At 43.0% G+C, this 72,089-nt stretch overlaps 1 protein-coding gene across 2 annotated transcripts; it reads right to left on the reverse strand.

Moving 5' to 3' along the window:
• Nucleotides 1-1,628: 1,628 nt before the first annotated feature.
• Nucleotides 1,629-29,389, reverse strand: MMD (monocyte to macrophage differentiation associated). 2 transcript variants are annotated; one of them, XM_043902722.1, is made up of 7 exons: nucleotides 29,131-29,383; nucleotides 21,883-21,964; nucleotides 16,833-16,993; nucleotides 13,625-13,699; nucleotides 11,921-12,022; nucleotides 9,746-9,815; nucleotides 1,629-3,577 (listed from the first exon to the last, which is right to left on the reverse strand). In XM_043902722.1, the coding sequence occupies exons 1-7, from the start codon at nucleotides 29,154-29,156 to the stop codon at nucleotides 3,377-3,379; spliced, it is 717 nt and encodes a 238-aa protein (XP_043758657.1). In that variant the 5' UTR covers nucleotides 29,157-29,383; the 3' UTR covers nucleotides 1,629-3,376. The 2 variants fall into 2 exon arrangements, with proteins under 2 accessions (XP_043758657.1, XP_043758658.1); XM_043902723.1 differs by lacking the exon at nucleotides 11,921-12,022 and having other exon boundaries at nucleotides 29,131-29,389.
• Nucleotides 29,390-72,089: the final 42,700 nt, after the last annotated feature.

Genomic DNA, 72,089 nt, shown 5'->3' on the forward strand with positions numbered 1-72,089 from the left:
CAATACAGCCGTTTGTGGCAGTCCTGAAGCAGGGGAGAGACATCCTCATTCTTTCCGGGAGATGACACTGTAAGCATGGAGGATGAGCTCGTCTGAGTGTGACCAGTGGCGGGCACAAATGAGGAAGTGGTTACAGTAGTCTTAGAATCGCCATCTAGGGCTTTGTAAGGACCTGCAGTGGGAAATGGGGTGAGGAACCAGATCAGGGAGCTGGGCCTGAGGTGGAGGTGATAGCTCTGGCTGTCTGGTTGAATCCAGGGGACCTGGGGGCAGTGAGAGAAATCAGGATGCAGACAGCTAGAGCCATGCCATTAACCAGGATAGGACACTTCAGAGAAATGGCTTGGTGGGGGAATGAAGATAATGCCCTCAGCTTGGGACTGGGAGAGTAAAATGTGCTGGAGGTGGGGAAGAGGCAGTTGATTTAGAGAGATCTGGCCTTCAGAAAACAGTTTAGGCTGCAGGTACTGATAAGGATTGATGCTTTCAAACTGTGGTGCTAGAGAAGATTCTAGAGTGCCTTGGACTGCGAGGGGATCAAACCAGTCCATTCGAAAGGAGATTAGTCCTGAATGTTCATTGGAAGGACTGATGCTGAAGCTGAAACTCCAGTACTTTGACCACCTGATGCGAAGAACTGACTCATTAGAAAAGACCCTGATGCTGGGAAAGATTGAAGGCAGGAGGAGAAGGGGACGACAGAAGATGAGATGGTTGGATGGCATCACCAACTCGATGGACATGGGTTTGACTGAACTCCAGGAGGTGGTGATGGACAGGGAGGCCTGGCGTGCTGCGATTCATGGGGTCGCAAAGAGTCGGACACGACTGAATGACTGAACAGTTGATAAGGAAGGAGATATACAGAGTGAGCAGATGCTCCAGGAAGAGATGAGGTTACCCTGGTGGACTAAACAACAGAATTCGAAATAAAATCTCAAGACATCCAATCTTCAAAATTAGATTTGACAGAGGTTTGCCTGAGGGTTTATTGAGGTTCTAAACTGCATGAAAATTGTTTTCTTTTCCATGTGCATGCCTGATGAGTTCTCAGTTCAAATTTCTTGATCCATTTGTTCTTACTGACTCTGACAGTGCTATGATACAAAGTGAACAGGAGGCTTCAGACCTGGAGAGAAGCTGAGTTCCGTTCCCAGCTCCCTGAATGAGCAGGAGGCAGGTAAACCTGACTGTTTCTTACCCTGCAGAAGAGGGAGAAATTCAACACTCACAGAGTTGTTACTCACTTACAGCATGTGTCTGCTTGGTAACAAAACAGCTTGTAAGCTCAATCTTACAGGATATTATATAAACTAAACCAAAAGGCTTTTCTGGGTAAAAATATATCATTTATAAAATGTATAATCCTTAGGCCCAGACTAGCATATTTTAAGCTGAAAATGTGGTTTGATTTTAATGTTTGCACTGGTTCTGGCAATTCGATTATCAAAAAGTGGACAAGAAAATTCTATATGACAAGGTATATTTGTTTTTCTTCCCATCCTGAGTTTTCAAAAAAGAAAAGAAAAAAAAAAAAAGGCCAGTATACGAATTACATATGCTAGATGAGCTCAGGCGTTCAAAAATGCATTATCATTTTCACAGTCATCTAATTTAGAGACAGTGGAACAAGTCCAAGTAACAATTTTATTTTAGTTTACAGCACAATTTTTTTACATACATTTTAGTGGTTTTGACAGTGGTACTTTTGAGCAGACTTCAAATGAATCCACAAAAGTTAATACACTTAAAATTAAATATACACAAGAGGCATCCAGATGTTCAGAATCATGCAGAAGGGATGGTCTGGTTGGTGTTTTCACTGGGTACCTTGCCTATTTGGGGTTGCAAAGACTTGCACATGACTGAGCGACTATCACTTTCACTTTTGCCTATTTAAGAATTCACCAGCAAAAGGCAGTTCTTCTGTTCTTCATTCCCATATAATTTATCAAAGTCAGAGTTCTAAACATATACACACACGCAAAATAAACCCTCCTTTAAGGCTACATCAGTACAAAATTTCAATGGACTGAATTCAATATACTGTCAAACTAACAATTCCAGTGATCAAATCCTTCACCAGGAAACAGGCAATATCAGCACCAGATCTAAATGCAAGGTTATTTATTAAAACACCAACAGCAGATTAACCAAAAAGCAACTAATATGTTAATCTTAATATAAGACATTGAAGGAAAACCAAAAACAATATATTAAATATCACTCCACTGAGCCAGGATATAACTGATGGACAAGAGATACATGAGTTTGCCAAACAGTGCTTTAAATACTTTTCTATGAAAAAAGTGTATCAGGAGATGCAGAGGAAAAGTAGAAATGTGAATTTATGCATTTGGCTCCACAACTTAAAATGACTATCAAACTGGTAATATAAAGCTAAGTGACAATAACTTAACCACTGGGCACCAGACAGGCATGACCACTATTCACTGTAATTCATAACGCTCTTCAGGAGTGTTCAGTGGATGGCCAAGCCAGCAATCCTCTCTTAATACAGACTAGATACTCATCTTCTGTGGGAAAAGACCCTGAAGGAGACATGGCAAAGACACAGAGAAAAAGTTCAATCTTTTGAAAAAGTTAGTGATATCAAAATACTTTTCTATTGCTGGGAAACCAAACTAGGTCAAATACGTGGCCCAAAGCAGCACAGAATTCAGAGTCAGAGGTTGGCAGGAAAGTTTTGGAAAACTTGCAGTTTTCAAAAATTGGCAATTTCTCCATGCTTAATAAAACTATCAGAGAAGAGGTATAATGTTTGTTCATTTGTGGAATGTTGACAGATTGCTGCAAAAATTCACATGAATGAAGAACCGCAGAGATGCGCTTCAATGAAGTATTTTTTAAAAATTTACAAAAAACTGAAGTTTCTATTTAAAAATAACCACATATGCCAAGATGAAACATGGTAAAAAGTAGTGTAAGTTCTGTTCATGATTCTTTAACAGCTAATGGGAAAGTGATAGAAATAATTTTCTCTTAAAAAGGAAGTTTCGTTATTGCACTGACTTTTACAATCTGACCTAGTAATTTAGAAAAATCATGTAGTAAAATCTGTAAAATTAAAATACAAAATTCTGGTTTGTAAACATCAGTTAGCCAAGTCTCTCCAGAGTCCTTCATGATAGTGGAATGGAATGAATAGTTAATTCACTACCTTATTTACTTGCTGTGAGGGGGAAAACTCCAGAACACAGCTTTCATACTTTCACAGTAATTATATTCAAAAGATATAAAGAAAGTCAGTGCAGTTGTCTTCTTTTTTTCTTCCTCTGTGCAATTTTCAGCTCTTATCCCACTCCTAAGTGCCATAATTGAAATAATACTGGTTTGGAGACCTAGTACAGATTGGTCATAAATGTCGCATAAAGTCTGTAGGACTTCGGTAAAGGTATTTCCAAATGGCATAGTAATGCACTGCAGCTGCCGTGGCCACGAACAGGTGCCAGATGGCATGGGCAAATGGAATGATGCCATCGCTCTTGAAGAACACAACTCCCAGGCAATAAATTAAGCCCCCGCAGGCAAGTTCATGAAGTCCATCCGTGTTGTTCTGTCAACAGAGGAAAAAAATGAAAAGGTCTTGATGTTACTCTGATATGACCGCTAAAAACATCCCTGCAAATGCCCCCTAAGTCTCCTGATTTTCCAGACAACAAAGCAGCTCTGCAGACAGACTCCTTATCTGGAAACACGAACTACACTGAAATCGACCTGGATTACCCTCTGAATCGGCCGTCTGGATCTCACCAAGCAATCAGGTTATAGGTCCTGTGGCAAAAAGCAGCATCTTCTGCTCATCTGTAGCTTGTTTAAGCAGACTGCAGTCGCATCTAAAATGAATGGTCATTCATTTTAATAAAGTACAGTCCCTGGCTTTCATCTTTCTCTTGAGGAGCCTTCTTCCCTACTAACGTACACTCAAGCCGCTCTGCTTATAACCCACATCTCCAGCGTGGTTTTCACTCCCTTTGTCTTCCTCAAATTCTGTTCTACATGAACCGCTTTTCTCAGACCCTTCCTCTGCTTCTGGGAGCTTGTGGCATAGCCATTCGGAAAACCACTGCTAGGAGTGACCTCTGAGATCATACAGCACAATACAGTTCCTAACCTTCTAGATGCTCCAGGCCTTTTTGTCTTTGTGCCTGGGAGTTTTTTTAGCTTAGCAGGAAATTAACAGTCAGGTGTGCTTTAGCACAAAAAGCAGACTTTATAAAGTACTCTTGGTTTTCAAAGACCTTGACTCATCTCCAAATGAGACGGGGCTGTGTGAATGACAGGCGAAGAGAACAGGGGCAGGGCTCAAGATGCAGGCGGACAAACTCCAGGGTTTCTGGAGACGAGGAACCGGAAGGTCTCAGGTGCTGCAGGGTGAGTGGGAACCTACAGCAGATCGTGCCAAGTCTTGGAAGGGACGACGGTGTGGGTGTTTCAGAGGCCTGGGCCCTGCGGCTGCGACCTTGGGAGCCTTGGAGCAGGTCCCCACAGCAAGTCCAACAGGGGACGTGGGGAGCTCCGGTGCTGCGGCCTGCCTGGGCCGAGGCTAGGGCAATGGCTGCGCTGGACACAAAGCCAGGCATGGGGACCCAGGCCGGGGTGGGGGGTCAGCCCCATTTTCAAAATTCACATGAGCACCGTGGTGTTTGCAGGATCAAACAATGAGGAAGGAGACTTCTCAGACCGCTCCTTAACCTTGGTAAAACGGGACCTCAGTCAGATTTCATTTTATTTAAAAACTAAAGCATAGCAAAACAAAACACCAGACACATTTATTACTTCTTAGAGGTCATAAAGCAATTAATATACATTAATAATATAAAATTCCCTGTGTATGTGTATTAGGGACATTTTCTTTAGAGAGGGTTATGTTTTCCTAAGGGAGGGGTAGGATTCTTACAGGAGCATCTGACCCCCCAGTTAAGAGTCACTCATCTAACACAGCCTCCTTATTTTAGAGATGAAGAGACTAAAGTCGGAGAAATAAGTACTGCTTTATCAGCTTTCAAAGAACCAGAACATGGTTAATCTTAAAACCAGATTATGTCTGCTTCATTATCAACACCATTACTGTGTTTCTATGTCCCTATTAAATGTTTGAAACATTCATTTAATCTTCACCACCCTAAATTAGGTACTATTTTTATCCCAACTCCACAGATGAGAAACCTAGAATATATAGAGGTTAAATAATTTACCCATGGCCACGGAGCTTTTAAGTATACCAGAATCAGGATTTGAACCAAGACCAAGGTGTTTTGTTTCCTGAAGTTATAGTCCTTTTTGTGGGAGGGAGGAAGGTCTTTTAAAGATTGATGATTCACTTATATAGTGTAATGCATAGATATTAAGTGGACTGTAAGGTTTTGTGAAGTGCACACTTCTATGTAACTCATATCACCCTTATCAAGATACACAAATATCCTAACACTCCAGAAAGTTCTTTGGTACCCCTTCCCAATCCTAAACAACCCCTTCCACTAAGGCAACCACTGTTCTTGTTGCTATTATCAGAGACTAAGCCTCTCCATTCTAGAACCTCACATAAATGGAATTATACTGTATGTAGAGTTTTGGGTCTGGCTTCTTTTTTGCTCAATATAATATTTTCAGTGCTAGTGGTGAAGAACTCACCTGCCAAAGCAGGAGATGTAAGAGGTGTGGGTTCAATCCCTGGGTTAGGAAGAGCCCCTGGACGAGAAAATGGCAACCCACTCCAGCATTCTTAACTGGAAAATCTCATGGACAGTGGAGCCTGGCGGGCTACAGTCCATGGGGTTACAAAGAACTGGACACGACTAAAGCAACTTTGCATGCAAGCACACACATATATGCATGCAGGTGCTAATGTATATAAGTCATTCATTCCTTTCTATTACTTAGCATTTCACTGAATTTAAAAAAACAATTTGTTTATCCTTTCCATTTGGGGGCTATCATGAATAAAATTTAATACTTATACTGTTTTACAAGTCCTTTTGTAGATACATGTTTTCATTTTTGCTGAACTATAAATATATGCTTAATTTTATAATAAACTGCTAAGCAAATTACCAAAGTGGTTACATTTTATAATTTCCCCAACAATGGACCAGGGTTCTAATTATTTCACATCCTTGTTGGTATTTGGTGGTGTCAGACTTTTTAATTTAACTATTCAGTATGGTGCGGTGGTAAGCTTTTAATTTTCATTTCCCTGATTTCCTAGATGACTGGTGACATTGGACAGTTTTTCAAGGGTTTACTGGATACTTGTATCTCTTTTTTATTACTGACTTAGAGTGCTACAGTATTTCATACACATCCTTTGTCAGATACATAAACAGAAAGCAAATAATTTCTCCCAGCCTGAGACCTATTAAAGTTCACTGAAATTTTCTTCTGCAGTATCCCATCTATTGTTGTGATCTTGCTAGGATCACATGGAATACTTGTTTTGCTCTGCGTGGTCTCTCCATTCTGGCTGGTTGGAACTCTGGGGTCTCAAGTACTGGGCTCATTCAGTAATACCCACTTACTTCACAGCCTTTCAATAGCTATCTTCAGCTAGGGTATGCAGCGTCTTGCCTTGCACAAATGCCGCTTAGTGTCTGGGCAAGGGCTCAAGGAAATCCCTTTGTAGATTTCTGGAGACTCTTCCCTGTGAAGCTCCCTCGTCTCCAGGACCCTGCCCCAGCCCGGGGAGCTGAATTGCTGGTTTGCTTCCTCCACCCAGACAGCTGCTCCTGGACTCCACACAGGGAGAAAACTGCAGTGCATTTGAGGCTCATCTTTTGGTTTCTCTCTCCTCAAGGATCATGGTCCTCTATGTCTGTGTCCAATACCAAAAAATTGTTGTTCACGCACTTTACCCACTTTCATTGCTCTTTGTGGTAGAAGGGTGATTCTGACACCCGTTATTCTGACTGCAACACCAAAGGTCTGAGTCTTCATCGTCTGTACTGTTCCTCTTCCTTCAGATGGCCCGTGTGGTTCCTTTTGACCTGATCTCTGTCCCGCTCACAGGTTTCATCACAGAACTTGTGTTACCTGCACGGTCACACCCCTCACACATATAAGTACATTCAGACGCTCCGGCTTCCCCGTCTCCGGGACTTCCTTCACGCCGTGTCCACACTCCGGGACTTCCTTCACGCCGTGTCCATCCTCGGGGACTTCCTTCACGCTGTGTCCATCCTCCGCGACTTCCTTCACGCCGTGTCCGTCCTCCGGGACTTCCTTCACACCGTGCCCGTCCTCCGGGACTTCCTTCACACCGTGCCCATCCTCCGGGACTTCCTTCACGCCGTGCCCATCCTCCGGGACTTCCTTCACGCCGTGCCCATCCTCCGGGACTTCCTTCACACCGTGCCCGTCCTCCGGGACTGCCTTCACGCCGTGCCCATCCTCCGGGACGTCCTTCACGCCGTGCCCATCCTCCGGGACGTCCTTCACACCGTGTCCATACTCCGGGACTCTGCCTTCACACCGTGTCCATACTCGAGGACTCTGCCTTCACACCATGTCCATACTCCGGGGCTGCCTTCACGCCATGTCCGTCCTCCGGGACCTCCTTCACGCCATGCCCGTCCTCCGGGACTTCCTTCACGCTGTGTCCATCCTCCAGGCCACTTGCACAACTCTCATCTCTTGGCTCCTATTAGTCCTGAATCAGCTTAAACAGCACTTCCTCTGGCACCTCTGACAGGTGCTCCCAGAGCAGCCTGCACCTTCCCTAGTCAGAGACATAAAACTTGATGGCCACTTCTCATTTTATATGAACTGTATTTTTCTGCTTGATTCCAAGTTCTGTCAGGGCAAGGGTGGGAATTTTCCTGTTTGATTAACATGAACAGTAGTCACCTGTTATTGTACCACTTGAAAATGTCCATGAAAGATTTACACTAGTAAAAATACTGGATAAACTTGTTTTTACGATACCCAGAGGGAATTTACTTGAAGCTTCACTCTAATGATTAGTAACCCATCAAACAGACCTTGCTCTGGGTCCTCAATTGCCTTCCAGGCAGATTTTCTCACTTCCATCTTTCACCTCCCTCCTCTCATCATTCCCTGTTGCCTTTACCAACTAAACTACATATATATTTGGTGCAAAGTAAATTACGAAAGCCATTATAAATCTCCTATCTCAAAGAACATATATCTTGTTACAATCTCATAAAAGATACCCTCTGAAAAAACATAAGCAAACATAAATACTAAATCTTTTACAGGTATTTTTGTGACCAGGGTGAGAACTATACATAGAAAAATTCTTACAGAGTACCTGTGAGCTCAGGAGTGAAATTATGGGTACATTTCTGACCCTTGCAGGCTAAGAAGAGAGTTCAAGTAAACAAACCATGACTTCCTTAATTAATACCCGTAGTCAGTACCCAAAAATGCGGAGTATAGACTGGAAATACATAAGCTAAAGGCACAAGGGACCAGTGGGCAGGATTGTGAGGTCGTTACATTACTGTTCCAAACTGACAAATACACATGGATTTCTCAACACTGATTAGTCTGACTGGGGGTACAAAACATACGTGCAACTGACTCCTACAGGTAATGCCTCGCTTTCCCTCATTAAAGTCCCCAAGAAAATTTCAGGCCAAGTTTAAAAAAAAAAAAAAAAAAGCACTTTCTTGGGAAAGAGAAATAACATGACTTAAAAGCAAGTGAAAGGAAATGTAAGAGTGAAGGGATTCAAGGAATATCCAATAAAATGTTGAGCCAAATGACCTTTTGAAGTCCTTCCAATGCTTAAATTTTAAGGAGTCATTAATTTAACTGTTTACAATAGCCAAGACATGAAAGCAACCTAAATGTTTATCAACAGAGGAATGGATAAAGAAGATGTGGTACATGTATACAGTGGAATATGACTCCACTATAATTGAGTAATGTTTTTAATATTACAAGCCATTAAAAAGAATGAACTAATGCCATTTGTAGCAACATGGATGGTCCTGGAGACTGCCATACTGAGTGCAGTAAGTCAGAGGAGAAAGATTTATGACATCCTTTCTATGTGCAATCTAAAAAGAAATGAAACAAATGAACATATCCACAGACTCAGAAAAGGCAGCTATGGCTGCCGGGTGGGGAGGCAGGCGGGAAGGGACGTGAGGGAGTCTGCACTGAGACGCACACGCTGCTGTGTGTAAAATGGACCCGGAAGGCCGGCTATACAGCAGGGGGAGCTGCTCGGTGCCACGTGGCAGCCGGGATGCCTGAGAGGGGCGCTGGGGGTACGGACACACGTGTGTGCAGGGGTGCTCCGCTGTGCGCCTGAGACATCACAGCACTGTGAACTAGCTATACTCCATATAAAATAAAAAGATTTTAAAAAATTAAAAAATTTACCTTTGTCCATGGATTTAAGTTTAGGACACTAAGTAACTTAAAAAATTCCCACCTCCACATTATCTCACACCTCTTTGGGTAAAAAGGGTGGGAGTGGAGATGGGGTGAATAGAAAGGTTATCCCAAAGAACAAATACAGGCTATTACCATATGGAAGGAGACACTTAGATATATAGCTTTTCCAAACTATAGACAGCAAGTAGTGTAAGTTCTGGCACTTTGTAATTTATATATTTTTTCTTTTGAGTCTCTAATTAATAGGCATATTTTAACTTCAGAAATAAAAGCTACAGATTGCATCTGTAGACATATTAAAAGTCACAGTGATTGGAAAGAAAATAAGGTGAAATAACTAAATTATGAAGAAGCTTCTTACCATTGATGTTACCACCAAGGCAGGAGAAAAGCCCATTGTGAGATAGAAAAAGAGCTCAATCACCTTATACCTGCCGAAGAGAAAGGTGTTAACATAATTTATCTATTCCTACAACACACCATTTCCTTACCAATTTTTTTTTTCTTTTGAAAAACAAATTAAACTCTTAATGAAATGTATTTTCCCTATAGGAGACCATTAAGCCTCTAACTGAAATACTGTAGTTGAGTAACAATGAACTAGTATTTCTTTCAGGATTGTTGTTGTTTAGTCATTAAATCCTATCTGACCCTTCTGTGACCCCATGGACTCTAGCCCTCCCGGCTCCTCTGTCCATGGGATTCTCCAGGCAGGAATACTGGAGTGGGTTGCCATTTCCTTCTCCAGGGGGTCGTCCTGACCCAGGGATTGAAGCTGAATCTCCTGCATTGGCAGGTGGATTCTTTACCACTGAGTCACCTGGGAAGCCCTTTCAGGATTGATAAGGCATTAAATTCTACATGCTACATGGAAAATGTTCTTAGCCAAAAGTTATCCTTGAATCCAATTAACCATGCACTTTCCCTTCCTAATCCCAGTGTTTGCCTTCACCACCATTCCAATTCATCACTATAAGACACTGAAATTATGAAGCTGCACGAGGAATAGCTTGGTGCCTCCTCTATCAGTAGCCAAGGGATGCGGGCCTTAAAGAACTAAGGGAATGTGTTTCTGATTGTCTATTTTGTATCTGCACAAACTCTTAATCTGTAAGCCTCATCATCTTAGATTCAGATTATCTGAAAATGCTATAAAAACATACTATACTGAAATTCAAGTTATATTTATGCCTAGCCAAACTACACTTTTCCTCGAAGGCAAGGACCAAAGTATATTTATGTTTGGACCTGCAGGGCCTAGACCAGTATGTGGCACCATTTAGGTTTTCCCTAATACCTGCCAAACCGAATGGCCAAGGGTGACTTGCATCTTGTTCTTAGTGTTTTGTGCTCAAAGTTCACCAGGAAGTAATCATATCAGGGAACTGGGGAAGAATGTGGGTTTGGTTTACATCAGAAGGCCTGAAATAGGAGAAAAAATAGTTGTCTTACTTTACTTCCTATTTTATCCAAGGGTATAAATTAGGGGTTTGAGTCTGAGAAGCAAACTGTTCCCTTGGCTATATATAATGCATAACACCACTCAGAATTGCTAATTATGGTCAAAAATGCACTTAAGTGAATTGCAAAGTTAGAGAGAAGTTAGCTAAAACTACTCTTTTCTTCTGAAAACAGAAAACAATTTATTACTTTGTGACAAGCACACGTTATATTCAATTCTGAGGGCCATTCTGCCAAAAACAACAGATAAAGAACTTAATAAACTGTATCCAAATAAATGATTTCATAGTTGTGAGTTTCTCAAGTTCAGGCATATGAAATGATGAAAAGAACCATGGAATAGGAACTAGGCCACCTGGGTCCTAATTTCAGATGTGTCACTGATTTCATGCATGTACTAAATGTTCTCAGTTTTCAAGCATGAAGCAGAAATAGATGACTTGAAGGTCTCCTCTAGAACTAATATGCTAAATTTCAATAAGCTCTCTTTTTATACTGCTTCATACACTAGGACCTATGAATAACAGGTTAAAAAAATGTGTTCCATGGTGAAGATACTAAGAGTTTGTATACCCTTCCAAACATCCCCCTTCCCAGGAGTCCTAGGTTGGAACAGCCTCTGGGTTCCTAACTAGGTTAAGTGTTATGCTGGGGGCTTAATATAGATTATCTTCAACCTTCTTAGAAACTTAGAAAAGCAGTTATTTTTCTCATGTGGTAACTGTAAGTCACAGAGGATCAGGCTAGTTTGCAGATACGACTAGTCTGGCTGAGGATGTGAAGTGAAGTGACTCATTTCGGAGTCAGAACTGAACTGCCATTGCAGATGAGGGAGAAATCTACTTTGTCCTTCGGCTACATCATGTGTTACACAGGTACCATTCATCTGGCTGCAGCAAATCTGTCCGCCAATGATAAAGAGAAAATGGTTCTGACGATTTGTTAAAACAATATATATTCTGTTTATGTATTTCTACTATTTTGAAGTGCAAATATAAAGTAAATCATACTGTAATGTAGATAAAATTTAGGAAGTTAATTTTAAAGGTATTAAATGTAAATTATTTTCTCTTACTTTTCATGGTAGAGAAATACATAAATGGTTCCTCCAGCTGCCATGAGCCAGATAAACCAACGCATATGAGATGCCAGGGGTCCAAGTTCACGGAGATTTAACCTAAAAGTGTAAACATGACAACAGAGAACAGTAGTGATAAATGAAAGGAATTCATACAACCTGTGTTTTCCTCTAGTCCTGAAAACTGAGAGAGAAGGTACGAGGATAAGATCAGAAAGAAAAGCACTCAACACGTGGTGGAGGTATTTGGGCAACTGGGGTAAAATTAATAACTTAAGGATAAAATTGCTGTTCAATCTTTAAGACTTAGAATCAGTTCCAGTGTGGTTTACAAACAGAACCAGCTGAAAGGAGACATGTAGAGCTGAGTCCCAGCACACCGTGATACCTGACTTTCCTGACTAGGCGGGCTGCGGCAAAGGCACTTGCCTTCTCATTCCTGACTGCGTACTTGAGAGCAGACTGTTTACAAAGATTACTGGGAACAAAACCCTGACCTGGATCACACACACACACACACCAGATACCTAATACACAGACCAAGTATCTCTGCCAAGAGAAAACATCAGAAGAATTAGCCCAACATATGTCATGTAACATATTTTGTTAGAATTTAACCATGAACTCCTGTGAAGCCTGAATTTAAAATGCTACAAATTCATCTGTACTAAATTCTGATTAAGAATAGATATGGGGAAAAAATATTATTCTGAATGACTATTACTATAAAATTAATATTTCCAAATGGAAAAGGCACCATCTGCATATTGGACACTTACATGTGAACAAACTGTTTACTGTAATATCTGTTTCCTCAGTCTACATTTAAAATTTTTATTTACTTATTTTAAATTGAGGTATACTTCACAAAAGCCTCCAAGTATTCTGGCTCCAACATGATGCAGACCTGTAATTTAGTAACATTTACTGGGGAGAGACAGCACTTACTTTTTACTACAACACATAATTAGGTTTCTTTTGAATGATGGATGCCACATTAGTCAGAATCCAGAGACCAGCTGTTTGTAATGACTATAGTAGTTGACGGCATAATATGAATTTCCTAGTGGTTAAAACTGGACCACACCGTGGTAGAGGAAAACTAATTTTTCTTTAATTATGGATTCAAAACAGCAAAAGACTCTATCTTGTCTATACCAAAAAGACAGGAAGAACCAGGACACTGAACTGAATACCAGGCATTTTAAATAGCTAACTAATTAGGCTAGCTCCCTTATTCATATAGCTGAAGAAACGAGAGACGCACTCCACATATAGTAGCTACTGTGCTGTGAAGACAATCAGTATAAATTTTAAAAGTTAGCTTGTTTTCTTTATATATATACATTTATAGCATTTCCATTTAAACAATTAGATGTCCAAGTATTCTGAATAGCAGAAGCACAGAGGAAGAATATGGAAGGCAAAGGTAATATATTTCCAAAGTGAGCGTGCTGCCTACACACAACTTTGTAGCACTTCGCTCAAACATTCCAGCGCAGATATGTATTCTGAGTGTCAGCAACCTTCTTTCCTTAAAATCTGCAATCTGACTCAAGCAAATCAAAATGGGAAAGGAAAAAAAAACACCATGTATGGATGTTTTTTGGGGTGGAGGGCAGGGACAGGAAGACAGGAGGGAAGGACTGAGAATTCTCTCATAAACATGCTGTCTTCAGAAACAGAAAAACTGTATCTTACCATGGCGCGTAGGACGCAGCAATGAAGAAATAGATGACCATCCTGTCGCACATGTGAAAGCAATGCTCCACCGTCCTGCGGGGGAGACACATCAGACCAAGTTCTCAGGAAATGAGACCGTAAGTAGGGGTTATCACGCTGCTAGGCCATGACTGCCACCGTTCTCAGTTCTCATGGCACACGTAAACTGGCTTTCAAAGTCACACAGCTTTTTTTAATAAGATGAAGCCACAAATAAAAGCTTTATTTTATTATTAAAGATTACACATACCGAAGATCCTCTCCATGTAAGAATCCCACAACAATCAGAAACTCTGAAATTGTTAAAAACTAACAAGCAAAATCTGTGCTTTCTGATGTTTTCCATTTCTTTTAGATCCTATCTAACAGGAAAATGAAGTTCCCTGAGGGCAGACCACCTCTCAACCCCTACCATAGTGCAGGGCACAAATCTGTGAAGGCTCAGTAAAATACTCCCTCAAGCCACAGTCTTTTTCAAAAGTCTCTGAAGCAGCCTTTACTCCAAATACCTTAATGTAGACAGTAAGTTGCAATAAAGCAAATTTAGAAACTAATTTAGGACAGCAACAACACAAACAAGGGGAGAAAAAGGTGTATCTGCTGTCAAGAGGGTAGCCACCTGCGCTTCTAAGCAGGTTTTCTCCTTCTGCAACTGAAGGGTCAGGAAGTGTACACGATCTGGCTCCCTGAGGTCTATTCACAGAGTGGATAAGGCAGGATCTGCCCTTTGCTGAGGGAATGTAAAAAGGACAAACGCACTGCACTGTCTTTAATCCACTTTCGGCCCAAGGGGTGGACACGATGGCTCGGTGGTTCACCAGCATTAGACCTGCCTCACCACACACACTGCAGCGGCCAGCAGGCCGAGGGTGTTCAGCTGGGCAGTGCTGGTCACTACATTAATGTTCTCAAGCCTGACTGCCTTTCAGAATCGCCCGGGGAAGCTACAATACAGTCACAAACTCCAGTCCAGAAGACACTGACTTAACAGGGCTAGAAAATGAGGCAGAGGTGGAGGGAAGAGGGGAATCTTTTTTTAACTGCTTACACGACTGTGATTCTGAGCCAGTTTTGGCCTTTCTAATTCTGCTTTCCAGACAGTGGCAGCACCCAAAGTCAAACTGCAGCTTGTTCAAGACCCACCCCCCAGGGACTGCCCTGCTGGCCCAGGGCTGAGACTCCACGCTGCCAGCGCGCAGGGCCGGGCGTGAGCCCTGGCATGGGAACTAGACCCCACCTGCCATAATTAAGAGTTCACCTGCAGCATCTAACGCCTGGTGCAGCCCAAAAAATAATAAAAAAATATAATATTTAAAAAATAAAATCCCACCACCCGCCTCTCCGACACTCACCCTCCTCACAGGTAAAACAGAAATAACAACATCTCTATCAGACTGTGTATGCACATTAAATGAAATCGATGTAGCCGTGTGATTAGCACAGCACCCAGCACACAGTAGGTACTTAACCAATGCTCGTTCCCTTCCCTCTTTCACTTAAATTAAGGATATACTGGGATATTTTTAAGAATTAATGCAGAGCAAAAGTCCACCCATAGCTTATGATTCTAGCAGTGCTATTGCAAGGTTCAAGAGAGACTGGTTTCTCTTACACCTTCTTCTCAGGCCCTGGCAGGGAGGCCCTGAATACTAAAGCAGGTACCTACAACTCTTTATTGATTCAGAAATCTAGCTAGCAAAGCCAAGTCAGACAAGGCAATCACAGGTACTGCACTATGCCAAAAAGATAATGAGGTGCTCTGGCCTCTGCGACAGCGTGTCCTGAAGAGTCAGGACAGGTACTTTGCAGGCTTGCCTGAGTGTGTCCCACGGCTCCTTCATGATTCAACGCTGTGGTTTTAAGCTCGGAACTGTCAGCTTCTGGGTGAAGGCAGCAGACTACAAACTATAAGCAATAATGTGAAGGGTGCAGTGGAAGTAAACCTCAGAACCAGAGTCAGAGGACCTGGGACAATCAGATTCTGCTGGTATCAATGACTCGGGCCAGTCAGGGCGCTTCTCTGCATCTCAGTTTCCCCAGGTGAAAATGATGGGGTTTGGATTAGATGTTCCTTAAGGATCTTTCTGGTTTTAAAACTCTGATCTTTAAATGTGAGGAAGCTAGTAACCATCTCATCACTAGCAGAATCCCAAATCCTGCTTTTAAATAAAGTGTATCTTTTTAATGTTAGGTTGCCCAAATAGCTTGAGATTTCTTTGAACATTCTATAAAACCAAAAATTACCTTCTAATATTACATCAAATCACTTTAGGTCTACTCTAAATCTTCCTTTTGGAGAAGAAACTTTGCCCTTTGGGGTTGTGCAGAATCTATTTCATAAGCAACTAAATGGTGGACTCTACCTTTGTATTCCCGCATATTAACCCGTCACTCAAAGGATGAGCGTTTTTATGTTCTTCTGGTTGGGAGGCGAGGGACCACAGTATTGTTTGGAAAGCGTTTAATAACTAATAAGTAGCAACATATGTGTGTTTTGTTTGAGTAGATACACCAGACCTAATTCTGAAAGCTGAACTTTGCAAAACAGTAACCCGAGCTGTAATATACCTGCAGTATAGCTGCAGTGATTGTAATTTTTAGTTACTCTCACATGCCTCATCTCATTCACCTATCACAACAGCCCACCAGTCAGGCATTACCATTCTCATTTTAGTGATGAGGAAACTGAGGCTAGGTTGCAGGGCTGGGACTCAAAACCCAACTGATGAGTCCAAGTCCAGGGTACTGCCCACCACCCCGCAGCTGCAGCGGAAAACAGGCGTCAGGATTCCACACGGTCAGCCCCAGGGAAACAACGTGGATTTGTTTGCTTGCTGGCTGGTTGGGTTTTATTTCAGCTGTGCAGCGGGGCTTGCAGGATCCGAGTAGGGACTGAACCCGGGGCTCCAGGAGTGAGGGTGCAGAGTCCTAACTGAGCTGCCAGGGAATTCCCAGCAATGTGGTTTTGTTTGTTTTCTGAACAAAGACGTGCTTTTTAAAGACACACATGGGGGTCCTCAAACTCCTTCCAGTCCACGGAAAATTTCCTGAGCAATGGGACAGCTGAGTCTGCCAGGAAGGGAAACGTCCACTCCTTGCCTCCCCTGCCCAGAGCATGCCAGCAAGAGAGGCCAACCTGAACCAGTTATTCTGTGTGACCTGTGGAAACAACTGCCATTCACGGTACCTTAAGTGGCTCTTTTTCCATGCTACGATGTGGAATACTGTGGAAACGATGAAGAGGGCACAGAGGCCCATTCCATAAATCCAAGCTGTTATCTTTTCCCAGCAGTCATCAGAGAGCCGGTGAAGGAGGGCACTGCCCACAATGGCCGGAACAATGAGGAACTGAGAGAAAGGGAAAGAAAAATAAATATTCAGTAAAACACTGAACTGAGAACTGTTAAAAATACCCAGGTTTACCAGGGACAACTTTAGGAAGATCACTTTAAAACAAACATTTCCTTTCCTGGATAATTAGAACAAGAACCAGATGAAGCTGACGTTTTGCCGCAGTGAGAACAGGTACTGTCTTTAGGGCCCGGAACCTGTGCCTGCCAATGGGGACAGTCAGGCAGCAAAATTACTCAACTGTTGCAAAACAAACGTCCTCTATCCTAATTTCGCTACCAAGCATGTACCCAGATTTCCCAGGGATGACTTGATCTTTAGATAGTCTTTCCTGTTTTCCCAAAGTGCTACTGAAACCCCAAATTTCAGCAAAGGGTAACTAAATGAATCAAATCAGTAAGTATACCACACTCAAATCATTTGTCTAATCATAGGTCCTCATTTCTAGTCGGGATTGTCTACATTCCACCAGTTTGGGGGCTACTACAGAATGAAAGGGGTGAAAGGGTCTTTGGGTTATCTCATTTTTTGAGATTTATTTACCTATTTGGCTGTGCCAGATCCTGGTGGCAGCATGCGAGATCTAGCTTCCCAACCAGGGACTGCACGCAGGCACCCTGCCCTGGGAGGATGGAACCTCAGACACTGAACCACCAGGAAAGTTCCCGGATTATTTCATTTTTAATAGTACCTTTCAAGCAGACAAGGGTAATCCACTCCTACCGAGTCAAATACTTATAAGAGACGAGAATCTTAAGAGGGAATTTTGCTTTTGCACCATTTTTTACACTACATATGGACACAAAGTGCAAAGTCTAGTCATAACAGTATGACTAATAAACATTTTATAATAATAGAACTCATCCGAAGAAATAAACTACTTTATTAGATACCAGAATAAACATACCTGGCAAAGAATGCAAACTTTAGAAATCTCATCTATTTTTGTCTCCAACACCTATGTTTTCTCTCTTACAACAGAATATTAAATCCTCCAGACAGGATTATAATGGCCCAGAACAAAATGTGAAAATCAGGGACAACAAAGTAAGTTTTTCATAAAACAAACTTTAATTTATTTTGAGATTATGTCCTTTCTATTTTTCTTTTATGTTAAAGTATCTTCCTGTTAATGAAAATTTAGATGGAAGTTTTTTGTTATGTCGATTTTAGAAATTTTAATGCTCTCTGAAATCCAAAAATCAGGGATACAGTTTAGTAAGTTTAATAAGATGACATTTTCTGTTCTAAAAAATTAATGTGTATGTTCTGTCAGTTTTTCCTTAACTTTGGTTTATGGAAGTGTTCCTGATGACCATCCAGGACAGATAAACTAAAGGATTATTCAGGCCTATTTCAAGAAAATATTATTCTTAAAGGTGACCTGTGCATCTCAACAACCAAACAATTATATTTAAATGCTCAGCATTATGCTAAATAATAAGCACTTCACTGGTTGCTTTTATAAGGTCAGTATTTTGAAGACTATCAGGACACTGTTTTTCTAACTTTTATCAGTACTTTGCAGTTGGTAAATGGATAAAACGATGGCTGTATACTGGAACAGTAAGTGAAAGAAAAGGCCATATAAACCATTATTCAAACTTTCATACCCCTTATATCCTAATCCTGATGTAGACTTAAATATATACACACACATACACACACACACACATGCTTATTTTCTTAAGGGACAATTATCTTAAGAAATAACTTTACTTTTAGCTCTGTTAAATTCATCAGACATTTAGTTAAGAATAAAAAATGGAAACAACCCATATGTCTATCCAAAGGTGAGCGGATAAAGAAGGTGGGATATGTATAAACATATACACATACATACATATATACATACACACGCACATAATAGAATATTACTCAGTCCTAAAAAAATGAAATATTGCCGATTTGTAGGAATATGGAGGGACCTAGAGATTATCATACTAAGTGAAGTAAGTCAAAGAAATATATGATATCACTTATGTGTGAAATCTAAAAAATAAAATTAATGAATCTATATACAAAGCAGAAACAGAGTCACAGACATAGAAAATAAACATGAGAACCAGAGGGGAAGGGGAGTGGGGGGCAAGCTAGCACTATGGGATTAACAAATACACACCACTAGACAAATAGAAAAGCTCAAAGGTTTACTGTATAGCAGATGGAACTATAGTCAACATCTTATAATAACCTATAATGAAAAGGCTGGCTTAAAACTCAACATTCAAAAAATGATATCATGGCATCTGGTCCCATCACTTCATGGCAAATAGGAGAAAAAGTGGAAACAGGGACAGATTTTATTTTCTCGGGCTCAAAATCACTGTGGACAGTGACTGCAGTCATGAAATTTTAAGACGCTTGTGACTTGGAAAGAAAGCTATGACAAACCCAGACAGTGTATTAAAAAGCAGAGACATCACTTTGCTGACAAAGGTCCATATAGTCAAGGCTATGGTTTTTCCAGAGTCATGTACAAGTGTGAGAGCTGGACAATAAAGAAGGCTGAGCACTGAAGAATAGATGCTTTCAAATTGTGGTACTGGGTAAGACTCTTGAGAGTCCCTTCTACTATAAGGAGATCAAACCTGTCAATCCTAAAATAAATCAATCCTGAATATTCATTGGAAGGACTGGTGATGAAGCTGAAGCTCCAATACCTTGGCAACCTGATGCGAAGAGCCAGCTCATTGAAAAAGGCCCTGATGTTGGGAAGACTGAAGGGAAAAGAAGAATGGCAGAGGATGAGATGGTTGGATGGCATCACTGACTCAACGGACATGAATTTGAGCAAACTCTGGGAGATAGTGAAGGACAGGGAAACCTGGCGTGCTACAGTCCATGGGGTCACAAGAGTCAGATACGACTTAATGACTGAACAACAACAAATGAAAAATAATCAGAAAAATGTGTATATATATATATGTATATATAAATAAAACTGTATCACTTTACAGTACCATTGAAACTGACATAATATTGCAAATCAACTACACTTCAATTAAAAAAAAGAATAAAAGATGGATATCTAGAAAGTACAGCTAACAGTCAAATTAGGCTGTGCATTCTTTAAGTTTGGACTCTACACATTTTGACCCTCTGGTGTTGTGAAGCTCACTTCACAAAGTGTGTGTCATTAATGCAAAGACAGGGGTCAGCTCAAGTCTAGAGAACTTCATCAAATCCTTCCTGGCCTGAGAATCTAAGCCACAGGTCCAGGGAGACTGTCCACTAGTGAGGTTACTCCAAATTTCATTACTGAAATCCAGGGCAAGCATGTACAAAAAAGGTAGGTAGAAACTCTTTTCTAAAGAAAAAATATTCAGCAAGATTTCAGCATTTCAATTATTTAAATAAAAATCTTTTGCGCACCTAAAGAAAAAGGACAGTGATAAAAGAGAATAACATTTCGATACCACAAATAACATTTGAATTCTACTATTATAATACTAGGGCATGGCAACCCACTCCAGTATTCTTGCTTGGAGAATTCCATGGACAGAGGAGCCTGGTGGGCTACAGTCCATGGAGTCTCAAAGAGTTGGACACAGCTGAGTGACTAACACTTTCACGTCACTTTATTATAATACATAGAACTGATACTTTGGAAAGTCTGATTTCTGCTAAGTAATGACCACACAGCATTGTTCTATTAGATTACGAGGGAATCTACCAAAACTAGTTTATTTCAAGCTTATTTGGTATCACGTTCCTTTATAGGAAACACTGACTATTCTTTGGAGAAGGGGCTTAAAGAAATGAAAAGGCACAACTTGAATTCAAACAAATTTTATTCTAATAACATTTATATGTAACCTACATATTACACTAACACTGTCTAAAATAACTGAATTAGCCTGTTCTAAACACTCTTCACTAAAGGGATAAATTGATTGCCATCTTTTATCTTCAGACTATATATCAGCCACCATTTTCCCCTCAAAAAATTTCACTAGATGCAACTTTCAAAGGGAATAATGAAATCATAGATAAAAAAGAAATTTATAATGACACAAGAAAATGCTAATAAAATGAAATTAATAGAGAAACTATGAAAATATACACATAAACACAAACACTGGGTTTCCCATGCCGCTCAATTGGTAAAGAGTCTGCCTGCAATGCAGGAGACCTAAGTTCAGTCCCTGGGTCAGAAAGATCCCCTGGAGAAGGAAAAGGCAACCCACTCCAGTGTTCTTGCCTGGAAAATTCCATGGACGGAGGAGCCTGGCGGGCTACAGTCCATGGGGTCTCAAAGAGTCAGACATGACTGAGCAACTTCACTTTCTAGGTAGTTTTGCTTTTCTTATGTATTTCTCAGTATTTTCCATTTTTCTTAAAATGAACATGCTTTGTTTTTAGAAGGAAGAAAAATTGAATTTAGGAATTAAACTTTTCTTTTACAGTGAGGACTAACATCTGCTCTGAGAAGCAATGGCGACCATGGGGATGGGAAGGATGTGGCTACCTGTTTTCGGGGATCACTGGGGGAAAAAATCTTTCTCAGCAAATGGTGAACTCTCCTTGCTAAATGAACTCAGCTGACTGTCTTGAAAAGATAATTCATTTCCTTCCAGGGGTGACAGTCTTTGAAAATAATTTCATTTGATTTTTCTTATAACTAAACACTTACTTTCTTTCAAAGAAGATCTTATCTGAGAAAGCAAATTCAGGATCAACAGAGCTGACTGTAGGTCAGAGCATTCAAAGTATCTGACAGGCTCGCAGTTTCTGGTGACATGACCGAGTACTGATACTAGGTCAGGAAAGATCACAGGGATGGGTGAACCAGATTAACGGGGTTGAGACTAACAGAAATGATCGCCCCTTCTTCCCACCAAAGTGCTTGGGAAGCATGGAAACGGCAGAAAGCTCGTACTCACCGCATGTGTGTAACAATTAGCAGCATGTTCGTAACAAGTTGGCTTGTAGCGGCCATTGGCGGGGGCCCGGTGGTTCATGAACCTGTAGAAAGAAAGACATCCCATGAGAAAAGCTCAGAGTGTGTAAAGAACGATGGGAAAGCTTGTCAGAGGTTGTCTGGTCTATTCTAACTGAAGAGGTGACTGCTGGAAATACCTAGTTACTGGAATAAAACCAAAGCCACAAAGCTTTGGTGTAAACTGAACCAAAGCCATGGTCTAAAGTGAATGCCCTAGTTAACTGGATGAAGTATTCTTTCAATTCATTCAAAAAAACCTACCAACCAAAAGCAAACAAAACTCACATCTATCCCCTTCAACTGGTACTCTTCAACTGGGATAGTTAAAAAAAAAAAAATTAAAATGGCACAACCAAATATGAAATCGAAAAAATCAAGGTCATTTTCCTAAACTTTACAAATACCAGTAACCACGATTTAATGTGAATTCAACGCATTTGCAAGTTCCTACTTTGTCTCTCAAAATGTATAAAGCTTTATACATGTAGATCTTTAAAGGCTCCATCCCATTATCAGCAGGGCTGCCAAACTAGTTTCCCTGTATTGCATTACCTGTTCCGGCACCAGAGAGCTTAAATAAGTGATACTTGGCTGCCTCCAGGCCACTTGAAACAAGGGGTTCATTTTCACCTGCATTCTTCCTGAATTAAAAGTTTGCTCCAAAATCTAAATGTGACTAGCGCCTGACGCACTGGCCATAACACTCATGTGTGCACGTGCATCGTCGTGTCTCTTTGTGACCCCCCTAGGCTCCTCTGTCCATGGAATTTTCCAGGCACGAATACTGGGGCAGGTCGCCAGGATCTTCCCAACCCAGGGACAGAACCTGCGTCTCTTGCGTCTCTTGTATTGGCAGGCGAGCTGTTTATCACTGAGCCACCTGGGAAGCCCCAAAGTGTGCCTGTATGTGAACACCAACATTTGGTGTGTGTAAGGTCTGTACCATACAGACAGACATGTGTCCACGTTCCAGTCCCTCTCTGGGCTAATTTTGTGGCAACCAGCAAAGCAGTGAAGAGCACCAATACCACTGTGCATTACAGAGAGAAACAGCTGCCTTCTGTTTCAGCGTGTGGGTGAGGGTCCCCAAGCCCAATTCACACCCCCGCCGTGTTTCACGAAGGAGTCTGGTTTAGTCTGTGTTCTTTGGAAGGAGTGAGATATAAGCTCAGGCAGGTAAGAAGGCAGCTGTCTGAAAGCAGCAGATGCAGAGCACACAGCGGTAAGGGCACCGTGGTGGCATCTGGGTCTGAGAGCTCTGGTGACACTCAGGTCTCAGCATTCAAGCAGCATTCCTGGGCTTGGGGCCTGCAAGATGTCAACAGGCTTTGCACAATAATGTAGGTTTTGGCTTGAGTTAGCTGAGGGGGTGTGGGTAGGGGGAGGAGACGTTGTTACTCATCACTAATGAGTTCTGACTAGTCATGTCTTATCAATTCACACAATGGAAAAATGGTACCAGGCTAAACCGAATGGCACAGACAGGTTGCCCAAAACTGACTAAAACACGTGGCCAAGCAATTCCAAAGTGTCCAGTTTACGAACAAAAGACCAGCCAACACTTTCTCCCTGAATTAAAGAAGGGCCTGGTATCCCTAGAGCAAATGAGTAAAGACCAAGTGGCAGTCCCTGCCAACCCGACGTTGAAAGTTTGAGTGGAAGATCGCCTAGGGAATGGATTTGGCACTGTGAAGATACCTTCCCTGGAAGAGCAATGGGCAGCTACCTAACTAACATGCAAAAAGATACACATACTGAATGGGATTCATCACATGGCTTGGAAACTGTTAGAGAGAAGTGTACAGTTAACAGCTGCAGAATTATTCCAAGATATTCTCACACACAGATAAATAAATCTTTTCTCCCCTGACAATCCTTTAAATAATTTCACTAATTTCCTAAGGGACGAGACTGTTGCTATATGGCAGTTATTAGTAAAAAGGAAAATAATTACACTCTTGGGAAGGAGGCTTTAAAAGTGTCCCCAGCATTCGAGGGCCTACCGATTCTCAGCCTGAGACATAACGACAGGGCTATAAGCAGCATTCCCCACTAGGGACTGTAAAGAGCAGGGCTCCAGGGCGGCTGGGGGCAGCTTAAACTGTGAGCTCTCTGTGCAGGGCACGCTCAGTAGGGTTTGTCCACCCACCACCAGCCTGCAGACTAAAATAGCAATTTATATCTCTGGCAGCCCAGTCTAAAAATAGTCAGGCTATAACACAGAGACAGGGATAGACTTTAAAAGCAAGGAAGCTGAGTGGCCATGTGTGTTAACATGTTTGTGCCCACCTGGAATCACTCAGGTTAAAAATAAACTCAGAAGTTGCAGAGAAAAATATTCTGCCCATGTGACTTAAGGTAGTTTCTCTTTAAGGGCAGGGTCAAGATCCTGGCAATAAGGAAAGGGAAGAGCAGGTATGCCAGGCACTGTCTGGGGCCCCGTGGGATGGCACATGGTTCTGCCAGGAAATTTAAATTTTTCCATTTCTCTCTGATACAATCATGCCTCCCATTGCCTCTTGAAGAAATCATTAGAAGAAATTAGTCACCCAAGACCTACATGAAAAGCAGATGTAAAATGCAAATAAACCCCACACACTGAGGCTGTTCTCTTCCCCCCAAAATGAATGAGGAAGGTTCCAAAGAGTTATGGGAAACAGCACCCACTTAGGCAAGACACCTCCACTTAAAGCAAAGCCATCCTGATGGCCATCCAATGCTAGAAAACATTCTAACACCGGGTGTGTTGCCCACGCCGCAACAACAGAAGCCCCCCCCCCCCCCCCCCCGACTCCGCCACCAAGTGTCACAACTAGAGAAAGCCCACGCGTGCTTGCCAAGTCACTTCAGTTGTCTGGACTCTTTGCAACTCTACAGACGGCAGCCCACCAGGCTCCTCTGTCCATGGGATTCTCCAGGCAAGAATACTGGAGTGGGTCGCCATGCCCTCCTCCAGGGCACCTTCCTGACCCAGAGACTGAACCCGGGTCTCTTAGGTTTCCTGCACTGGCAGGGGGTTTCTTTGCCAGCAGTGTCTCATGGGAAGCCCGGAGGAAGCCCCTGTGCCCCAAGCAAGGGCCCACATGCTACAGCGAAGACACAGCACAGCCTCCCCATCTCCCCCCAAATCTTTAGCTCAAAGCAGGGCCTTCTGAAGGTAAATCCGCAACGCTCCATCAGATCTCAGAGCCTGAGATCCAATCTCAGAAGCTGTCCTTGATTCCTGTGTTCCCCATACTCCAAATGCAAGTACGTCTGTGCTATCTTCAAAATATATTCCAAAACAGTCCCACTCTCTACAGTTTCAAAGTTACTACCTTAAATCAAGACATCGACTCCTCTGGTCTGTAAACAAAGGCTCTGGTCTCCCTGCCCGCCCGCACACGGACTCTCTTCTTTACCCAGCAGCCACGAGTCTGTTACCACCAGATCACATCACACACTAAGCCCAGCTTAAAACCTGTCCAGCTTCTCAAAGTGCTTGGGAACACCACCTCTGCAGGCCGCGAGCCCTCCCGACTTCTCCAGCTGGGGGTTCCCTTCCTCTCCCTCCCTCCAGCCAATCACAGCCTTTCTGCTCCTCAAACCAACCAGGTCTGATCTGACTCAGAGCATCTGTGTTTGCTGTTTACTTCTGCCCAGAACATTCTCCTCCAGTGTGCCCAGCCCTCCTCTCACCTGTCAAACTCGGCTCAACCATCCTAAGTATCGATTCAGCGGAGCCCTTATCATGGTTAGTAAGAACTGGAGTTTTTGAACTTGTGTATTTTTTTATTTCATCTTTCCCCACTGTAAAGTGAATTCCATGAAGGCTGCCTTGTCTACCATTTCATTTCCAGGCCCAAACACAAAGTCCTGCTGATTGTTGGAGCTTAATAAATAAATGTTGAATGAGAATAAAAAGACAGAGATTTTGCCTGCTGCTGAAGCATTTTATTATCCTAACTGAGAGAGATCCTGTCGTCAGTTAGTTTCACTGGGGATTTCTGTATGCAATAAAAACAGGCAGTCTTAGAGCGAAGAGAATCCTCAATCTCGAGAAAACAAAATGGACAAAGGATAAGACCATGAACATTTCAAGGGCTCCTTCAGCATCATTTGATGGAGCAACAGAACTGATCCCTACGACAACCTTATGATTAGCTGTCCTGTATGAATAAGCATGATGTTTAGGAAAAAGTGTCTGCAGCCAGAGGTGGTGATAGCGGTGGGGGACATTTAACTTAATTACTAAGTAAGGGAAATGGCACATATAAGGAACTTCAGTGTTCACTGAATCTCGGTGTATGATTCAATGCTCTGAGAACTTGGAACAAAGAGAGAGGCCACAGGCAGCACTGGAACACTTCCTAATGCTTTAGAATCAGATGCCTCCCCACATATTCAATTTGAAACTAACCAGCGGTCACGAGGCTGGAGCTACGGAAAGCAGTATCCTTCTCCTTGGATTTCTGGTTGCCAGGCTAGAGAAACGGGCACACACCAACAGGACACCAGTGAGGCACTTTAGCAGCTCTGGGTCCTAGGCCTCTGCCCTATCACGGAGATGTGCGTGGGCGGGGAGACAGAGGTAAATGGCTGCATGGGTGGCGGAAAGGGACATGAACCCTTCTGTCTGCCCCTTTCCAGCTGTGTGATGATGGCAGGCTCTCTTTTATTCTCTAAGGCTCTTCCATTAAATGGGTAGAAAGTTTGTCTTTCAGGGTTACAGTTAGGGATGAGATGAGTTATCTACAAATACCCAGCTACCTGCCTGGCAGCGACAGGCATTCAATAAACGTTAGCAAGTATTCTAATCAGTCAGAGATGCTGTGAAAGGGAGAGAATGACTGTGTGTGCCGTGCGGGGGTGGAATCAAGTGTGATACAGCACAAAAGATAAAAGGTGTCCCAGTGGGATTTCTCACATCCTAAGATTTTTGTGGAGCCATGCCTGCATAAAGCCCTCCACTTCCTATACCCGGTTAGGCGTCCTTACAGCTCTTCTCCAGATATGGCAGAGCTCTGGAAGTTGATCCAAAGCCACAGTGACCGCCAAGTTTCCATTATTAACAAGCCAGCAGGGGGTTCAAGTTTTCTTATACTTTAGACACAGCCACAAAGGATGGGCTAATGAAATGTTTTTACTGCTCTCCAATGGAGTCCTGGTGAATCTATCAGAAGGAACACAGGGGCTCAAAGATAAGTGTGTTCCTCTTTCTGGTTCCTCTGTCATTTACAACCTGTTAACTATCCTAAATGCTCACAAGATGGGTAACAAACACAGCTTTTAAGAGGTGCAGAACAGTACTTTCAATATGTTAATGTACAGACCACAATATATTACTTATTTGCAGACTTTATTTCTAAGTTCAAATTGATTTATAGAAATATCTTTCCAAACAAGAAATTATGGGATCATTCATTCTGCAAAGAAAATCAGGGTGGGTCTAGATGTCATCAAGAAAATAACTATAAAATATCCACTGACATTGTGCAGTTGCTGCGGAAAGTACAATGTCTATGCTATACCAAAAGAAAATGCCTGTATTTTTAATTTTTAAATGAATGGAGTAGAGCACAAAATCACATTACAATTGTGATAATAAGGACTGGATAGATTCATATCCAGCAAAATAGAAGAGTTCAGTCAGCTGAGATGGTAGGGTCTTAAATAAAGATGTTTGTTTTTCATTCCTCTTAATACTGCTAATGTTTGCACAACAAACAATAACACAAGTTCCTTTTTTTCCTTCTTTTTGTGGAGAAGAATGGAAAGGACAGAAAAGAAATAGAACTCTTTAATCTAACAAAAACCGGTAAATGCACAGAATACTGCCACTGTTCCCGGAAAACAGGAAGAGCACAGATGTGCAGAGAAGTAAAACCAAATCAAACAAACCACACATACAGGGTTTTGCCAACCACTGCTGAACCTGTGTTACATCCCCTCCAGTCCTCATGGCTGACTTCATGTTCTAAAGCCGGAACATCATGGTTCCCTTTTGCCTTTGGAAGAACTGATAATGATGTTCCCATTAGGTGAACACCGCCAGGCATTCAACACCCTGAGCGATAAGCAATGTTCAAAAGTTAATACAGGTCTTCACTCTGATCACCCCAACTCTCCCTGTGCAAATGTCACTCTGGAAAAGGAATGAGACCAGCAGAATAGGTGAGAGGGTTTCTAGGGATTAAAGCATTGGAAAGAAAGGAAAAAAAAAAAGCGTACTTTAAAATCTTGTAATAAAAAGCAATGCCTAAAAACTCAACAAAAACCTTGGGAGATTTCATGCTTTTTTTTTTTTTCAAATTCCCCCCGGTCACTGCACTCTAAGCTAGCCTGCTCAGGGTGAAGGCCTGGGAGTGGGGATGCCTGCCTGATTCAGACAAAGGGATGGAGTTACCAAACACACGAGAGGTGAACTTTCACCCACTTACACGAAGGAGAATTAGGGGGAAATAAAAAGCGCAGAGCTTCCTCTCGAATTATGGCCAGTCTCCATTCATTGCTAGATGGCAGAGACCTGGAGTCAGGATTAAGGCCACGGTGTCTCCCCAGGCTGGAGTTCCCACCGGCCCTCCAACCCAAGAGCAGCAGGCCAGCCTTCCGGGGGGCCTCCTCGGTTCCTCGTTTCCTAACCCAGGCGCCTCAATTGCAGGTCTCACCGCCCAGAAGCTAACCTGCCCCGGCGCGATGCCCCAAAATAGCACACGCTGGGGCTTGAAGCCCGAGAATACCGCAGGCAAGCCTAAACCGGCGGAGCCTGCCTCAGTTTCCCCCACCGCCACGGCCGTTCAAAGACAAAGCGCCGGAAACCCTCAGCACCCCGGCTGGGCAACTTGGCTCGGGTCCGGGCGCCTCGGGGGCCCCCCAAGCCCGGTCAGGGGTGCAGGCCAAGGCTGGGGTCGGAAGATCCGGGGCCGGTGCCTGCGGCCGGCGTTCAGGTCCCCGGACCAAGCGAGAGGCTGTCCCTGCAGGGCGAAGCCGGGCGGGCCACCGACAACCCCGGGAGGGCAACCGGGGTCCGAGGGCTGGGCACTGCAGCCCGCAGCAAGCGGCGGGGACCCGGGCCGGCGCGAGCCCCGCTCCCGGAGCGGGGGCGCCCGGGGACGGCGGGGCGGGGAGTCCCAGGAACACGAAAGGAGGAGCGGGCGGGGTGCCCGGCCCCACACGCGCGGGCGGCGGGCCCGGGGCGCTGGCCTCTCACCGCTGGAATCGGCTCTGGAACCGCATCGATGCTCCTGCTCCTCCGCGGGGGCCGCGAGCTCCGTCTCTTCAGCGCCGGCGGCCGGGCGCGCGGCCCGCAGGAGCTGTGGCGGCTCCAGGGGCCGCCGCGGGCCCGGCGGACCGCTGGACCGGGCAGCGCAGTTGGGGCCGGGCCGGGGGTCGGGACCGGGCCAGAGCCAGACCGGGCGCCTGGGGGCGGGAGGGCGGCCCTTAAACGGCCCGGCCGCCTCCCGCCGCCTCCGGCCGCCCGGCCCCACAGCTCCCGGCCGGGAGGCCCCGCCTCTCCCGGCGCCCGGCCCCGCCCCCCGCTGCCCGCGCCCCGCCCGCCTGCGTGCTCCCGCGGCCGCCCGAGCGTCACCGCGCCCGGGGGCCAATCAGCGCCCGAGCGGAGCCGCGGCCGCGCTGCCATTCATTCCCGCGGGGCCAGGCGGGGGGCGGGGCTCCAGGCCGGGGGCGGGGCGACAGGAGGGACAGGGCCTCCCGGGGGGGCGGGAACCAGAGGGCGACTCACGGCTCCAGGGGTGGAGTTGGAGCGAGAAGATAGAAGGGCCCAATGACAGGAAGGAAAATGGTAAAGGAGGATGTGAGGCACGGCTCTTGAAAGAGACTGTGGCGAAAACAGCAACAAACAAGGACCTCTGTCTGTGTTCTAGCCCTGACTGTGTCTTTCTTTCTTCAGTATTCGTTTCTTCATCCCTCCGTTCATTTATTCCTTCATCATTATCAAGGTCTGCTACCCTGAGGCTGTTATGCGAGGTTCTGGGGTAGATTTTTAAAATCTTTCCTCGCCTGTCATGTAGGGATGCTTACATGTAATCCTTTCATTTATTTGCTTAATCGAGTTCAGTTCAGTTCAGTTCAATTCAATCGCTCAGTCGTGTCCGACTCTTTGCTTACTCCAAGCAACTTCTAAATAAACCCAAAAATAGATTTGAATCAGGGTCCTGTGGCAAAAATCTAAACTCAGAGGGCTTCCTGTAAGAGGTTCAAAGAATATTTAATGAATGACTTTTTTTTTTTTTTAATTTTGGGGTAGAGTTCTTCGGATGAACTAAGCTATGTACAACTTTTAATCATCTTCAAAGCCCTCAATGATAGTTGGTTTTTCAATTTTTATATATTTATTTATTTAGTGCTGGGTCTTCATTGCTGTGCAGGCTTTCTCTTGTTGCCCTGAGTGGGGGGCTACTCTCTAGTTGTGATGTGAGGATTTCTCATGTTGGGGAGCATGGGCTCTAGGGTACAGGGGCTTCAGTAGTTTCTGCTCGTGGGCTCAGTACTTGTGGCGCGTGGGCTTAGTTGCTCTGTCACATGCGGGAACTGACACGGATCAGGAATGGAAGCCGTGTATCTTGCATTGACAAGTGAATTCTTACCACTGAACCACCAGGGGAGCCCCTGGTTTTCTTTTTTCTTTTTTAATTTTAATATTTTTTTTCAGCTGCATCACATGGCCTGTGGGATTCTTGTTCCCCAACCTGGGATCAAACCTGTGCCCTTGCAGTGGAAGCCAGGAGTCCCAAACCACCAGACCTCTAGGGAAGTCCCAAGTGGCTGATTTCTTGATTCCTTCGCTAGATATGGCTCCCTCCAGGTATCCTGTCCACACCATTACTGACACCCCAAACTTCAGGCTCTCAAGGGGACAGTAGGTCAGCCTATTACGACATGCAGTGGGAACATTGGAAAGCTGAGAAGTAGTTCACCCAAAATTCTGGTTTCCTTTCCTTTAGCACCTTCCAAGTTGGCTGGATCTAGAAGGGTGCTTTCCATAGTTATTCATCAATTTCCCAGGAGATAAGCATTATCTTACTCACTTCAAGGATAAGGAGGCTAAGAAGTTTAGAATCTTGCCAAAGGCAAAACTAGGATTTGTTCCTAGCTTTGTCTAACAGTAAAGCCTCAGATCCTTTCAGCCCCAAACTGCCTCTCCCTAGGTTGTAAAGTAGTATATTTCTTTAATTTTTTTTTTTTCTGAAAGTCAGAAAAATGAGCATGGATTGCAGGTTTACTAAACTGCTCTGTCCAGCCACTGGGTTAAATGAATTGGTGGGGGAGGGAAAGGTCACAAAGGAAATAACTAATAAAAACAGATAAAAAAAATAACAATATGAAGTAACATAGGAAAGATTGAAAAAACAATGAACCAGCAGATGCTAGGTCACATCCTAGCAATGATTTAGGAATGTGCAGGAGACTAAGACACTAAGTGTGGTGAGGCTAATTAGGGAATGGGACGCATGAGAGAAGGAAGTCTGGAGATGCATTTTTAAAGAGATGATGGGCATGACTTGGCACACATCCTTTCGTAAAGTACAATAGCTTGGAAAACATAGGAGATATGGTCAGAATGGGGAAAACTTGTGAATGGCCACCTAGGTTTAGAAACATCATTATGAATGGCATTTACCAAAGTGGGGGAAAATGAGTGAGATAAAAATTAGATCAAATCAGAATAAAATATCTTGACCTATAGTGGTCTCTTCCACAGAAATATTGTAGGAATATAATACACAGGAATATTAACAAGCTAAAAATGGCTTGTGAAAACAATATGATCACAAAGTAAAATCAACCTCATTCTTGGTGACTCTCCCAAGTGAAAGCAATTCTTGAAAGATAAAAATAAAAACCATGAAAGAGTTTAGGATTATTTACATAAACACCTGCCCCTCCTCCCTTTTTTTTTACTGAGGTGTCCATTTGAATCTTTTCTGTTATTGTTTTCATCTTTTTGAGGAGAAATCCTGAGTATGTTTTCAGAAAAGAGGCACTAGATTTGACTCAGAGATTAGCATTTTTAAGTGAAGAAAATGGAGTTTTTCACATTAGCAGGATGTGACATTTTTGTTGAGCTCAGAAATATAGTAGTTCTTCTTTCTGCAAAACAGCAGACAATTATTTGCATAGCCTCTGCCTGGAAGAAAGGATTTGCGAAGGAGCAGATGCCAGCTGCAGAGGAATCTCTTGGGAGAACACCTGCCCTGCTTGCTGAGGGCCACAGAGTTCCTGACCGGATGCTGACCATACTAGGAAGCACCTGAAACCTAGTTCTTCAGCTGCCATCATCCAATCAGAAAGTAGCAGCTCTGCTGCAGACTGTGGCCCCAGATGACCAAGGAGGTTGCCTGAACTCCTGATTGCAAGTCTATGACTGGCTTTCAGTGTATCTCATTACAAATAGGACAATGTAAAGCAGTTATTAAAATGTAAATGCCCCCATCCTTTTTTCCCTTTCCTGAAGACAGGAATGCTATCTTAGTCTTAGTTCTTAGTGTTTTGCCCACCTTTCCTTATTGTCTTCGTCCCTACTCCAAGCTGCGTATGTTGAAATCCTAATGCTCGATGTGATGGTATTAGTGGGGTGATGGGAGGAGGGGTGAGAGGTGATTAGGTCAACCACCACCCTATGAATGAGTTTAATACCCTCATAAAAGAGCCTTGAGAGAGATCTCTGGTCCCCTTTCATCATGTGAAGACCCAAGTCAGCAGTCTTCGACCCTGAAGAAGGTTTTCATCAGACCCTGATCATTCTGGCAGTCTGATCTTGGACTTCTAGATTCCAGAACCGCATAAAATGTCTGTGGTTGATAAGCCGCCCAATCTTTATTTATTTTTTTTTAACTAGCCCAAGTAGACTAAAACCTGACCTTCAAGGAATACCTGTCTCTTTCATGTCCACTTCCTAGACTTTCACAATGAAAACAGTTGGAGAAAACAATGGAAAGAAAGATCTAGAGAGAAAAAAGAGGCCCTGGCAGAGAAGCTATATTGGTTTACAAGACGGAAATGAGTGAGAGAAAAACTTTCCATAATCTGGGGGATATTGACCTTTATTGACCCTTGTGCCTTCAATCAACTAAAGCTTAGACTCTGTTGACCTAACTCCCAATTCTGTGCTGAATTCCCCTCTGCTGAAGGCATGAATATGAATATATGAACATGTACCCTTAGCTTAAAACTTGCCCAATTTTGCTGTTCTTGGAAACACTGCATTGGGAAAGAGCCACAGTATTTCCCTTGCTTGCTGTAAGTAATCAATCCTTCCTTCTCCTGCTGTTTGGCTTGTCTGTGTCTTTTGTCCCCACACCAAGATGAACTCAGTTTTCCAATAACAAGTTTTGCCCTGATGGGATAGCTCACTTAACCTCTTTGGCTTCTTCCAACTCCTAATAGGCCATGCAGTGGGCTACGGTAGGTCACCTGGGTGAATCTGTCTGTGTTGCTGGGGGACTGTGGGGACGGGCATAGGAGAATCCCTCTTGGCACCTGATTGTCAAGTCTGTGCACAACGGACAACTGTGGACATCTTGATTTAAGGAGTCGCTTTGGAGAGGTGAGTGACATTTATTCCACAAGTTAACTTCAAGGTTCTGTCCCCATCTCAAGGTGGGAGAAGGAACGATTCAGGAACTGAATAAGTAATCAGATTTGCTCTGGTTGTCTTGAAGAGTCTGACAGGTCTGAGAGGCTGTAAGACATTCCTGTCCTCCGAGTCCTGGAGGCTGATCAGGGATGCCTGATTGTGAAACCCTTCAATGAGACAATCTGTATTTCTCTTGGTTTTGGCCCTCATTAGGGGGTTCTGGTAACTTAAATTATTTCTAGAGGAGAGCCAGCTTGGTATACCTGAACAACCTGCATATACACTTAAAAATGTTTTTCAACTTTTTATTTTGTATTGAAGTGTAGTCAATTGTGGAAAATCCTTAAAGAGATGGGAATACCAGACTACCTGACATGCCTCTTGACAAATCTGTGTGCAGGTCAGGAAGCAACAATTAGAACTGGACATGGGACAACAGACTGGTTCCAAATAGGAAAAGGAGTACGTCAAGGCTGTATATTGTCACCCTGCTTATTTAACTTATATGCAGAGTACATCATGAGAAATGTTGGGCTGGATGAAGCACAAGCTGGAATCAAGATTGCCAGGAGAAATATCAATAACCTCAGATATGCAGATGACACCACCCAGAAAGCGAAGAAGAACTAAAGAGCCTTTTGATGAAAGTGAAAGAGCAGAGTGAAAAAGTTGGCTTAAAACTCAACATTCAAAAAACTAAGATCATGGCATCCAGTGCCATCACTGCATGACAAATAGATGGGGAAACAGTGGAAACAGTGACAGACTTTATTTTTGGGACTCCAAAATCACTGCAGATGGTGACTGCAGCCGTGAAATTAAATGATGCTTGCTCCTTGGAATAAAAGCTATGACCAACCTAGACAGCATATTAGAAAGCAGAGACATTAGTTTGCCAGCAAAGGTTCATCTAGTCAAAGCTATGGTTTTTCCATTAGTCATGTATTGATGTGAGAGTTGGACTATAAAGAAAGCTGAGTGCTGAAGAATTGATGTTTTTGAACTGTGGTGTTGGAGAAGACTCTTGAGTCCCTTGAACTGCAAGGAGATCCAACCAGTCCATCCTAAAGGAGATCAGTCCTGGGTGTTCATTGGAAGGACTGATGCTGAAGCTGAAACTCCAATACTTTGGCCATCTGATGTGAAGAGCTGACTCATTTGAAAAGACCCTGATGCTGAGAAAGATTGAAGGCAGAAGGAGAAGGGGATGACAGAGGATGAGATGGTTGGATGGCATCATCGACTCAATGGACATGAGTTTGAGTAGACTCTAGGAGTTGGTGATGGACAGGAAGGCCTGGCGTGCTGCAGTCCACGGGGTTGCAAAGAGTCAGACACGACTGAGTGAGCTGAACTGATAGTCAATTATGGAGAAGGAAATGGCAACCCACACCATTATTCTTGACTGGAGAATCCCATGGACAGAGGAATCTGGTGGGCTACAGTCCATGGGGTCTCAAAGAGTCGGACACGACTGAGCAACTAATACACACACATAGTCAATTAACAATGCCATGATAGTTTCAGGTGAATAGTCAACACTTAAATTATTAATTGAAAGAAATTATTACTAACTCTCTAAATAAGGAAATTTTCACTGGGCTAAGAATGGCTCAATCTGTGTCTCCATCAACCCCTACTATAGACCTTTTGGAGTTGAAGACAAATCCTCAACCAGGATCTGAGGATATGGGAAAACAGATATTTTCTCCTCAGACATCAAATTAGGGTACATTCTGAGTCATTGGAAACTGTATAGCTATATCCCAATGACACAATTTTTTTTTTAGTAACACTGTCTGGCCACAATACCATCTAGGTGACTAAGAGAAATGGCCAGAGGGTGGCTCATTAAATTATAACACCATCTGTCAACTTGAAGTATTTGTAAAAGGAAAGGAATAAAAACCCCTCCACCTTTTTGGAGAAGATTAGAGAGTGATTTAGGCCATACCCCGTCCTGGACCCTGAGGACCCAAGAAGTGCAGTGGTAATAAACACTTAGGTCATATCTCATAATGTTTCAGGTATAATATTAGCTGCAAATTTCAAAATATTGCAGCTAACACTCTCATCTCCCAACTAGTTGCACTAGTCTTTAGAGTTTTCAAAAAGTGGGACATGATGAAAGAAGAAAATGAAGACAAAAAGTGGACCACTCCAGGTATGGGTAGTGCTCCCGCCCCCAACATGGGACATGAAGATCTCCAGCAAAGGTGACACCTAGTCAATGAGCTTACTGAGAAAGAGAGATATTGGTAAAGGAGATGCTCCAACTGTTCCCAGAGAGGGAAGGCCTGAACTCAACAGCCTTCCTTTCAGCTCCCAGTAGCCAAACAAGAGAGCTGGTGGGCCCTGGGGGTTCCCCAACTGTGTCTTCAAAGCACCATCCCAGTCTTTCCTGAGGAGCCCTGTTTTACCTTAGAAATAAGGGAAGAACCAATTGAATTTTTGTTAGATACTAGATACATTCTTCGTGTTGACAACTCCAAGGTGTTCTGTTCTCCAAGAGGGAATACAATCTCAAATGAGTCTCAGGAAAGAAAGATACTAGGAAATCTGACCCTGGAATGCCAAGATGGGGCTTCTTTGACATTTTAAAACTGGATTTGCTACTCAGTAACAACTGGCTTTCTAGGAGGCTTCTCAGGTGGTGCTAGTGGTAAAGAACACTCCTGCCAATGCAGGAGAAATAGAGGATGCAGGTTTGATCCCTGGGTCAGGAAGATCCCATGGAGGGGGGCATGGCAACCCACTCCAGTGTTTTGTAAATGGTTAGGATTGGCTAAGATTAGACTGAATTTAATTAAGTAAATACATTTTGTTATTCAGAGTAGGCTGATGCAAGACTGAGGTTTGGATTTTTCTCTTCTGGGAAACAAAGTTTTCTTAGAGTGTTGAGTTGCTGATAAAAGTTTATCAGTTTCTTTGCCTTTTGAGAGATCTGATTGGAACTTTCTGTATTTGCCAATGAGATCTTTTATTGTCACTTTGGTTAAGTGAATGGGTATTTCACAGTGACCTCTAATCCTATTTGACTAGGTGTTTTGAAATTTTTTGATGTTTTTTACAAGCTTCCCAAATACCAAATGCTAATTAAAGTTCTTTTGACCAGCTAACTTTGGGATGCTTCAGAGAAATCCTGGGGATACTCGGAGAGAGACTAAATTAACTAGGTTTATTTGGCACGTTAAACTATGTGGAAAGTGTTAGTCACACAGTCGTGTTCGACTCTTTGCATCCCATGGACTGTAGCGCACCAGGCTCCTCTGTCTGTGGAATTCTCCAGGCAAGAATACTGGAGTGTGTAGCCACTCCTTTCTCCAGAAATTATGTGGGGAACATTGTAAAATGAGCAGTGATAAGCCTTCTCAGGTTATGCTGTATGGGTAAATGTTGTTAATATAGGTATTCTAAAAATTATATGAAATTCCTAAAAACCTGGTATGTCCTGATAAAATATAGTATTATCAATCATAATTCTAGCTATTATAGCCAAGTTTCTTTGTCAATTGATTGTGATCAAATATTTAATCATGCCTTTAAAGTCTCTTGCTATTCATAGACAGCTTTTGTTTAACTCAAATGTTTTTGCAAAAGTGTTTTATCTTTAAGAAGATTCACAGGGAGGACTTTTTGACAATTATTTGTTTCTGATAAATTTCAGATCATACTGCTGAACTGGGTAATAAATTAAAGCATCTTAATGAAAACCCCAATGGCTTCATAAAACTATTAACAGAAAGGATTAGTTACCTTATGAAAAGTTTCAGTACAGCTAACTTAAAAGAGCCTACATGGTCCATTAACCCGACTTAATTTTGCAAGCAAATTAGTTTTTATTTGGCTATACTTGGTAGAAATGAGGGTGACTTTAGAAAGAAAAATATTATGTTTTAATGGATATTAAATTCTAGTTTTGTTAACTAAGGCCTGTATTTACTGCTTAAAACTCACTTTCCAGATAGTTCCTTGCAGCTATGTTATAGTACTGTAAAGTTTAATTGAATTATTAAAATGACCCTTATCAGAAGGGCTGCTACATTGGCCTGGTCTATGCACATGCCTGCTGACCCCAGACGACATCCATACCAGGAGTGGAAAAGACAGCAGCAATGATAGACAGCTGACCTGGGAATCTGGACCAGGACCAAGACCCCTCCTACTCATTTAGCTGAGCTGTTTACCAAATGTTTGTCTCATTACCAACACTGGAAGTTCCCTCAATGTTTAGGATGGAAAGGAAATTCTCTAGTGAAATTGTCACGGAATATAACTACTCATGGTCTGTATTATGGCTTGCTTTAAGTCTACTGCTAGAAGCACGTGTACAAAATTTCTGTGACAATTCAGTATAGTTGATAACATGTATAGTCTGTAACATTTTTCCCCATTAACGTAACTCTAAGCTTGTTCACTGGGTCTGATTAGTTTTCCCCAAATGTGGATGACTAGGCAAATATATGATGGAGAAAGCAATGGCACCCCACTCCAGTAGTTTTGCCTGGAAAATCCCATGGACAGAGGAGCCTGGTAGGCTGCAGTCCATGGGGTTGCTAAGAGTCAGACACGACTGAGCAACTTCACTTTTACTTTTCACGTTCATGCATTGGAGAAGGAAATGGCAACCCACTCCAATGTTCTTGCCTGGAGAATCCCAGGGATAGGGGAGCCTGGTGGGCTACTGTCTATGGGGTCGCATAGAGCCAGACACGACTGAAGCGACTTAGCAGCAGCAGTAGCAGCAGCAGCAGGCAAATATATGAACAAAAAGGAGGCCTTGCATTGAGGGACATGATGGAGTCATGGCAGGCAGCAAGCACCCTTGCATGTAGGGACAAATATTTTGATCTATCAAAAGATTTGCAATCAAAAGATAGAAATTTTCCAACTGAAGAGGTTATTGTGACCTGCACATGATTTAAATCAAACTTTACACTGACTAGAGTGGTCTGTTTTGTGACCTGTAAGCATGCATTGTACATCTGCTTTGGCTGTTGAGGAGGGGAATGCATTTAGAAATAAAAAAATAGAGGACATTGTTATTCACATAGAGGCCTTAAGAAATTTTACCCTGCAAGCCTTAAAAGATAGTAATCAGGATGCCAATCTGCTGAACTCAAATGTCTATGATTAAAAAAAAAAAGTCCCATGAAAACATATGGTCCTTGATATTTTAACAGTCTCTCAAGAAAGAACTTATGTTATTATATAATACATATGAAATGCTACTTTCTTATACTTGATGAGCCTTCTAATGTGATTCAACTTATGATATATACATAAAATCAAATCTCATCTCTAAATTATTCCCTTCCTGTATTTAGTTGCTCAGTTGTGTCTGACTCTTTGTGACCACATGGACTGTAGCTCACCAGGCTCCTCTGTCCATGAAATTTTCCAGGCAAGAATACTGGAGTGGGTTGCCATTTCCTCCTCTAGGAGATCCTCCCAACACAGGGATCAAACCCAGGACTCCTGCATTGCAGGTAGATTCTTTACCATCTGAGCTATCTGGGAAACCTCTTCCTAGTTTAGGGGAAATATTGGAAAACTAGTTTGATTTAGGGGCGTCTTGGCTCATATCTCTACATTGCAAAGTTTCCGTTAATTGTCTCTCTTGCTGTGCCTCTCCTATACGTGCTAGAATAATCCTATTCAAGTGAGGTTCAAACGCTACTTCAGTGGACTCCAAAACTTATCTAGCTCGAGCATCAAGAGTTTCACCCATCTAACTCGGGATACTACAACACCTATTCTCAGCGGGAAGCAGTTACAGAAGACTGACTTTGGCCCTGTACTGCTTGAGACTGAAGAGTGACGTATCTCAAGGGGAGATTTTGTAAGCAGATAAGGTTCAGTGTCTTTTGGCTTGATACCTACCAAGAGGCAAACTCGATTTGGGGGTAACAGAGAGAGCACAGCATATGCAAAAGTAAGATATGTTTTAAGAGCTGCAATTCCACATGCTTTAGGTCAAAGACATTTGTGGAGAATTGTCATAGATGAAGATGGAGTCATAAGAAGCGTTCAGATTAAACAAAGGACTTATGTGCTAAGCTAAGGAGATTTGGCATTTTTTCTGAAACCAGTAGAGACCTGTTGAAAAACTTTAAACACACAAGTTAAGTGGTCAGTTGTAAACGATGACATTTGTTTGGAGAACTGGAGGGGTGTGGACAAGATTGCTGGTTGTCTATATCAGTTCTATCCAGTGTAACTTTCGATGATGATAGAAATGTTCTATATCTATGCTGTCCAAAATCATGGTATGTAGCCACTTACACTACTGAGCACTTGAAATGTGGCTAGTGCATCTGAAAAACTGAATTTTGCTATACTTAATTTTACTAAATTTAAATATAAATGGCCACATGTGGCTAGTGGCTACCATTTTGGGCATCACTGTTATATATCATTTCCTTTTTGTCTGTCCTAAGAGAGACCCAGTTTTTTAGCTGGGTGCATGGTTGCACAAAATAAAGATGCTTTATAGCTAAGTGTGGGCCATATGACTACGTTCTGGGTAATGAGATTTGTGAGCTGAAGTGCAGTTGCTGGATGATGGATGAGGGACTTCCCCCTCACCCAGGTCCCTTTCTCCACAGACTGAACTGCAATGTAGGGGAGTAGGTGGCAGAGCAGGGCAGAAAGACAGAAGGAACTGGGCCCCCATTGTCCAGAGTTGTCATGACAGCCAGACTTTTGAGCAACAGAAAAATAGTTTTGTCTTATTTATACCACTCTTATTCTGGGCTTCTCTCACATGCAAGTTATTCTAAAGGATACTGTGACTAAAGCTGGAAATAGAGCGAGCAGGTGAAACATGATTAGAATAATCCAGCCAAGAAGTGATGCAGGTCAGAAGTAGAGTAAAGCCATTGGAAAGCGGAGAAGGGAGCTCATCCAAGAAGGATAAAAGGGCTCTTTATACAAAGCCTGAATCTGTGAAAACTCAAGGAGGAATCGTTCCATCCATGACTGCTTCTGTGAGCATTCAGTTAAACTCACAGTTCAGTACTGTTTAAAAATAGAAATCTAATAAGTAAAGAGAAACAAAAATAGGACATATGCTCTTCTCCACACTCAGCTCAGGTTGGTAGCAATACAGATAAAATTAAATCAATGTAGTACCCTTACCTATTCAGAAACTTGAGAAATCTTTGGATTAAGTTCCTGAGAGCTAACTTACAGTAAAAATCTTAGAATAATTTAAATATCTGTCTTTTGTGCCTATAGATCACCAACTCCATGTCAACAAAAACATTGATGGCAGGTGCTAAAAGATGTCTTAATGAAAAAATAAGATTAATTTAAAATGCAGTATGTCCATTGCTTGCCCACAGTTTCTTAAGACAATGATATTTTAAGCAAGTTAAGCAAGTTTTCTATTCTCTTTTTTACACTAAACCTTTGCATCAAAAGCTGTTTCTTCACATTGTAAAAAATTCTGGTTGAATACAGTTTGATTAGGAAAGATCTTATACTATTTTGAATGAAAAAAGGAACTGTCACCCTTACTATGCAGGTCAGGCCTCCGGGCCCAAAACAGTTTTTAATCATGTAGACTAACTGTGTTTTATGAACAAGATGCCACGAAGGCCCTCAACAAACCAAAGCTGACCAGTTGGATCCAAGAGAGTGGGCCAAGTAGGCTGATAGTCACCACTTTCATTGCCTTGATTTATGTCTCTGTTTTTTTCAAGAATACTTGATGTCTGGCAGAGATGCTTTGCTTTGAGAGATATACAATAGTCAACGGCTTCAAACTAGCTCTGGTTTGACCACAGGAATGAGCCTGTTCAGGTGAAGCCTGGAGGTGCTTGACAGTTACCTTTGCTTCACTGCCCTGCTAAGATGTCTGCCCAAAGGGGTAGATTTGTGCCCTGCTGGGCGCAGTTTGTGCCATGAGCAAGGGAGGCTGAGGGCCTGCATGTGCCATTTGTTCCTGGAGATCCCTGTCCTCCCCAGTTTCTGATGATGCACCTGCCTCTTGTCCCTGAAGTCCACTACTTTCCTCCCTTCGGAGTCATGAGCGCCTCTTCTACAGTCTCTGGCCACTGAGTAAAAGCCTGTCTGGCTTGTGCCAAGCTCAGTCCTGTTACTGACAGCGTGAATGTAAGCAGGAAAACTATTTCCTGTCTGAGGCAGGTGACTTTGGTTCCGATAGGTTTGGGGGTGTTTTTCTGAAAGCGATTCCTCCTCCTTTTTTGGGGGGAGAGGGATGCTATGCTGAGAGACTTGTGGGACTTGAGTTCCCCAACCAGGGACTGAACCTGAGCCCTCTGAATTGAACACACAGAGTCTAACCACTGGACTGCCAAGAAATTCCCCTGTAAGCTATTCCTTTGAAGTGGAACCAAGGGCCTGTGTCCTCCAGTCTTGGTGGGAGGATAGATTCCTTACTTTAGTAACTGCCAGCTACCCAACACAGCTGGCTGCTGGATTTACACTGATTAACCTTTTGTAATTTTTCACTTCCGCTACTTGAGTCTCCAATTCCCCCCTCAACCTCCACTGGCTCATCTTCCCTTTGAACACCCAACCCTGCACAGGTCAGATACCTCTGCACACAACAGAATGGGATTCAACTCTTTCCCTTACTGTCAGTAGCTAGTGGCTCAGCTGGTAAAGAAACCGCCTGCAGTGTGGAGATCTGGGTTCGATCCCTGGGTTGGGAAGATCCCCTGTGTGAAGTGTAGTTTGGGCTGAGGCAGAAAAGAAGGAGAGACAACCTCAACGGAAGTAGGTTGCCTTTATTCCGGCAAGGAAGGGCGACAGTCAGCCTAAAGACCCGGCTGAGTGCCAGAGGGATCAGGGAGGCTCCATATTTAAAGAGAGGTTTGTGGAAGCAATAAGGGAAATGTTAATCAGGCGGGGTGTTTTGGGTGTTCTTCAGTTGAGGTGGCATTTGTAGTTGGGCGGAGGGTGATAAGTCTTCTGGGCAGGGGATGAAAAATCTCTGGTAGATGTCAGGGTTGGAAGATTTCTGGACAGGGGGTGATAAGTCCCAGAAAGATACAACCAGCCTGAAATTTGAATTTTAGTTAACAACAAATAATTTCTTAGTATAAGTTCATCCCACGAAGTATTGGTTGTGTTGGTTGAAAAAATAAATGCACAACTTAAAGTTCAGAATTATGTTTTATTTGGTGAACATATTGAGGACTTAGACCTGAGAGACAGCCACTCCATATAGGAGTTTTTGCAAACAAACAAAAGATAGTCAGGACATGAAAAGATTATTGCTCATTAAAGAAAAAATAGACATCTCAAATGAATGAATTTAGCTCTTTTCTATGTTTTGGAAGATGCAAGAGTCTGGGGTCATTGAAATCATTTCTTTGATATGCACCTAACTACCTAGGGCCAGTATCCTGTTTTTCTTTATCCTGAATCCTCTCAGGGTGAGAGTCAGGATGGCTGCAGGGACTGATGGCTTGACGACTACAACATCCTTTCTCTACTCATATGGCAGGGAACATTTTCCATCTACCCTTGTTTATTCATTATTTATCTGAAATTTAAATTTAACTTAAGTCCTGTGTTTCACCTGCCAGCCCACCTCAGAGTTACTATGTCTCAAGATCCTCCTGTTCCCTGACTTAATAAAGCAAGCATCCACTATCTTGTGGCTTCCCCCATGGCTCAGCAGATAAAGAATCTGTCTGCAATGCAGGAGACGCAGGAAACATGGGTTTGATCCCTGGATTGGAAGACCCCCGGAGGAGGACATGGCAACCCACTCCAGTATTCTTGCCTGAAAAATACCAGGGCAGAGGAGCCTGGAGGGCTAACAGTCCATGGGGTCACACAGAGTCAGACATGACTGAGCAACTAAGTATGCCATTATCTCATAATTTATTTACAGGAAATTCAGGTTATGTCTGCTTGAGTTGCAAAAGAGAAAGTGAGTTTTCTCTATAATTTAGTGAGTTTTGTAGTTTTGATGAGATGGTAAACATTTCTGAAGTTGGGAAAACCCCACCAAAAATATTCCATTTATAAACAAACCTACCAAAGAATTTAAGCTAGATTTTAAATCCCTCTGCCTTGTATCACAAGATACAATTGATCTTACTTTTATCAGAGAATCACACAATTGGCTGGACTCTTGAGATACCATCTATCTGACCCATCTCTTTGTTGTGAAGTAAATTTCTTCCCAGTCAGTTAAGGGTTCCCTGCGCAGCAATCACGGCTCTTGCTGGGGGCTGGGAGAAGGCCGTCTAGGCCCAACTTGGCAGAATAGCAAAGGTTTGGTGAGGCAGAGAAGTGGGAAGACTCATGCCAAGGCTGGGGATAACCGGCCCGGGAGGGTGTTTCCACTCAAACAGAGCAGAGGGAAAATAGATATCTTACTGGTGGAGACGGGTGCTTCCAGTGTTGACTCATTAGTGAGAACAAAGGAATGTGAGTGTTTTCTGGCAACACCTGTGACCTTGTAAACCGAGGGGGGAGTAAGGGACTGCAATGGTGATGGCGTTACCTTTTTCTTACCGACTGGTCCAGCACCACTGATCAAAGCTGTAGTTCTCAAACAAACCCTAAGGAATGCCGTACTGAGAAAAGCGCTCCATATTTCCACAGCCTCTTCACCTACTTCGTTAACTTAGTTACACTGCAGCAACAGCTCTTGGTTGGAGGCAGGACAGATGTTTTGTTATCAGCCATCCTCTCCCTGACCTCCATTTTATGAATGAAACTGTTGAGGTTCAGTCACATCAGGATCAGTAGAAGGTCACACAGTTAATGAGATAGCTGAGCTAGGACTCCAACAAGGTCCTGGATTCTGAGTAAGGATTTCTTTTCTGAGCAGGAGGGTCTGCAGAGTTGGAGCAAGGCTGGGTTGGGGACCATGAAATGAATGTGACCTCTGAGTCTACAGGCCGAACATGCCACATGGAAACACGGGCTCGGAACAAATGCACGTGGGTTCTTTTCATTGCCAAGAAGCCCTATGATTTAGTTCATAGAAAGGTCAATTTATCATAAGCAGTTGTATTTCAAAATCCTATGGCAGGAAACATAATATTGCCAAGCCCCTGGGAATTTCACTGCTGACGGGAAATGAGGTCTTTCTGCTGCGGTGTAATCTTTCATTTACATTTCTCTTTGACCCTACTTCTGTTGTTGTTTTGTTTTCCTCTGTAGATTGGCTTCCTCCACTTACTCCTTGACTTGTCTGTGACTGAGGTCATCTCCTCTCTCAGTCTTCAGGAGGTTCATCCTGCCCTGCCCTGTCCTGGAGAAACAAATATTTCAACACAGAGATTCAGGGCACAGACTCTAGAGACAGATTGCTGGAGCCTAGCTAATGGTTTATCACTTAACTTGTGTTTGCTTTCCTCATCTATTAAATGGAGCTAATAGCAGCCTCAACTTCGAAGGTATTGTGAGGAGTAAATAAGGTAATGTCCTTAAATACTCTGATAGTCATGACACATAGTACATGCTCAATAAATATAGCAGTGTTATTATCACAGCAGCTCTGGTATTTACAGCTCTTGGTTAAATACTCCAAATCCCAATCTGACATTCTTGGTGGGAGACCCATTAGCTGAGCCTTATCTCTTGAGGTTTTAGGTAACCAGGCTTTCTATGAATTGACTGCCTTGATCCAATTAACTCAGGTTAGAAGATGAACTCTGACAGAACAACACAATTGACTCATCCATCATTTTATCAGGGGCTCTGAGTGCGGGACAGTTCTTTCAGAAGAGGGTTGTGAGTATGGCTAGTTCCTGATGTATGCCAGAATTTGTTCTCAGACATTGAATTTTAGTAAGTGGTTGCACCCCCTGGGTTATAGGCATCTACTTTTTGTTTTGCCACTTGGGCTACACTGTATTCATGGGGTTCTCAATGGGCCATAAAGAAGACTGAGCACCTAAGAATTGATGCTTTTGAATTGTGGTGCCAGATAAGATTCCCGAGAGTCCCTTGGACTGCAAAGAGATCAGATCAGTCCATCCTAAAGGAAGTCAGCGCTGAACATTCATTGGAAGGACTGATGCTGAAGCTGAAACTCCAATGCTTTGGCCACCTGATGCGAAGAGCTGACTCTTTGGAAAAGACCCTGATGCTGGGAGACATTGAGGGCAGGAGGAGCAGGGGGCGACAGAGGATGAGATGGTTGGATGGCATCACCGACTCAATGGACATAAGTTTGAGCAAGCTCCAGGAGGTAGTGAAGGGCAGGGAAGCCTGGTGTGCTACAGTTAATGCGGTGGCAAAAAATCAGACACCACTTAGCGACTGAACAACAATTTGGGCTACATGAGGAATTCTCCCCCATCTTCACCCTTATGCTTTCTTACATCCCAGAGATTCATGGACCCAGCCCACATTTGTCAAATACCTACAGTGCATCAGGCACCATAGTCTGCATTGTGAAGGTGGCAATGCTGGGGTCAGGTCAGAGGATGGAATGTAAAGATGAATAAGGAGCAATTTCTGTCTTTCAAGGTACTTAAACCTGATGGGTTTCATAAGAATAACTCTAAACTGAGGGAGTGTGTGATTAATATGGTATGCCTCCATAGGCATAAAGTGGTGACACCACAGAAAGGGATAAATACATTCTGTCCATCTGCTGGGATTATAGAGAAAGCCTTCATGGAGAAAGTCATTTGGCCTGGGAAGGGTGGTGGTAGCTTATGGTGAACGATGTCGGATTAGTGATCTCCAAAGAAGAAGATTTAGCTTTGGTACCAGGGACCAGGCTTGATCACTCAAGAGTTTTTGTGTAGCAGAGTTCTATTAAAGTATAGAGACAGAGAAAGCTTCTGACAGGGACATCAGAAGGGGAATGGAGAGTGCCCCGGTCTTATCAAGGTCTTATATACTTTTACCAGACCCACTCCCACAACATACTTCTTAAATTAACAAGGTTAGAATTAACAATAGAAAAGTCTTACCAGACCCACTCCCACATAAGATAACAAGACTAGTATACCTTGTTGTTATATAATCCTTCGTGCAGAGTTTAAGATGAGTTATTTTGTTGTGTGATCATCACCTCTGGGCTTAAAGAAAATAAAGAAATAGCTTAAAGAATATATAGTAACTAATAACTTAAAGAAAATAGCTCTGGGCTTAAATAAAAGTCTTATGTGACTAAGACTAAGGAACGTTTATCCCTTTCTCCTCCTTGAGAGCCCTGGACCTCTTTCTCCCTCTTGAGGGCCCCAGACTCCTTACTAACCTATCTAAGAATCAGCTCTCTCAGTGGGGAGATACTGACCAATTAAGGTGAGTAAAAACTATATTACACACAAGTTTAGTAAATATCATGAATGAGTTTTTAGAGGTAAGAAAGGACAGAGCCCATTAAGTCCCAGTTAATGGTCTGGCTTGGCTCTACTGTAGGTTATTTTCTTAATGAGGAAGAATGTGTCATGTGTGTAGAAACACTGGCATCAGAGCATAATGGACCTTGATGCCAAGCAAAAGAGTTGGTGCTTAATTTTAAAAAGCAAGCTGAATCTATTAAAGTAATAAAATCAGTTCAGTTTAGTTGCTCAGTCGTGTCCAACTCTTTGCGACCCCATGGACTGTAGCATGCAGCACACCAGGCATCCCTGCCCATCACCAACTCCTGGAGCTTACTCAAACTCATGTCCATCGAGTTGGTAATGCTACCCAACCATCTCATCTCATCCTCTGTCATCCCCTTCTCCTCCCGCCTTCAATCTTTCCCAGCATCAGGGTCTTTTCTAATGAGTCAGTTCATCGCATCAGGTGGCCAAAGTGTTTCAGCTTCAGCATCAATCCTTCCAATGAACACTGAGGTCTGATCTCCTTTACGATGGACTGGTTGGATCTCCTTGCAGTCCAAGGGACTCTCAAGAATCTTCTCCAACACCACAGTTTGAAAGCATCAATTCTTCAGCACTCAGCTTTCTTTATAGTCCAACTCTCACATCCATACATGACCACTGGAAAAACCATAGTCTTGACCAGATGGACCTTTATTGGCAAAGTAATGTCTCTGCTTTTTAATATGCTGTCTAGGTTGGTCATAGCTTTTCTTTCAAGGAGCAAGTGTCTTTTAATTCCATGGCTGCAGTCACCATTTGCGGTGATTTTGGAGCCCAAGAAAATAAAGTCTCTTACTGATTCCATTGTTTCCCCATCTATTTGCCATGAAGTGATGGGACCGGATGCCATGATCTTAATATTTTGAAAGTTGAGTTTTAAGCCAAATTTTTCACTCTCCTCTTTCACTTTCATCAACAGGCTCTTCAGTTCTTTTTCACTTTCTGCCATAAGGGTGGTGTCATCTGCATATGTGAGGTTATTGATACTTCTCCCAGCAATCTTGATTCCAGCTTGTGCTTCAACCAGCCTGGTGTTTTGCATGATGTACTCTGCATATAAGTTAAATAAGCAGGGTGACGATACACAGCCTTGATGTACACTTGACTTCGCATTCCAGGATGTCTGGCTCTGGGTGAGTGATCACACCATCATGGTTATTTGGGTTGTGAAGATCTTTTTTGAACAGTTCTTCTGTGTATTCTTGTCACCTCTTCTTAATATCTTCTGCTTCTGTTAGGTCCATACTATTTCTGTCCTTTATTGTGCCCATCTTTGCATGAAATGTTTGCTTGGTACCTCTAATTTTGAGACATCTCTAGTCTTTCCCATTCTATTATTTTCCTCTATTTCTTTGCATTGATCACTGAGGAAGGCTTTCTTATCTCTCCGTGCTATTCCTTGGAACTCTGCATTCAAATGGGTATATCTTTCCTTTTCTCCTTTGTCTTTAGCTTCTCTTCTTTTCTCAGCTCTTTGTAATAAAGTAATAAAACACCTACTGTCTAATTTTGCTTTTGCTTTATGTTCTTATTTTGTTGGCTGCATGTACTGTAAAAGTATGTCCATTTAAGTGTATCTTTCTCTCAGTTCCTGGAAGGCAGGGATTATATAATAATTAATGTAGCCTGAGTACTCACTCACCTTTGTATCTGCCAGGTGCTAATCTAAGCACTTGACCTGTATTATGTCCTCCTAGTAACCCTGTGAGACAGGTACCATTATCCTCATTTTACTGATGATGAGGTTGGCACTGAGCAGAAAGCAATCTATTTGTCTGGAAAATGGTAAAGCTGATACGTGAACGCGGGCACAGTGCTGTGTGACACTGCACCTAGCTAGCAATTAAATCCTTTTGCAGCAACACCTAATCTAGACCAAGCAACAATTCTAGGCTTTAAGGAAAATAATTCCATGCATAAGGTGATGCTTTTGACAATCATAAAGATACAGAATGGAGGAGGCCTCATTACCTATGGCCTAATTGTCCATGCATGGCCTTTCTCTGCATCTGAGAAATAAAAATTGTAGCCTCGACCCAGACTTAGGCTGTGGAAGAAGATCACTGCCTCAATCAAAGACCAGAGAGTAATTCTCTAAAGGACTCCAAGCCCTGAATAATTTATGTAGTGACTCATTCTTCCTCTTAAAGGAAGCTTTTACTTTCAAACCAAAAGAACAAACAGAAGCACAGGTGTTTTCTTAGAATCACCAAGTATCAGACTTAGAAGGAGTTTTACCTACAGCTAGTTCGATGTCCCCGCTCCAAATTCAGTTCTTGGATTTCCCTCAACCACAGCACCATCTGTCCCAGCACTTCAAAGCCCTTGTTTTGTGTGAGATACACCACCTCTGCTAATGAGATAAGAGTTGGTATTCAGTTCAGTGACTCAGTCGTGTCCAACTCTTTGCCACCCCATGGACTGCAGCACGCCAGGCTTCCCTGTCCATCACCAACTCCCAGAGCTTACTCACACTCATGTCCATCAAGTTGGTGATGCCATCCAACCATCTCATCCTCTGTCATCCCCTTCTCTTCCTGCCTTCAATCTTTCCCAGCATCAAGAGCTGGTGGCTTGTGTGCAATTCCTGGCACCCCGCTTTTGCCACGCCTTTTATTCCACTCAAAGAGAATACATAATGCAAATAGTTAAGAGGGATGCTTTTACAGAGACAGACTTGATTTTATTTTAAAGTATGTAATTTTAAAGTCATTTGTTTGCAAAAGTTGGCAGTTTAACTCTTAATAGCCAAAATTACTGGTAACACCCTGCTTGGCTGTTCTTGATACATAGGTTTTGTGCATGAAAAGTGCTGAGTTCACCAGTGGTTAAAATCATCCAGAGATGGGGAGTTTGCCATTTCTAACGGGAGCCAATGACAATGTTGGGCAGTTTTACTGTCAGCAGATTCTTCCTTTTATTCAGTTGAAAAATTTCTCTAACTGCAGTGGGCCCTTTACAGCACTGGGAAATCCCTTTGTCCCTGGCTCTGCCTCTTCTCCTAGTGTTCTGAGAACCTGTTTTGAATTTTCACAGTTCTCTTCACATCCTCCATTCCACTTGTATTTCCCACACGCAATAGATGACCTTCCCTGGGACATTCTAACTTCTCAGGAAGTGTCTGCTGGGTGAATATCTCTTCCTCTACCAAACAGTTGACACGAATGCCCCAAATTCCAGACTCTATCCTACCAATGATTTTTAATTTTAGCGGCATGTCAGAATCACCTGGGAGCTTTAAATAAAGATGCTCAGACGAATGAAACCAGAACTTCAGAGGGTAAAGGTGGGAGCCAGATTTTGGTATTATTCCTCTTGGGCACTGGTATTATTAAAGCTCTCCGGTGATTCTGAGATAGGAAGGGGGTAGGGCACTACCTTCAAAAGAATGACAGAGCTGTTGAGGGCACTACGTAAACTGGTTAACTACATAAACCAACTAGGTCCAAGACGGTGAAAGATCAACTTCCCGTAAACCTTAAGCCTCGTTGCACTCATTGTAATATTGATCCATTAGCTCAATGACACACCCGCAGGGGCCATGACAGTTTTGAAGCTAGCCATAAAAGACCAAAACGTAGTTGGTGGCTCAATTCTTGGAAATTCCCACCCCTTCTCCAAAATTGTTGGAATAATCCACCCACTCATGAACCACTGAAATTACCCAGCCCATGTAAACTAAACACCCCGTATTTGGGGGCCACTCTCACTTGCTGGGATGGACAGCATTCTGTCTGTGGAATGTGTATCTCTCTAAACAAACCTGCTTTCATTTTGCTATGGCTAACTCTTAAATTCTCTCCTTCAGGAAGCCAGGGATCTTCAGTTGGTGGCCCTTCCCACAAACCTGCCTGAGACCTGGGACATGGCCATCCTCTCACGCCCTGTTCTTCTGGCAGTAATTCCAGGGTGCATCCACGGTTGAGAACTTCTGGTCTAAACGCAATCCCTGCTGTTCAAAACATGCTCCTAGATCACCACCATCATCACCATATGGGAGTTGGTTAAAAATGTAGAGTCTCAGGCCTCACCTACTGAATAAGAATCTGCATTTTATCAAGACACCCTGGGATTTCTATGCACTTTAAAACTTGAGGAGCAGTGGTCTAGACACTCTGGAGCGGGATTCAGTGAACTGAAATCCTTAGGTCAAATCCCAGTCACTGCTTTTTTTGTAAATAAAATTTTATTAACAAACCTCCTCCATTACTTTACACTGTTTATGTTTTTTTTTGTGCTACAGTGCAGATCTGAGTGCAGATACCATAAAGCTGACAAAGCCTAAAGTGTTTCCTGTCTGGCCCTTTACAAAAAATGTTTGCCAATCACTGCTTTAGAAGATGGAGCGGTTAAGTTCAACCAAGAAAGCATTTGTAAGGCATGGGTGGAGGGCAGGCCAAGCGTCCCTGCCCTTATGTTGGTGATGCCCCTTGTGAGGATAGGTCTTCTGGTACATAGGCCTTTTATACGTACTTACCAGGGCCATCCTGCCAAAACGAGCCTGCTATTTCTTTTGAAAATTTTTTAAAAATAATTTTATTTATTTTTAATTTCAGCTCTGCTGAATCTTTGTTGCTGGGCAGGCTTTTCTCCAGTTGTGGTGAGTGGGGCCTAACCTCTAGTTGCAGTGCAGGGGGGCTTCTCATTGCGGTGGCTTCTCTTGTTGTGGAGCACGGCTCTAGGCATGTGGGCTCAGCAGACATGACTCCCAGGCTCCAGAGCACAGGCTCGGTAGTTGGGGTGCACAGGAGTAGTTGCTCTGCAGCACGTGGGATCTTCCCTGACCGGGGATCAAACCTGTGTCTCCTGTATTGTCAGGCAGACTCTTTACCACTTAGCTGCTAGGGAAGCCCAAGCCCGTTATTGCTAGCAGAATTAATTCTGGATCTACTCTTCAGAGAAACAGATGGACTGGCACTGATCTGCTTTCAGACTCACTTTCAGACTCAAGCAGACATTTTGCGTCATTTAAATGATGTTGCAGAATCATTTGACTAATGCAATATTGCAAAGTCTCTACCAGAAAAACAGGACTGCATGAGTCAGGAAGATGAGCCTTGTGCCTGACAATCCAGATGATCTCCTCCACTCTACTTCCCCCTCAAAGATAAAAAGGTTTCTTCCCCCACCACCTGGTGTCAGCTTGATTATATCTTTTTACAAATGTGTGTGTTTCACGTTCATTAACCACTGGCCTCCGGTGAGAAAGTCAGAATTACTTGATTTGCCCAGGAAAGAGGCCCTTAAGCTGACCTGCTTTATGAGCCACTCTGGTAGCTAGCACAGATTGGGAAGGTGCCCATTTTCCTCTGTAATCATAGAGCAGAGAGAAGCTAACTAGCCTGTGGCGATAGGACCTTGCGCCAGTGGACACGACATAGTATTGCTTCTCAAACTCAAACATACTAGAAATCACCTGCCCAGCCTGTTAAACTGCAGATTCTGATTCAGTAACTCTGCACCTGGGCCTGGGAATCAGCATTGTCTAGCGGGATTCAAGGTGAAGGTGATCCTGGGATCATGCCTTGAAAAATAAGAGCCAGGCTGAGTGTTGCCAGAGCGTGGCCTGCGGCCTCAAGCGGCCTGCAGCCTGCTTCCAAAAATGAAGTTTTATTGCAGTCCAGCCATCTCCTTTATCTGACATCTTGTCTGTGGCTGCTTCCAAGCTACAATAGCAGAGCTCAGCAGTTACGACAGAGGTTATCCAGGGCTTCCCCAGTGGCTCAGCAGTAGAGCATCTGCCTGCAATGCAAGAGACACAGCAGACTTAGGTTCGATCCCTGGGTCGGGAAGATCCCCTGGAGAAGGAAATGGCAACCCACTGCAGTGTTCTTGCCTGGGAAATCCCATGGACAGAGGAGCCTGGCGGGCTACAGTCCGTAGCGTTCAGAGTTAAGACACCGAGCCGCTGTTAGCGGCAGGCACTGAGCGTGCATGCGCAGCTGACCTGCCACGCCTGAAAGAGAAAAAGTCTACAGCGTTGATTCTCCAAGGGTGGCCTGCGTCAGCATCATTTGGAGGGTTGGTTCCAGATACTGATTCCCAGCGTCATCCCAAACTGCCTCTGAAGACAGTCTGGGGTGAACCTGACAAGCCTCGTGGTTGTCGAGCTGCTCGGGGGGCGCCGAGTCATCTGTGCAAGCCCGCGGCCCGTGTTGCTGGGGGAACCTTCCAGAGACAGCCGCGGGGAACGTCTGCCCGGCGCGGGAGGCAGTTCTCTGGGGAGCTCCTACTTCATTAGATGCATAAGCCTGGCTCTTGCTGAGGCCCTTGGAGCCCTGCTGTCTCTCTTGCCATCCAAATCCTGATGGAAGGTGGGCTTTGGAATCACAGTGGCATTGGCTGGCTCCTCAGGAGGCTGACTCAAGTGGGAATTTGTGTGCTGGCGCTTTACTAGGCAGTGGTCTTGGATTAGCGCCTGAGGAAGAGAGAGGAGGGGGACGGAGGGGAAGGGGGCAGACAAGAGGGCCTGGGGGAGGGTGAGAAGGCGGGCTGCAGGGGGTCTCAGCCACCGCCGTAGCCAGCCCCCGGGAAGCTCTGAAGCCCAGGAGGCCCTCCCAAAGAGGGTGAGAGGGTCAGAGCTCGGTGTCCGCAGACGCTCCACAGCGGCCGTAAGAAGGGGGCACGCCATTGCCTTGCTCTCTTCAGCCAAGACCATTCCTGAAGAGGGCTGAGAGTTGAGGGCTGTCTCCCAGCAGCCTTCTCCAAGCTGGAGAAACAATTCCTGCCTTTATTCTGAAAGGGGGATCTGGCAAGTGCCCACAGCCTCCACTCCACAAAGGGTCATCTTTATAAATGGCAACTGCCATTCACCAGACTCCCATCAGGTGCCAAGCAATACCTTTGTTTATGTCATTCTCAGAGGACATTTAGGAGGCTGGAATTATGAGCTTCTTTTTAAAGATGGCAGGACAGAGGTTCCGAGAGGTTAGGTACATTCCCCAGGGCCCCACAGCAAGTGAATGGAACAGATAGTGATTCCAATCTAGCCTTGCTAGTACCAAATGTCACAACGATTTTCCATTAAACCTGCATTTCCCAGTTTGTATTCTTCAGAATAGATTGTTGATAAGTACTTGATGAAAGAGAAAAAAAGACTATATTGTCAAACAGCTTTTGGACGAGCTTCTGGGTAGCTCAGCCGGTGAAGAATCCGCCTGTAATGTAGGAGACCCTGCTTAGATTCCTGGGTCGGGAAGATCCCCAGGAGGAGGGATAGGCTACCCACTCTAGTATTCTTCGGCTTCCCTGGTGGCTCAGACAGTAAAGAATCCACCTGCAATTTGGGAGACCTGGGTTTGATCCCTGGGTTGGGAACATCCCCTGGAGGAGAGCATGGCAACCCACTCCAGTATTCTTGCCTGGAGAATCCCATGGACAGAGGAGCCTGGCAGGCAACAGTCCATGGGTCACAAAGAGTTGGACATGACTGAGTGGTGAAGCACAGTCCAGCTTTTGGAAATCTTTCATTAAACATAAACAGATTTCTTTCTCAGAACCGTTAACATGTCAATGTGAAGCATGAATCTCTGAGAGTCAGGAACATGCAGTGTTCCCCAGCTTTATTTAAAAGGGAAACTGTTCGGTAGCAGAAAGTGCAGGGACCACCTGTGGGGGCAGCATGCATTGCCCTGAACCGTCTCCTTTCAAAGCTTCCTTCTGTGGGGAGATGGAAGGGTTTGCCCTGAAAGCAGGCAGCCGGTGGCACCTCTGCCCTCCCTTCCCTTGTCAAGAGAGCCTTGCCCAGGGCTCTCTTACAGAAGGAATGGAATGTCGAGTTTATACTTTGTTGCCTTTGGTCCTGATTTAGAAACACTGGGGCTGGGAGTTCTGGGCAGAGGGTGGGAGGTCAGCCTCCCAGCAAGGAGGGCACAGGGAAAGCCGGGCAAGGCCTTTGCACGTTCCACCCAAGCCTGGCACCCAGCTGGGTTTATGGCTACATCTTGTAATTGACAATATACTGCACATGTCTTTAAAGCTAACAGTGGCAACAGACAATAGAGGCAACTTTAAATTCCTTTCAAAAGAAGTTTGAAATACCTCCATTTCATACATACACATTTAGTGTTTGTGTGAAACGAAGGTGAAAAATCAATCACGATGCGAAGTTACTTTCATGAAAAAGCTTTTCCTAAGTAAGAGAAGGCTGAGAGCGCTGGCAGGTGAGGGCTGGAGCTGGAGCTGGGGAGGAGGGGGCGGTGCTGGTGGCCATGAAATGGATGGAAGGTGGGCGGGTGGGGGGGTTTGGGCGCTGTCATCTGCTTTGCGGCTTACTTCGAGAGTTCCAGTTGAAACGTGGGGGTATCTGCAGACCTGCTTACAGCTTGTAGTAATCAAACCCATCTGAGGATGCAGTTAGAGGATTAGAATCCGTATCACCTCTAACCACTTGGAGTAGTTGGCCTCTGTCATGCTCCCCGACCTTAAGATGGAAAGGCTCTTTAGCTGGATGGTTTTGGAGACCAAACCGATTTGAGCAGAATTCCTGTGGTCTCCTCTTCCCTATCTGATCTTCCTAGCCTGTGGGTAATTTAAGGGGTACGTCGTGCATCTCCTGCTACTGGGGACAAGAAGTTGAGGAAGTGAGGAAGGTTGCAACTGAGCTTTGCATTTCAGACCATTTCTCTTCTGAGAGGCAGGCTTGCAATTTAAAGTACCCCCCCTGCCCCCCACCATGCGCCCATGTTTGAACCTTGAATCTTTTGGCTCAGATCACAGGGAGTTTCTACAATTAGTCACCAGATAAACAGACCGGTGGGGCAAAAAAAGGGGCCCAGGAGTGGCTGCTGAAGACACTTTTGAAACAGAGCCATAAAACGTTAGAAGGGAAGGATTTGCTCAGCTCTGAGAAACTTTGTTTAAAAAATTCCATAATTGAACAACATAGAACAGATCCCTTGTGAAACTGACTATTCTAAGGTCAGGTTACAACAGGCTAAGTTGGAAAGAATCTTTCACTTTTTGGCCAAACTCTTCATTTCTCAAGAGAAGGGCCCAGAAAGGTAGAATTGTTTACCATGTCAAAGCCCCACGGCTGTGAGTTGTGGAGGTGGAAGGAGTATACTGACTGATTCCCCTTATCGCTATCAAAAAGGAACAAGGCGATACCGAAGTTAAAAACTGAACAATATTGTGGCAGGACTGAGGTGGGTTTATTATATACGACTTCCTAAGAGATTGAGCTTTAGCGCTATCAGTAGCTGCATTAATGAATATTTAAGGGGTAAAAATGGAAGACATGCATTTCCTGAGTCAGAAGAGCACTAAATAATCTGGAATTCAGGTGGCTTTCATTTGAAGCTTGCATCATATCTGTTTCTGGCTACTGTAAGTGGAATAATTCACCATCAGGAATTGGTCTTGAGAGGGCCCCATGCTTTTAGCTTGAGAGATCTGTACTGTAAATTGAATATATTCCTCATCACTAAAATCAGAAGAATATTACAACCTATCTCAAAGAGCTGTTATGATAATTAAATAAACTGTGAATATAAAGGCCATTGCCTGCCACATAGCACACAGTCAGTAAACATTAGCTATTTTTTGTTGTTCTAATTTTGATTTTTTTAAAATAAATTCTAATTTGGAAAAAAGTTCTAATAGTTAGAAAAGTTGAAAGAATAGCACAATGATCACCCAAATATCCAACAATCAGATTTAACAACAGTTAAATTTGCTTTCCCTTCTTATAGGCACATGTGTGTGACTGTATTTTTTGTTTTTTTGCTAAGTCTCTTGAAAGTAAGTATTAAACATTGTGACACTTTAGCCTTGTATACCTCAGGATGTGTGCCCTAAAAACTAAGAATGATTTCTTTCATACTATATCATTATAATAATAAGAACATGATAGTAGTTCCCTAATAACTAATTTCCAGCCTGCAATCAGATGTTCTTAATTGCCCATTCTATAGCTTTTTTTGAGCCACTGAAGGTTTACGTGTTGTATTGTGCCTTTCTAGTTCTTTAATTTCCCCTAATCTAGACCAGTGGCCCCCACTTGTCCCCACTGGAATTGATGTTTTGCAGAAAGATGGCCAATTGGTCTTGAGGAATGTCTTACTTTCTGTCATTATATAGTTGTGGTGTGATTTAACTTATTTCTCTGTCTTGAATATTCCCTGTAAGTTGGAGACGAGGTCTGGAGGCCCCCTGAAATTCAGGATAAATATTTGGGGAAGAACACAGTGAGTCACACGGTTATGTTGGCCCTTCACGATGTGTCACGATGTAGGCACAGCATGTCAGCTATTATTCTTGCCGAGAAGGGGTGTAGTACTTCAGCTGTCCTCAGGGGTCCTTTGAGTAACACGTCCAGGACATGGTACCAAAAGGTGGAGTTAATCTCTGTGCGGCGTGTGATGGTAGCTGTGGGGTGGGGACCAAAGCCACCACCACCACCAGAACCAATGACTGCCGTGAAAGACCTTGGGTTAGTCAGAATCACTCTAAGGGCTGGTCATATAGAGTGTCTCCTGTGAGGTTTGGGGTTACTTTTCCAAATTTTAGTTCAGTTAATTAAAAATTTCCAAATATTGTCATTGGCCAGATATTGTGCCAAATACCTGGGGTGGGAGACGAATCTGAGCATGAAAGTTACAGCCTAGTGACTTCTCAAAATTCTTTCAGTACTGGCTAAAGGGAAGGGCTAATTTTACTCTCATTAAGGCCATTAGTTGTAGGTTTAGGAGCCCAGTGAATTCTTTAATTATTCTCAAAGTTCAAGCAGAGGTGAACCAGGGGATAACACAGCAGATGAGGCCATCGACGGAGCAGACTTAGGAGGATGTGGTTAGATAATATTCAATGAGTGATGAGTTAACATTCTTTCTACGCACCCAGTCATCATCTGGAAACCTCAGGTCAGGAAATCAGCTTGGGGTAGACATGAAAAGCTAATGTTTACTCAGTAGCAACTTCTGCTTTGTCTGGAAATTAGTGTTATTACTATCTACTGATTTTTTTTTTCTCCCCATAATAATTATCACATGTCAGTTAAATGGGTTCAAACCCTGGCTTCCCCTCTAATGGTTATGTGATTTGGGACAATGAATCTCATCGTTTCCATAACCATTGTTTTTAGTGGTAGTAAACATACATGACACAAGTTTTTACAGTTTTAACCATTTTAAAGTACAGAGTCTGATAGCCTTAAATGCACTCACAAGGCTGTGCAATAGTCACCACCCTGTATTTCCAGAGCTCTTTCATCATCCTGAAGAGAAAGTCTGTACCCATCAAAGCACAGGTCCTGCTTTCCCCTCCCCTTATCCTCTGGCAACACCTATTCTACTTTCTGTCTCTGTGTATTTGTCTGTATTAGGTGCCTCATGTAAGTGAAATCATGTGTGTGCTTTTGTATCTGACTCATTTCACTTAGCATAATGTCTTAACATTTTTCTTACTGAAGTATGGTTGATGTACAATATTATACAAATTGTAGGTGTATGATACAGTGATTGTAATTTTAAGGGTTATATTCATTTATAGTTATTATAAAGTATTGGCCATATTCCACATGTGGTATAATATATCCTTGTAGCTTATTTTATACATAATAGTTTGTACCTCTTAATCTCCTAACCCTATAGTGCCCCTTCCCCTTCCCTCTTTCCACTGATAACCACTCATTTGTTTCCTATATCTGTGAGTCTTGAGCATAATAATGCCTTAATGTCTTACCTATGTTGTACCATATACCAGAATTTCCTTCCTTTTTAAGACTGAATAAAATTCCAGTGCGTGTGTGTGTGTGTGTGTGTGTGTGTGTGTGTGTGTATATATGTGTGTATAACAGATTTTGTTTATCCCTTCATCCCATCATGGTTATTTGTATTATCTCCATATCCTTTAAAGGGGACAATAATATCCATTTCACAGGATTGTGAAAATAACCAGGAAAAGGCCTGGGACATAGTAGGTGCTCAGTTAATGTTCTTTTCTTCCTTTCTCCCTGGTACAAAGTTCATGTATTTCCTCTAGCACTTAAGTAAGGAAATGTGATGAGAAGGACAGGGTAATTCTTTTCCATTTCCTGTGCCTTTCTCATCCCCTGTTACAATTCCTCTAATTTATTGCTTGGCTCTTTAAATTATTTATGGGAGGAAGTTTTCCTGAGGTATCCTTCTTCCTGAGGTGTGGGAGGTGGAATGGAGGGGGCGGGATGAGTGTGGAAGACAGAAGTAGGCATCCAGCTGGCTGTTGGTTCCTGAACTGAAGAATACTTGTTAGCTGAAGGATCTGCTGACTTTTTCCAAGACAGCAATAGAGCTCATGAGAGAGATAGCGATCTTTGAAACTTGACCCTCTATATGGCAGAAGCCGCAAGTGTTTAGATCTGGGTCAGCAGCACTGGAAAATGAAGATTTTTATCTCACTTCGATCCTTTTCTTCTTTCTAGGGCAATTCCCCCAAACTGCAGTAGCTAAGGGCAAAAGGCTACATTTTCCTTCTGTAACTTAGAGGAGATTCTGAGAAAGAACATATTTAATTTTTAATTTGAAGACGTTCAGAGCATGCCTCCCTTTATAATAGGCCACTCTGACATAGGATTATTTTGAACCAAAGGCAATTGAGAAAAAGCAGACACAAGAAAAGCTCCCTGCCTTCCCTGTCTCTACTCGGAAGGGCAGGATGATTGTTAATCACTGGAGACAGCTCTGGACTCTTATCAGCCTGAGATGGCAGCAGGGGAATCTAGGTAACAACCTTTGCTAACTAGCCCTTATTTTCCAATGGTTTCCCCCATGTATTTACCTTCTCACAATTTGCTGCCCCTAAAAACCTGAAGGGCCTCTTCCTTTGTCTTGTCATCTGTCTACAAATTTGTTGTTTTTGTGCCAAGATGCTATAATAAACCTAAATTCTAACCTCCCTCTTGAGCTATTTATCACTGAATCCTCCCATCTTATGCATGATACATACGTTAACAAACTTCGAGGTTTCACTCTTGTTAATCTGTCTTTTGCCTGTCTAAATTGCAAGGACAATCAACCTGGGCCTGGGTAGAATAAAATGTTGTTTGCTTTTTTCTTTCCCTACAAATTCTTCTTGTGGAATTTAAGCAATGTGAGTTTCTAGAAGCCAGTCATATTGAGCTTTTCTCTCTCTCTTTTTTTTGACGTGGATCATTTTTCAGTCTTTATTGAATTTGTTACAATATTGCTTCTGTTTTATGTTTTGGTTTTTTGGCCATGAGGCACCTGGGATCTTGGCTCCTAGACCAAGGATTGAACCCACAGCCCCTGCATTGGAAGGTGAAATCTTAACCACTGGACAGCCAGGGAAGTCCCTTGCCCTAATTTATTGAACAAAATAAATCATCTGCAAAAGTCCACATTTTAATATTGCTAACAGGTTACGTGCATCCCATCTCACAGTGGATCATACATCACAACACCACCAGGGGGAACGGTGGGTCTAAGATGCCTACCTGTCTGACGTAGGTGCAGCAGACTTAAGACCTACCCTTCTGAGCAGCTCATGGTCTACCTTGCCTGCAACCAGATGAAGCCTCAAGCTCCTCAACAGACAGACAACCTCCCCCAGGCAATCGAGACAGACACGTCAGATGACACGCAACCACCAATGCTTCCCTGCAATGTTAACCTCTGAGGCCTGGACCACAGCTCTGGTCACTGAGGTTCTAGGAGAAAATCTGGCAGGTGCCAGCATTCCTTGGCTTGTGACCACATCACTCCAACATTCAGCAGCCAGCACCTTCAAATCTCTCTCTGCTTCATCCTCTCCTTGCCTTCTCTTCATGGAGCTAGGCTTCTCTCTTTAGAAACCAATGCCCAGACAGCCAGAAAGACTTGCCCACCAGAGTCACAAAACAGACTGGTGAAGAGGAGGAACTAAAATCCGAATCTCTCTTGCCTAGATGAGCACATCCTTTTGCAACTTTACAAATCAGCTGATGTCTGGTTGACTTTCCAGTCTTCGAGTTGTAAGTGAAGTGCCCAGGGTACGCTTACTGAAGGGTTTCTTGAAGTTTCTGTTTGGGAGTAGTACCTATTGAAAAGCTATCTACCCTATGCAAAGTCTTTTACTAAGCACTATAATGGAGAGATGAAAGACATTAAAAGTCATCATGTAATGGGAATCCTGGAAAGGAAGAGTGATTACCCTGAAAATGGTGTGGGGACATTTGGAGTGAGGTGGTAACTGATATCTGTGGTGGGCGTGGTGATGGTTTCACGTTACAGATGAAGTGAGTGGGGCCCTGGGAAGTGAGTGCCTTGCCCACACTCTCATAGCTGCTTACTGCGAGCCCAGGCGTGGAACCCAGGTCTTTTGATCCCTGGATTTTACTCTTTGCTTTCTGCTTAGAACCTAGTGAGAGGGAGCTTGCCATTGAGTCAGGAAACAGAGGGTCACAGCCACAGAAAGACAGGATGAACAGAGCACAGATAAAGTGCTGAAGCATGAGTCCAGAGGGTAACTGGGGAGTTCATAGGCGCTCCACCTGGACACATTTCTTTTTTTTTCAGTTTACCTTCTGTCTTTATAAATAAAGTTTTATCAAGACATAGCTATGCTCATTCATTTGCCTGGCATCTACGGCTAATGTTATGCTTCAATAGCAGCGCAGAGTCATTGCAGCAGAGGCTACATATGACTTCTGTTGTTATTGTTGAGTTGCTCAGTCTTGTCCGGCTCTTTGAGACCCCATGCACTGTAGCTGTCAGGCTCCTCTGTCCATGGAATTTCCCAGGCAAGAATACTGGAGTCATTTGCCATTTTCTCCTCCAGAGAATCTTCCCAATGCAGGGATCGAAACTGTGTATCCTGCATTGGCAGGCAGATTCTTTACCACTGAGCTGCCAGGGAAGCATATGTGATTAGCCAAGCCCAAATATTTGATCTCTGTCTCTAGAAAAGATCCCAGTTTTAGTCCTATGGTCCACAAACACAGGTCAGAAATCCATACCTCGTAGACCACATCAGATCGAAAGAGAAACAAAATAAGTTGACATAAACTAATAAAATAGCCAAATTATACATGTGTGTATTTCTTCAGAATACATTTCTAATAGTTCACTCTCTTCTCTCCATCTTCCTTGGCAGCACCTCGCTACTTAAAGCCCCCCAGAGGCTTCTTATGACCCTTAGACTGAGATCCAAATTCCCAATTGTTGCCACCAGGCCTTATGTGATCCAGTCCCTGCCTCTTCCCCACCTCATTTTCCACCACTGTCTTCATCCCTCACTGCCCTCCAACACCACCAGCCTGGTCAGACCTGAGCAGCCCAAGACCTTCCTGCCTTTGGGCCTCTGCGCTTGCTCTCTTGTTTGTCTAGAATGTTTTCCTTTTGGCTCTTCCTGTGGCTGACTCATTTTTGCCTTCAAGTCTCAGCTCAGATAGCTCCCCAAAGGGTCCTTAAATTGGGTTCTAGCTATTTCCTTCTTATGTTTCTTACCACATACTGACACTGTCTTGTTCACTGCTCTGTTTTCTTCTCCTGCTACTAAAATAAAAATGCTCTGAAAAGGGCCTTGAGAAATATGTATTTTCCAGGAACCTGAAACAGTGCCAGACACATAGTAGCTATTTGACAAATACTTGTTGAATGAAGGAATTTACCAGCTTTCCTAAACTAAAGGAATTACTATTTATTCCTACAAAGAAGATTTAAGAGGTTTTTTTTTTTTTTTATCCTCTGGGATACCAATAGTGCCTATCAAAGGCTCTGAGAAGTTCTAAAGTAAACACTTAAGAAAACTCAGCAATCCCCAAGTGTGTTTTTTCACACATCCTTTTGTCAAGGAATTTGCATGAATATCCCTGGGTATAGATGCTCCACAGAACATAGTTTGGGAACTTCTGGCATAGAAATCCTGCTACATTCTGTTAAACTACCAGTTTGTTTGAAAACAGCTGTCGCCTCTAGACTACACACACGAGTGTGTAAATACAGTATTGTCTACAGAAAGAGCAGAGCAGAGCTGGTGGCAGGGCTGGGTTATAATGGTGATGCGGAAGGAAAACGCACAGGATGGAGAAGTAGGAGATTCTCAGGTCGGCTCATGAATCCCTGGCATTCAATGGAGGAAAGCGAGTAGGACGTGTTCTCAGCTTCTAGTGGAGACTTGACTGTGACCCAGACAAACCACGCAGTGGCTACGAAGCCACAGAAAGCTCCAGCTCTTCTGCTCCAAGTGCTCCCCTCCCACAGTGACCGTCCTGAGCTGGAAAACGGGCCTGGTTGTCACTCAGCGTATGTCCTATCTGAGTGACCTGAGAGGCACCTGTGAATGCTTAACTTAGCTTTCTAATAAGAAAAATGATTCTGTCAGTCATCACTGCATACTTTTCCAGTACCCCCCCCACAAATTATGTCTTTTCCTTTATCACCCAGTGAAAGCAAAGCTATTAGTTCTTCTGTCCATGGGAATCTCCAGGCAAGAATACTGGAGTGGGTTGCCACGCCCTCCTCCAGGGAATCTTCCCTACTCAGGGATTGAACCCACATCTCTCACATATCCTGCATTGACAGGTGGGTTCTTTACCACTAGCACCATTGTGGAAGCCCAGGTCATGGTTAGTAATATCAAATATCCTCCTTTTCTAGCTAGCCCAACCTAAAGTTCAGAGAGAAAAAGTGCGATGCTGTGGTCTACCGCAGGTCAAGGCTGTGGTAGGAGGCTGTGTGCCCACGTGGTCACCTACCCTCTTCTCTGAAATACACCACCTGGGCAGTTCCTCAGAATAGGAGGCCACACAACTTGGTTTCCAAGCAGATAGGTCTCTCTTATTTTCCACTCTCCTCCTCCCTTCCTTTCACTCTCAAGTGAAAATGCAAAGCATATACATTATCCTACACATCTCTTGGCAAGTTCAGCATGGATCCAACTGAAGATCCTTGCTCTGGCGATGACAATAGTGGTCCCCAGGTGGGTTTTCTTTTAAACTTAAGTGTATCATATGTACTAAAAAGGTCACATATGTACACTGAATGAATCTTTAGAAGCTGAATATACCCTTACAGCCAGCACTGAGAACAAGAAACAGTGTGACCAGCTTCCTGGGAGCCCCCATCACTCCCTTCTTCCCCTGCAGGTGTGGAGACATACACCACAATGTATTAATCCAGTCTGCTGTTAATGACAGGTCCCAAGGTTCCAATACTTTGGCCACCTGATGAGAAGAGCCGACTCATTAGAAAAGAGCCTGATGCCGGGAAAGATAGCAGGTGTGAGGAGAAGGGGAAGACAGCAGACGAGATGGTTGGATGGCATCACTGCCTCAATGGACATGAGTTTGAGCAAACTCTGGGAGATGGTGAAGGACAGGGAAGCCTGGCGTGCTGCAGTCCATGGGGTTGCAAAGAGTTGGACACGACTGAGCGACTGAACAACTGAACAACAGGTTTTAATAATAATTTCCACAGATGCTCAGAAGAGTTGATCAAGATCATTTAAGCATGGCAGTGGTATGGATCTTCATTGGGTTACATTTCAAATAATCGACAGTTATGTCCTACTCAATGGACACGAGTTGGAACAAACTCAGGGAGATGGTGAAGGACAGGGATGTGCTGCAGTCCCTGGGGTCACAGAGCCATTCACAACTTAGCCAACGAACAGCAGCAGCAACAACAGTATTGTCCCTTTTGAGGGCAATAGCAGAGCCCTGGTTTTCTAAGAAATACCTACCAGCATGGCATTGTGGGAATTTGCCTTCTGGTGTGACCCGGTCAGTTCCCTCTTTAAACACTTGTCTGGCTGGAAGGACCTCAGGGCAGGTTAGAGTCAAGCCTACTTCCTCTTCTCTCTCATTCCTAGCTGATCACTCAGTGTCAGCTGTGGACTTTTTGACAAAACCAGAAGTAGCTTTCTTAGACAGTGGGTTTTGAATGTGTGTTGGTAGGAATCTTCATATCAAAAAGAAACTGTTTAATAGGTAAGCTAAAAGATAAATGAAGCCCTTACATAAATTATCCCAGACAAAACAAGTCTTCAAAATAAGATAAGAAGGGAGGAGAAAGGGAAGTGTGCTGTGACATTTGGATACGCGTTACAAAAGAGAAGAAACCAGCCCAGGAGGTCCAAAATCATCCTGGGTAGATTAATTTTCTCAGTCAAAAATAAACACACTTTAGGGATTACCATCTTTTAAAAAATAGCACCTATATTGCTTTGTTTTTAAAATGATCATTTGTTACCCCAATAAAAATTTTTAAGAAATGATCACTTATTTTTTTGAATGCAGAAAACATAGAAAAACAGAGCAAGAATTTTTAAAAGCTAATTTCACAAGTGGGGGTTACCATTATTAACTTTTTGATGACTATCATTTTAGTTTACACATCTATTCATATGTCTTTTTATAAGAATGATGGTATACTTACTTCTCTGCAACTTTCTTTATTTCTCTAAATGTGTGTCATGGGCTTCCTATGCAAATAAGGCACACAGGCAAGTTAAAAACCTCTGGCTTCTCATTTGAGAAAAACACAATAGGGAAGGTGAAATAGTCAAAACAAATGTAAAAAATTCAAAATTTGTCACAGGAATTTTCCCCACTAATGACGCTTCTACAGGTCAATGATCATATTTTTTTCCATCTTGAGGAGGTGCCATAATTTAACAGCCTCTGTGTGTAGAGACTAGACAGTTTCTAATTATTCATAAGTAGAACGAATACTGCAGTGGATAGTATTGGAAATCTCTGTGAGTGTTCATTATTGTTTACTTAGAATAAATCCCTAGAAGAGGTATTGCCCAGTCCGAAGCTATGCCCTCAAGACATTTTGATACTGCTTCCCAAATTGCCCTCTAGAGAGACTGTATCAGTTTAAAGAAGGCTGAGCACTGAAGAAATGATGCTTTTGAACTGTGAGACTGGAGAAGACTCTTTAAAGTCCATTGGATTGCAAGGAGATCAAACCGGTCAGTCTTAAAGTAAAGCAACTAAATCAATCCTAAAGTAATTCAATCCTTATATATTCATTGGAAGGACTGATGATGAAGCTGAAGCTCCGATACTTTGGCCACCTGATGCGAAGAGCTGACTCATTGGAAAAGACCTTGATGCTGGGAAAGATTGAAGGTGGGAGGAGAAGGGGACGACAGAGGATGAGATGTTTGGAAGGCATCACTGACGCAATGGACATGAGTTTGAGCAAGCTCTGGGAGATGCTGAAGGACAGGGAAGCCTGGTGTGCTGCAGTCCATGGGGTCTCAAAAAGTCGGACGTGACCAAGCAACTGAACAACAGCAAGACAGTCCCACCAGCAGCTTTTATGAGTGTTTACTAGTGCTGAGAAAGTGTGAGTGTCCAAAGAATCATCTGGAAATGTGATATATGGTACTTGGTGGATTTTTTAACCTGTGTTGTACGTGATGTATCTGTTCTCATTCTACTTCTGACACCTTTCACAATAGAGCCAGTGCCTATTTTTCCAATCCTGCCTCCTATTCTTCTACACACACACACACACACACACACACACAGATTCATATGTTCCTAACTTTATTTTTTCCAGTTTTTTTTTCCCCCATATGACACTCATACTCTATCTACTCTATATTAGCCTTACCAATAATATGTCTCAAAATCTATCATTTGAGACTATTTCAAAGGTCACATCCCTCATCAGGTCTTTTCTGATGCTCTCAAATAAATGTAATCTTTCCCATTTCTTCTGTGGTTCTTTCCTGTTACTTATCTCACTTATCCGAGTCATAGCCATAGTCAGCTCCAGAATGAGAGATGTGGCCCACGTCCTAGTGCTATCTGGCAGTTGGGGCAAGTCATTTTCCCCTGTCGCATCTCAGTTTTCTCATTTGTAAACTGAAGACTAATTAAGGCTAGCTGGCTTTAAAGTACATTTCACCTTTAACAATTTATCATTCAATATTTATATATGACTTATCCCATGACTTGGGACTTGCCAGGTGGTGCAGTGGTAAAGAATTTGCCTGACAATGCAGGAGACCTGAGTTCGATCCCTGGGTCAGGAATATCCCCTGGAAGAGGAAAGGGCAACCCACTGCAGTATGCTTGCCTGGAAAATCCCATGGACAGAGGAGCCTGGTGGGCTACAGTGTATGAGGTCATGAAGTGTCTGACACAACTGTGTGACTGAGCGTGCATGCATACCATGACTAGGACAGAAATCCTTTAGTTTCTGGAAGACACAGGTGCCTGAGAATCTGATGAAAATTTTTGAGCCCTATTTTCCCCCCAATGGATTTAGAACTATGAATATTCAATAACAATTTGTTTATAAAAGCATCACTTGAAGCCCATGTAAGGCCTTGAGGTTAACAACTACAGCTTTTCTTTTTCTTTTTTAAAAATTTATTTATTTGGTTGCCAGTGTTCTTAAGAATTTTCCACAGTTTGTTGTGATCTACATAGTCAAAGGCTTTGGCATAGTCAATAAAGCAGAAGTAGATGCTTTTCTGGAATTCTCTTGCTTTCTCAATGATCCAACGGATGTTGGCAATTTGATCTCTGGTACCTCTTCCTTTTATAAATCCAGCTTGAACATCTGGAAGTTTGTGGTTCACATACTACTGAAGCTTGGTTTGGAGAATTCTGAGCATTACTTTGCTAGAGTGTGAGATGAGTGCAATTGTGCAGTAGTTTGAACAGTCTTTGGCATTGCCTTTCTTTGGGATTGGAATGAAAACTGACCTTTTCCAGTCCTGTGGCCACTGCTGAGTTTTCCAAATTTGCTGGTATATTGAGTGCAGCACTTTCACAGCATCATCTTTTAGGATTGGAAATAGCTCAACTGGAATTCCATCACCTCCACTAGCTTTGTTCGTAGTGATGCTTCTTAAGGCCCACTTGACATCACATTCCAGAATGTCTGGCTCTAGGTGAGTGATCACACCATTGTGGTTATCTGGGTCATGCTGATCTTTTTTGTATAGTTCTTCTCTGTATTCTTGCCACTTCTTCTTAATATCTTCTGCTTCTGTTAGGTCCATACCATTCCTGATCTCCTGATCTTCCTTGATCTCTTGATTTCCTAAGACATCTGTATGCAGATCAAGAAGTAACAGTTAGAACTGGACATGGAACAACAGAATGGTTCCAAATAGGAAAAGGAGTATGTCAAGGCTGTATATTGTCACCCTGCTTGTTTAACTTATATGCAGAGTACATCATGAGAAACGCTGGGCTGGAAGAAACACAAACTGGAATCAAGATTGCTGGGAGAAGTATCAATTACCTCACATATGCAGATGACACCACCCTTATGACAGAAAGTGAAGAAGAACTAAGAGCCTCTTGATGAAAGTGAAAGAGAAGAGTGAAAAAAGTTGGCTTAAAGCTCAACATTCAGGAAACTAAGATCATGGCATCTGGTCCCATCACTTCATGGCAAATAGATGGGGAAACAGTGGAAACAGTGACAGACTTTATTTTCTTAGGCTCCAAAATCACTGCAGATGGTGACTGCAGCCATGAAATTGAAAGCCTCTTGCTCCTTGGAAGAAAAGCTATGACCAACCTAGACAGCATATTAAAAAGCAGAGACATTACTTTGCCAACAAAGGTCCATCTAGTCAAAGCTATGGTATTTCCAGTAGTCAGGTATGGATGTGAGAGTTGGACTATAAAGAAAGCTGAGTGCCAATGAATTGATGCTTTTGAACGGTGAGCTTGGAGAAGACTCTTCAAAGTCCCTTGGACTGCAAGGAGATCCAACCAGTCCATCCTAAAGGAAATCAGTCCTGAATATTCATTGGAAGGACTGATACTCAAGCTGAAACTCCAATACTCTGGACACCTGGTGCAAAGAACTGACTCACTGGAAAAGACCCTGATGCTGGGAAAGACTGAAGGCAGGAGGAGAAGGGGACAAAAGAGGATAAGATGAAAAAAAAAAGAAGAGGATGAGATGGTTGGATGGCATCACTGACTTGATGGACATGAGGTTGAGCTATCTTTGGGAGCTGGTGATGGATGTGGAAGCCTGGTATGCTGCAGTCCATGGAGTCGCAAAGAGTCAGACACAACTGAGCGACTGAACTGACCGCCTGGGTCTGAGTTGCAGCACATGGGGTGTTCATTGAGGCATGTGGGCTCTCCACTTGTGGCCTGTGAACTAGTTAGCCCCGTAGCATGAGTTTCTAGACCAGGGATCAAAACTTGCATCCCCTGCATTGAAAGGTGGATTCTTATCCATAGAACACCAGGCAAGTTCCAACTGTGGCTCTTTAGGTCTTTGTTTTGTTAATTTCTGTTTCTCTCTTGAATATAGGAGGGAAGATCAATAAATATTTTTTGCAATGAATCATTTGTACAGTAAGGTAGTGAGAATAAAACATAATGATTTGAATTTACTCTGGAGTTTAAGGAGAAATTTCATTACTCTTTAGTTATCTTGGTGTTAAATCTCCACCCGTATCATCGTATTAAATAAAGCAAATTGAGAGGCTTTCAGAATACATTCAAAATAGACCATGGCCTTTAGTCTTTCAGACACTCTTAAACCTCAGGTATTTTGATGATTCTTACACAATAGTTTGCATTTTCAGATTTCCTATCAGAGGATTGCAGATCAGCAAGCAGTTATAATATACTGGTTTTTCTTTAACAAAAGAACACCAATTTTTAAGAGATTAGTTCATGGGGTAGGAATAGATTGGGAGAGGATAAACCAGGCATTTTTCACATAAATCTGCATTACTAGAAAATACAAAATTGCTCTCTAAATGAAGAACAGTGTTTACACAGGCTTACATTAAAAACAAAATCCTGTTGACAGTTCTCAAGTTCTTTATCGGGATCTATCACAAAGGGAAGACATTTGTAAATGCCATTAACCCACAAGCAGATCTTGAGAGTAATGGGAATGGAGAGTTGGGATTTGCATGCTGTCTTAACTGATTTACCCTCTTGTATATGCTCCCTGTTTTTAGACTGTCTCCTATTTGTTCCTCTTTCCTACTTCATATTAAATGGAACATAATGCAGTGTAAGGACTTCCCCCATAGCTCAGTCAGTAAAGAATCTACCTGCAATGAAGGAGACCTGGGTTCAATCCCTGGGTCAGGAAGATCCCCTGGAGAAGGGAATGGCAACCCACTCCAGTATTCTTGCCTAGAGACATGCCATGGACAGAGGAGCCTGGCAGGCTATAGTCCCTGGGGTTACAATGAAGGAGACCTGGGTTCAATCCCTGGGTCAGGAAGATCCCCTGGAGAAGGGAATGGCAACCCACTCCAGTATTCTTGCCTAGAGAATCCCATGGACAGAGGAGCCTGGCCAGCTACAGTCCCTGGGGTTGCAAGAGTCAGACACAACTTAGTGACTAAATCATCACCACCAATGCAATATAAAGTGTTTAGTCAGTTTGGGGGTGGCTTCAATCCTTGCTTTGAACTTGGATTTTCCCTCTTGGTGCAATTCAGAGCTGGAGCTGAGAGCAGTGACTTGATTCTGTGTCCAGGGGTTCTGTTACTTGCTTTCTCTAATTTCACCTCTATCCAAGCGAGCAAACAGATCTGCCCTCTGACCCACCATGCATGGCAGGAACTCAATATTTCTTTTGATGATGCAGGCCTATTGTGATGACACGTATTTACACAGAATAAGAAGGTGATAGCCCATTATTGATGATTCTGGACTTCAGTCATCTGGGTCGCTCTGCCATCTCTAGATCATCTAGCTTTGACTCGTCTCTGCCACTCATGTCTGGCAGTCATTGGAGCCAGTTTTCTGCAGCTCAGTCCTAGATTTCTTTTGTTCAAACTTGCCTTTCTGAAGAAAATGCAAAACCCATCTGGTATATGCACAATATACGTGACTTAAGTGTATAGGAGCCCTAGTTAAGGGGCAAAAAGTTGGCTAAAGTGCCCTCATCTCAGAGAAGCAGTTCCTAGTCTCAAGATGCGGTTGGACCCTCCAGTTAGAAAGTCTCATAATACTTAGTTCTTCACAATTTTGAGATTACTACCATCATATTTATATAGCTAATTATGGACTTACTTGTTTCCTGTATTACTCCATAAGGAACTGTGTCTTCTTCTTCTTTTTTTAAATCAGTACATTTAGAACCTTTTTTATTTTGACTGCACTGGGTCTTCATTGCTGTGCTTCTCTAGCTGTGGCGAGAGGCTTAGTTGCCCTGAGTCATGTGGGATCTTATTAATAATTCCTTGACCAGGGATCAAACCCACATTCACCATATTGGAAGGTGAATTCTTAAGCACTGGACCATCAGGGAAATCCCAGAACTTTGTCTTTAAAAAAAAGAAAAAACCAATGTAGTTCTCCATATCTAGAGTTTAATAAAGTAGAGGCTCAAAAATATTTCTTGAATAATTATTTTTATTATTACCACTACTAGTAATATTATTATGACTATCATTTTTAAAAGTAGTAGTAGCAAGTATTGTAGAGTTATTTACAGTTTACAAAGTACTACACATTAACTCATCATGGATAGAACTTAAAAACAGCGCTGAGTGATAAAGGAACACTTCAAGCTCTATATCATGACATCCTTTACTTACATTTAAAACACATGAATATAAAAGTCAGTACTTCATAGATTTTAAAGATCCTCACACACCTAAGCACATACAATAAGCGTATTAGAGAGGAAGAGAGTTTGGGGGGGAGAACAGCAGTGGTGTATAGAGTAAATTGAGAAACAATACAATTAAGAAGGAGTGACTCCTTACACAGACTAATGGTAATAGGAAACTGAGGACTGAGAAATATGATTATCTCAGCTCTGACCTAAGACCAAGGAGAGAGAGATTCATTCATATTAGATTTTGGAAAAACCTAAAGTAATTATTTGTACGATATTTTGAGTACACTCAATTTCTCAAATACCTAATTCTTGACTCAACATCCCCTTATTCCTCAAAACCAACATCCTATTCCTCTTCCTTCTCTTTCTCTTTTCTTTTGCTCACATACTCTCAAAATATTTTCATCAAAAAGAAATAATTATCCATTCAGCAACACAGATGAAATACAATGCATCATGCTAAGTGAAAAAAAGCCAGATTCAGAAGGTTCTCTATTGTATGATTCTGTTCATATAACGTTCTGGAAAAGGTAAAATTATAGGAACAAAAAGAGGGCAATGGCTGCCAGAGGCTGAAGGTGGGGAAGAGGATTGACTGCAAAGATAGAGCTTTTTAGAATGATGGAAGCATTCCGCCTCTTGATTATGGTGGAAGTTACACAGCTATGTTAGTTGGCTAGAGGTTCTATGATAAAATATCACAGATGAGGTGATTTAAGCAAATAACTTCCATTAAGTGTCC

This window comes from Cervus elaphus, chromosome 5, assembly GCF_910594005.1.
Source record: "Cervus elaphus chromosome 5, mCerEla1.1, whole genome shotgun sequence".
In the NCBI taxonomy this organism is placed as follows: domain Eukaryota; kingdom Metazoa; phylum Chordata; class Mammalia; order Artiodactyla; family Cervidae; genus Cervus; species Cervus elaphus.

What these genes read in the sequence shown, in the direction of transcription:
- MMD (XM_043902722.1), bottom strand. Translation starts at nt 29,156, where the DNA reads ATGCGGTTCCAGAGCCGATTCCAGCG. An exon ending in TGGAAAAAGAGCCACTTAAG is followed by an intron (nt 13,700 to 16,832) that starts GTACCGTGAATG and finishes TCTCCCCCGCAG; the next exon opens with GACGGTGGAGCATTGCTTTC. An exon ending in GTATTTCTCTACCATGAAAA is followed by an intron (nt 9,816 to 11,920) that starts GTAAGAGAAAAT and finishes TCTCTTCGGCAG; the next exon opens with GTATAAGGTGATTGAGCTCT.